The sequence below is a fragment of the Solanum tuberosum genome, unplaced genomic scaffold, assembly GCF_000226075.1.
Source record: "Solanum tuberosum cultivar DM 1-3 516 R44 unplaced genomic scaffold, SolTub_3.0 scf00313, whole genome shotgun sequence".
NCBI classification, from domain to species: Eukaryota; Viridiplantae; Streptophyta; class Magnoliopsida; order Solanales; family Solanaceae; genus Solanum; species Solanum tuberosum.
The window spans coordinates 515,287-583,598 of NW_006239248.1; the positions used below are offsets into that span (position 1 = coordinate 515,287).

Here is a 68,312-nt window from a genome sequence, read left to right on the forward strand (position 1 = left end):
TAGCTAATATTACAACAGATTATGGCCAAAAGATTAGTGTTAACTAAATTTACTTTAACATTAATTTTTTTATTCAAATATTGTAGTTAAAAAAATAGTTAATTGGAATTTGTAGGTCATTTTAGTAACAAATATAAGTATTGATTCACAATTTATCAAATCGACGCAATATTGGGGATAAGACTTGTACGATAGATACTGTTAATGTCTGACTCTCTTCGGTTCGACATAAATGAACTATACACATGATTTCTATGACTATCAACATTTACCAGGTCTAATGTGCTTTGAGTTGTCGTTATCCCAATATTTTTATAAATTACATCTAAAAATTATTATAATTTTAATTTTATTTGAACATAATTATTTATAAAACATTTAGTTAATTTGGAGATCATTTTAGTAACAAATATAAGTATTGATTCACAATTTATCAAATCGACGCAATATTGGGGATAAGACTTGTACGATAGATACTGTTAATGTCTGACTCTCTTCGGTTCGACATAAATGAACTATACACATGATTTCTATGACTATCAACATTTACCAGGTCTAATGTGCTTTGAGTTGTCGTTATCCCAATATTTTTATAAATTACATCTAAAAATTATTATAATTTTAATTTTATTGAACATAATTATTATAAAACATTAGTTAATTGGAGATCATTTTAGTAACAAATATAAGTAATGATTTACAACTTATCAATTTGACGTAATATAGGAGAAAATACTTGTATGATTAATACTATTAATGTCCGACTCTCTTTGGTTCGACACATATGAACTTTTATGCATTGTTTCTATAATTATCTACATTTATCCGGTTTAATGTATTTTGAGTTGTCGTTATCACAATTATTTTTAACAAAATTACCATTAGAAAAAAATTTATTTAAACATATAGTTTAATTTTATTTAAACCATAATATTAAAAAATTACTTAATTGGAGGCATTTTAGTAACAAATATAAAGTATTGATTCACAATTTATCAAATCGACGCAATATTGGGGATAAGACTTGTACGATAGATACTGTTAATGTCTGACTCTCTTCGGTTCGACATAAATGAACTATACACATGATTTCTATGACTATCAACATTTACCAGGTCTAATGTGCTTTGAGTTGTCGTTATCCCAATATTTTTATAAATTACATCTAAAAATTATTATAATTTTAATTTTATTTGAACATAATTATTTATAAAACATTTAGTTAATTTGGAGATCATTTTAGTAACAAATATAAGTATTGATTCACAATTTATCAAATCGACGCAATATTGGGGATAAGACTTGTACGATAGATACTGTTAATGTCTGACTCTCTTCGGTTCGACATAAATGAACTATACACATGATTTCTATGACTATCAACATTTACCAGGTCTAATGTGCTTTGAGTTGTCGTTATCCCAATATTTTATAAATTACATCTAAAAATTATTATAATTTTAATTTTATTTGAACATAATTATTATAAAACATTAGTTAATTGGAGATCATTTTAGTAACAAATATAAGTAACGATTCACAATTTATCAAATCGACATAATATAGGGGATAAAAAGTGATCGGACGCCTTTGTTCTTTATGCAAGTGTTCTCAATTTATACTATGAAATCAAATAATAAGATCAGGAATGAGAGTATGAAGTAAAAAGCAAAATAATTTTCATAGTCCCTAGAATTTTATATTACTATTTTTGCCTCTTTATAACATTTTATTTATTTTATTCAAAACCCATGTAATTTCGGAGGTGTAAGTATATATTTCTTATAGTACATAAAGTGTAAATGTTCAACTTCTTCATCGTCCTCATCTAAATGTACATCATTGTTCAAACTATAGTATGAATCATCATCCACCCATTCATTTTCGTTCATCAAACTATCGTCTGATGCCATCCCTAAAGATCTGTACAATTCCTCCCTAACTTCAGTTGTATTCATATTTTTTTGAGAAGTGATCGAGTAGAGAAGAATAGGAAAAAGAATTAGCAGGATTCCCTTAGCAGTACTAATGCTACGTAAGAATAAGAATGCGCTTTATGAGTTGGAATGAAGAAAAAGTAGTGTCCCAATGCGACTTTTCATAATCTAAGCCTAAGAATCTGTGTTCTACTTGAATTGTAATTTTAGGAAATGACAAACACTTTAATACATTTTTTCTTTATTTTAAACTAAAAGGTTAGTATAGTCTTTGTACGTTTCTGGCCAAATTCTGACCACATTTTTCTGGCTGTTTAGCAGCTCTCAAAGCTAAAAAGATTGTTGAGGTTACGAAGAGTTTTGAACCTAAGAAAAGTGGTGAGGAACTCGAGATAGTCCATCCTGTGGAAAAGAGACCAATTACTCAAAAATTAGTTCAAACCCCATAGAAACCCTAATCTTCTTAATTCTGATTTCAAAAGCGAAAATGGGTCAGGATCCGAATCCGTATCCGAAGCTGAATCAGGTCATTCCTTGCCTTCATTTTCTTCATCAGACTTCACAATTAAGCCGCGTGCTTTTACAAAAGTTGTTGCCCTATTGAAACCAACATCAAAGAGGCCGCAAGAGACCCAGAAAGTGAAAGGGAAGAAGAAGCCCAAGATTGCAAAAGAAGTCGTATCAATAAGTAGAAAATTTTATAAAATTACTTACCATATTCTTAGATGATGTGGTTTGCCTTCTGGGTCAAGCTCGTCGCACCAGGCTTGCCTAGTGCGGGTTACCTCTCCTATGTGGTTTACGAGCTATTGCATAGGAGCGGGAGTTTTACCCTGTGCGCACTCAAAGGGTAGCGGCTGCGGGTTTCCCTTGTCATAAAAAAATAATAATCTTAGATGATGTATATTTTGAATATGATTATTACCTGTTGAACACCTAAATTGTTTAAAAAGTATATCTATTAAACACAAAATGTTGATGTGGCAAAATAAGTGTTTTTCACTTCCGCTAAGCGTGTGAAAAAATCTTAAATAATATTTTATTTTTACTTTTTTCAAAAAAACTTAATACTTTTTTTTCTTTGGTTGTCACTTGGCATTTAAATAATTTAATTTTTTAAAAAGTAATTTTAAAAGTAATACTAATTCTTAAAATAGAATAAAAAAAAAGCCCCCACCCCACCCCATTTATGTTGTCTTCCTCACGAAGACAGTGCACTTCATTGTTTTTTTGTTTTTTGTTTTTTGCTTTTCTTTTTCTTTTCGATATTTTGTTAAAAAATAAAAATTGAATCAGCTAATTGAATTTGGAGGGAAAAAAAAAGAACATCAAGCTGAAAAAAGTTAGCCGATCGGCGTCCATCTCGGTCACCTTCGAACAAATATTACCATTCAAATTAAAATGTAAACCCACTAAACTTAACAAAAATAATATTAGATTGATTCGATAAAATTAATTTAGGTCCTCCCAATTTCTCTTTGCTATCGATTTCAAGACGATTGACAGTCTCACTTTCTTCACCACTCTTGTATCAGTCTCTTTGAATATCTCTCTCACGTATTAGAATAAAAAAATAATTATATAAGCAATAAGCAAGGAAATTGAATTTTATCGTTTGAGAAAGAAAATATTGCTAGGAAGAAGATGAAGAAGAAAGGGGGTTGGGGTAGGGTTGAGCTTCTCATTTTTTTAAATAAAAAAATAGATGAAAAATTTATTTGAAATAATTTTCATTCTTTTAACATAAAATTCTTTTTTTCTATAATTGTTGGGCCCAACGCCACATGCTATCTTGTAATTTGTCATTTTATCACATCACAACAAGTGTATTACACACATTTTGTTTTTTTTACTTATTATCGAAAAGTGTCTAATAGGAACAAGTTTTGAATAGATAAAAGTGTTCAATAGGTACTAGCCCTAGTTGAGGTGTCTAAGTGAATTATTCGAATAACTTTAAGGGACCACAAATGACTTAAAACCGAAAAAGAATGATACGATGAGATTAATTAACCATCATGATAAATAGGAGCAAATACACCTGCATTCAAATTGAGAGATGGTTTCCCATCCCTTTGCCCATCATGTGGAGCTATTTCTTTCCTTTTATTCTTAACCACAGAATATCAACAGAGGTAAAAAGGCAATTCCTGCAACAGAACATCCAGCCACTGCAGCAATTAAATAATTTCGATCCCCTTGATAATTTTGATCCTGGGAACACTTGACAATTGGGAAAAAAGCTCTTCAGTATCAGAGTTCTCACTCAGTCCTCTATTCGGACCAAAAAAAATTTCCCCTTCCTCCACATTTGTTTGGTTGCACCTATTTTGTTCATAACATTACCCCCGAAAAAGATAAGCTTCAACACAAGGCATTTAAATGTGTCCTTCTAGGGTATTCTCGTCTACAAAAAGGTTACAAATGCTTTGATCCCTCTACCAATAAGTACTTGACCTCGCAGATGTTACTTTTTTCGAGACTTTTCCGTATTTTTCTCATAATATGGAAAATAAGAAGGGCATAACAGTCCTTCCCATTCAAATATTCCAATCCACCTCCATCTCCCACTCTTAAGGTCTATTCCCGACAACCTCAACCTCCTTATGAACTTGCTAATCCAGTTGGTATTTCTAACTCTTTATTATTTAAATATATTCTCAACACGCCCCCTCACATGCGTGTGGGCGAGCCTAATTTTTTCATGGGTCAAGCACGTGAAAATTCTTTTTGATTTTTGGGTGGTGGTGAGATTTAATCTCAAGATCTTTGCCTATTCTGATACCATATTAAAGTGTGTGACCATCACATCTAAAAGCTTAAGCTGTTAGAGAAAAAGCACACTTTTAGCATTTAATTATATTCTCAACATAAACAATTTAGATATCTATTCTAAGTCTACCAGGAAAAAGGTACAACAGAGAGAGCCAAATAAGGAGGGCTGAAACGAATAGAATCCTAGAACGGTTCCATGCGATAAAAACATAGTTCAGGATAGAATGATTGTGTAACAGACTATTATACGGCAATAAATTGCATTTCTAAGATGCTCAACATGTTCATAAGATAAAAGCTGTCAAAAAACTGATATTAAAACAGATTTATGAGCTTATAAAACCGGACAACCCTTTTAGACGCAAGTAAATTGGAAATGTCAGTACTTACTACATCTAGCAGAGTGCAGGTAGCACATATAGAAGATAAAGTTAGATGGCTTCCCCATGTGTTAAGACCTCCAAAATGCACTGGTTTATATGTTTGACAACACGATAACTAAGATTTTTAAGAGGTGAACTAAGTCGCACGGAGAAAAAGTTTTCAATCCCTAAAGTCTTTTGAAATCCATGTATACTTGGTTAAAAACAGAAGACAATCAAACCAAGAGATCTACATGAGTTATGCCAAACAATTGAGATTAAACTAGTCAGTAGATACCATAGAGAGATGTGTAGGAGATTTAGGAAACCCCTAATTTGTCTTTTAAGACCTAATTATTCAGTATAGGAATGCAATGAACCTGAACAAAACGAATGGATGTTGAGAATTCATATAATAACTGACCTCAACGGTTTCAGAATTGAAATATAGTTGATTGAATGATGATAAATGCAAGTGTGTAGACATGCACACACATATAAAAGGTTCTATGAGAGTTCATGCGCTGCAGAATATCTTCACTAGGAAAGAATAGAGAATAAGCAGTTAAAGGAAACACCCAAGTAGCAGTGCCTGTAAGAAAATTTTCAATCATAATTTAAATTCTTTTAGATTTATAGCAGGACTTAAAACCTCTAGGATTGGACAACTGTCTAATTAGGAAACAACATTGCACTCTATACCAAAGGAAATATCTAGAGGAAACTGTAACTAACCCACCACCCCCTCCCAAATCAATTAACTGGTATGATAAGCTGGCATGAACAACAATTGAGAACAAAGTGAATCAACACAAGCTGCAAAAACTGAGAAAGTAGCATTTAAATATATTTCCATCTGGAATAGGAAATGACATATTAAAAAGGATGAACCAGAAGCAACACAGCGGATATCATCCAAACCAGTTCACTAGTAAAACTAAATAAGCAATAAAATGTAGGAATAAACCGGACAAACTAAATCTACCTCGCGGACTAAACATAAGTACATCAACGCGAGAAGGAATTGTCTTGAGAAACAAGAATATATGAAACAAAATCTAAGACTCAACCGAAACAGTATCAAAACTTGTAGCATCCAATAGAAAATGATCCACCAGCATCTAGTTACCTCTCATTGCATCAACCACCAATCTGTAATGCTCCGCAATCAAATCTAAGCGCTTCACCATCAAGGCAGCTTCGTCATCCTCCAGTTTCTTCCACTTCTCCTCCAACACTTTAGCCTTGTCAGTAGCAATCAAACTCATCTTCTCCTTCAAAAAACTTGTTCCATTCGGATACATTGTAGACATGCCAGCCATAGATGCAGCCAAACGTGGATATTTGGACTGGAAATCCTGTTGATCATCCTTAACTATATCCTCCTTAACCACCTCTTTTACAGCAACCTGTTTTTCTTCTTCCTTATGTTTATGCAAAAGTTGTTGCCCCATCGAAACCAGCAGCAAAGAGGCGGCAAGAAACCTAGAAAGAGAAAGGGAGGAAGAAGCCCGAGATTGCAGAAGAAGTTGTATCAATAAATAGAAAATTTAATAAAATTACTTACCATATTCTTAGATTACGTATATTTTGAATATAAATGTCTATTCCATAACTTTTATTGGTCATAAATGAAATTATTAATTCTTATAGTTCGAACATTGAAGTAAGGATATCATCCAGTCAAGCTGGGACAATCTGATTCACAAAAATGTGGTCACATTGTACTCGAGCTAACCGTAGCTAATGTTAAGGGGTGCGAATGGGGCCGGGGGAAAGGATGTTCGTCTTAGAATCATACCTTTGTTAGTGTAGTTAACGGGCTAAATGGGCCAGATTGGATTCACAGTTTGGATTTCCTGTTCTTTTAATTTATAATAGTAGCATTGACATCTACATTTAATAGAACCAGTTGTTTAGTTCTTGTCAAATTAAAAAAATGAGTCGCTACTCAAAAAAAAATATGTACATACAAATAACATATACAAGATATACATAAATAGCCCCCAACGACTAGCTCGAGTGGCAAAAGGTGGAGGATTTGTGGCTTAGGTCGTAGGTTCAAGCCCCACACCAAGCAAAGCGAAGCCTGGTATTTAAGTGGAGAAGGGTAGAGGGGCGGGCCCATTATCACCGAGTTTAGAAGGCTGTGATTGGTCCAAAGAGCGGGTCATAGATGAATTTCTTGGTTATCAAAAAAAAATAAAAAAAAATAAAAAAAAATAAAAAAAAATAAAAAAAAATAAAAAAAAATAAAAAAAAATAAAAAAAAATAAAAAAAAATAAAAAAAAATAAAAAAAAATAAAAAAAAATAAAAAAAAATAAAAAAAAATAAAAAAAAATAAAAAAAAATAAAAAAAAATAAAAAAAAATAAAAAAAAATAAAAAAAAATAAAAAAAAATAAAAAAAAATAAAAAAAAATAAAATAAATAATATCTGTTAACATTATTTTCAAAATATTATAGTGTTCGAATTTTGAAAGTAAAATTATTTTATATATGTTAATTCTTTTGGTCCAAACAAGATACATGTTTTGACCTTTTATATGTCAATATATGTTTAAGTAATATTTGTTAATATTATTTTTCAAGTATTATTATTTTGATATTGAAAATAAAATTGAACTTTGTATGTTAATATATGTTTAAGTTTGTATTTGCTGGGGTTTGGTCGCCTGAGATTCCCGAGCCTCGTGATGGTGTTGGTTTTTGCACAACGCCTTTAGAATGAAAGATGACACAAATCAGCCCCAACTGTCGCCAAAATTTGACACGATGACTTGACGTTTCTCACCAATGCTCTAATATCATGTGAGAAATAGAATATTATTGAATTGTGTATCTACATTATTACATTGAGACTCTATTTATAGACACTACATTAGACTCATTTAACAATTAAGATTCCTATTCTAAATAGGATTGTATTACTTATTCCTATTCTAACACTCGCTCTCAAGCTGGTGCATACAAATCATATGTACCTAGCTTGTTTCAGATATAATTAATACGAAGATCGGTGAGGGACTTAGTGAAGATATCTACAAGCTAATCATTTGACTTCAAAAATTTCGTACCAATATCTCCTAAGAGTATCTTTTCTTTGACAAAGTGACAGTCAATCTCAATATACTTGGTCCTTCCATGAAACACTGGATTTGATGTGATATGAAAGGATGCTTGATTATCACACACAAGTTGCATCTAACTGATTTCGCCAAATTTTAGCTCTCTCAGCAACTGTTTGATCCAAACTAGCTCACAAGTTGTTGCAACCATTGCTTGATATTCTGATTCTGTACTAGATCGAGACCACACTTTGTTTCTTACTCTTCCACGACACCAAATTACCTCTTACTAAAACACAATATCCAGATGTCGAACGTCTATGAGAGGGTGATCTTGACCAATCAGCGTATGTATATCCAGTGATATGCTCATGGCCTTGATCCTCGAAGAGTAGTTCTTTACCAGGAGCAGATTTCATATATCGCAAAACACGAACAACTACATCCCAATGACTATCACAAGGGGAAGTCATAAACTGACTTACAACACTCACAAGGAAAGAAATGTCAGGTCTAGTCACTGTAAGATAATTCAACTTTCCAACAAGTCGTTTATAACTTTCAGGATTACTAAGTGGCTCCCACTGTCCTAGAAGGAATTTAACATTTGGATCCATAGGAGTGTCAATGGATCTACATCCCATCATTTAGGCTCTTCAAGAATGTCTAAGGCATACTTGTATTGAGAAATAACAATACCTAATCTAGACTGAGCAATCTCAAAACCTAAAAAATAGTTCAATCTGCCTATCATCTATCTCGTACTGTGGTCCTGCAAGAGAGAAAAATCATCAAAAAATGTTATGCCACAATGTTGGGCACGTGTCAAACGACTAACAGATGCCAGATTAAAAGAGAACCAGGGATATAAAGAACATAGTCGAGAGTGACAGAAGATAGGGGTTTGGCTTTTGAAACCCCTTTTGGTTTTGTTTGGATCCCATTGGCTAAAGTAATAGGAGGAAGAGATTGTGAATAAATAATATCAGACAAAAGTGATTTGTTACCAGAAATATGATTCGAAGCGCCCGAGTCCATTACCCCTAATCCAAGAGAACTAGATTGTGAAACTCAAGCAAAAGAATTACCCACAACAGAAAGATTAGGTTGAGCAACCGAAGCCACTAGCGGAGGTGTCTGCTTACTTGCTCGATATTGAAAGAACGCATTACATTTTGTCTGAGCAATATGAGCATTATTGGATAGTCGATCAAGCTAAGCAACAAATGATACTTTAGGAGATATGTGCTTACCTTCTCAATTTTGAAAGAGCTCATCATATTCCTTGAGAGTAATGGGATCATAGCTGGGTGGTGGACCATCCAAAGTATAACATATGTCATGAGTGTGTCCAAGTTCATGAAAATAACTACACTAGGATCAAGGTTTCCCAAAACGTCCTCCTCCTCGCCGATTGTCCATAGACTAATATGTTCATTTTTCTATGGTTTGAGATGCGAGAATAGAGGAGTCAATAGTGGGTGATTAAACTATTTTGTGACTAGGAGACGCAACAAGACGAAGTAGACAAGGGAATAATTCATCAATTGTAGGAACGATAGGACTAGCTAGAATCTAGTCACGCACAGAATTGTGGTCAGTAGGGAGTCCAACGAGTGTAAGATATAGAAATAATGTATGTCTATGCTCTTGCTGCTTTTCCACGTTTGTAGTGACTAGCCTCAACGTTTCAAATTCCTCCATGACTGCTTGTACCTGTCCTAAGTAAGTAAACATATAAGATTCTTGTTTCTTTAAGTTGGTCATTCAAGATATCACATCATAGATCTAGATATGTCATTAGTGTATAAAGCACGTGCTTTTCCCCAAACTGAATAACATGTCTCGAATGGGTGAAACAAGGGAATCAACTTTGAAACAATAGAGAGTCATACTACATAATTGATCATCCATTTTCTCCCATTATGCTTTGACTTTTGCATCTTCATCACTAGATTGTCTTTCCATCTACCACACAAGCATTGTTTGTTAAGTGATCTTGAACACCTTGACCCCTGCACCACGACTCAACTGAGGAAGCCCAAGCCAAATAGTTTGAACTTACCATTAAGGGTTCTGAAGTAGTTATAGGGCTTGAACTTCCAATACCCATATTTTTTAAGCCAAAAACATCACACCCAAAAGACATTTTTCTAAATTTGACTTAAAAATAGTAAGAGACTTGAATTGCTGGAAACTGCTAGAGTCTGCCTATAGTGCCTGTAAGTTCTGAAAAATTCCGATTTCACCAGGAGCTTGCCAGAAACAGCCTGGAAATCGCCGGAAAACCTAATTCCAGTTATCAGATCCGAAGAAAACTGGATGGGTTTTGATCGGAAATACTGGATGACCCCAACAGAAGAAAAACAACTCGAAATAAATGACCGGAGCAGCCCTCCGCCGGTGTGTGATTCAGATCGCGCCGGAAAACTTCCACCTTCGAACGGCATGTGAGAACGCGTGAGGGGTTGTTTTCCGATGGTTCTGGCTGGGGTTTGGTCGCTTGAGCTTCTCGAGCCTCGTGATGGTGTTGATTTTCGCACAACACCTTTAGAACTAAAGATGACACAAATCAGCCTCAACTGTCGCCGGAATTTGACACGCTGACTTAAAGTTTCTCACCAATGCTCTAATACCATGTGAGAAATAGAATTTACTGAATTGTGTATCTACATTATAACATTGAGACTCTATTTATAGACACTACATTAGACTCTTTCAACGATTAGGATTCTTATTCCTATTCCTATTTGTATTCCTATTCTAAGGAGGATTGTATTACTTATTCCTATTCTAACAAGAACAAAATGAATCAAATCATACGTATAGTGTATACATGATACCAACTAGTCGGGATCATATTGATGCTATATTTACTCAGGTGGTTGCCAAGAGCCTATTAGTTTTATTAGAGACATAGATATCACGTAGGGTCAATGTGAGACGGACGGTCCTCTAGTATTAGATAATCCAAAAACCGTCCTTTAGGATAAAATATTAAGTACTGGAGTGAAATGGAACAAAATGGAATTTCTAACAGGATTCATAAAGCCACCATAAGGAGGGAGAGAGAGAGAGAGAGAGATTTACCCTCCTCGAGAGCATCATAAACTTCTTCTGTTGTCGCATTTAAGACTTTGAGGAGAATTGCTAGATTTCGTGATTTCTTAAGATCAATAATCTCAATGTACTGTGAGGTTTGATCAAAGGATGAGGAAGCTTTTCTTCGATCATTTTTCCCTTGGTCTCCTGGTAAATATCCAAACAAAGAATCCATCATCTCCTCATTAAACCTGTTATAAAATTCAGCAATCAGAAAGATAAAAACAGAAACAGTTAAACTCTCGCAGGAGCAAAGTGAATAGCAAGATCAGTGCGAAGCTTACTGGAACAAGCTGGCTTTTATTTCAAGCCAAACCATAGGTGTTCAGGGTTAGCAAGAACCTTGTCCCAAAAGAATGGTTTTAATTTTGCTTTAGGAAGCGTCAGATTCACCCAATGAGTCACTTCCCCCGGTCTCAGAAGAACATCTTCTCTGATGTGCTCCAAGAGGTAAAGGCTTTGGCAAATTACCAGGTTGTGGTGGATTAGGAGGGCAAAATTTTGGAGGTGGAGGTCGGCTCGGAACAGGTGGTTTAGGAGGAGGAGAACCAGGAGGGACCAGGAGGTGGAGGTGCAGATTTTCCAGGAGGAAGTGGTATTGGTGCATGAGCATTTGCATTCATATCAGGTTTTGACAGTTCCACGTCGGCTTCAGAAGATTTATGAGGATCAGCATCATTTACAGCAGATGCACTCTTGACATTTAGAGAAGAACCTGACAATACAAATCATACAAATTAATGAAATGTAATGATACAATGAGATTAATTAACCATCATGATAAATAGCAGCAAATAGACACCTGCATTTGAATTCAGAGGCGGTTTCCCATTCATTTGGAGCTATTTCTTTCCTTTTATTATTAACACAGAATATCAACAGAGCTAAAAAGGCAATTCCTGCAACCGAACATCCAGCCACTGCAGCAATTAAATAATTTCGATGCTCTTGATTATTTCCCGCAGAATTAGGACCATTTTGTGGTTTATCTGGAGGATTAACAGGCAAAGGTTTAGAAGAATTGGTGTGAGTTAGAAGTTTTGGAGGCTTTGCAGGAGGTTTTACAACTGGAGAAGGAGGCAGCACAGCTGGAGGAGAGCTAGTGGGCACTTCAATAGAAGGAACTGGAGCATAAACTGGTGATACAGTTGCAGGACCTGGAGATGGAGCAAGGGTTGGAACTGCTGCAGGACCTGGAGAGGGAGTGGGAGACTGAACAGTTGCAGGGATTGGAGATGGAGCGAGGGATGAAACTGGAGCACGTTTATTTGGCAAAAATGGTTTCTTTCTTGTTCTCAGAGCCTTCTTTTTTTCGCAAAAATGGCTTCTTCTTTTTCTTAGGTACCTCCTGGGAACGCTTGACAATTGTGAAAAAAGCTCTTCGTAAGCAAGTACTGAATGCATCAAAAGCTTTCAGAAACATGAATTGGAACATTTTTCCTACTTAAGCACTTCAACAAAATCTGCTTATTTTCGAGGAGGCAAATCTTCAATAGCCTTTTGTAAGGTTCTTTTTCGCAACAAAGCTATATCCTGTTTTAAGTAACTATAACTTCCTGTTGCTATCTGTTGAATATAATATTCCAGAAATTTTGCAGCTTCAGTACCCTCTTCTAACTCTTCCCTGCAATGAATCCATACTAGCTCAGCCTGCATACAGAATATTTCATCAAGTAATAGTATTCTGCCAAAGCAAGAATTAAGTGAGAGCTGTAAGTTCTAATACCAACATAACGTTGTTTTTGTGAATTTCATGATGCAACATATGCTTCTCCATCTTGCATCTTTTGAAAATTCAAATTTGATGGCCTTAGTATAGGGACAATGAATCAAAACATTCAACAACTAAACTTGCAGCACTGAAACTTGTTAGCCTATGTAATTGAACTGTCCGAATCCAGATACAGAGAACTGGACTACAAAAGTGTGTCAGAATGTTTTTTTCCTTATTCTAGTTGGAAAAAGATACAAAGTAAGAAATTTTGCTGGATAGAAGCAACAGCTTGGGAATACATATTTACAGGCTAGGCTGGCTTGGGGAAATAGAAAGGTGACTCCAGTTTTTCTTGCACAATGATCTTCAAAATGCTCGTGCGAGGAAAAGACCTTTGATGCAATACAAATAAGTTTAAAGGAATAGGTTGAAAAGGTTACCGATTTCAGGAAAACACCGTATTTAAGTTCCAAGGTGGAATATTATTGATTCTTCCGCATTGTCTTTGTTATAGATACAGATTCAATTCTTATTTCCAATGAACATCCAAATTTCAGCCATTTTTATTACTAATAGCTTAGTCTATAAACTTTTGGAAATGAAAAACCTCAGGAACTTTGGGCAAAGACCAGGTAGGTTAAATCCTGCTCTTACTTGAAAACACAAATTCATTTAAATAATCTAAAAGTTTACCTCTTATGAAAGTTGTTAAAGTGTGTAACCGTCTCATGACCATCTCATCTAAAAACATAAGCTTTTTGAAGCACATTTTAATTACTTAAATTGTATTCTCAACAAAAATAAGGCTACTTCAATTGCAACGAAATTGCTAATACTCATCAGAAAATAGTAATCAGGTATCAGCAAACAAATGTGCAAACATGTCAATAACAACCATAGTTGACATATACATTAGGCAACTCATATCTAAACACATTTTATGGATGCACATTGCATTAATCTCCATATGCTATGATGCCCAATATAGAATTATCATTTAAGTTATATTCATAACATGTAAAAAATTATAAATTTGTTCATTTAATAAAATAATTTTAGAATGCATAAGTTCAAAGTTGAAGTTAGATATAATTGAAGTACATTCATTTTCATCTGAATTTTAATCATAAGAATTAACTGAATCATTTTGGCTTAAACTTAAGTAAAGCTAAACTTTAGTCATATATAATTTAAGCACCACATACCTAAAGTTATTCAGAAATAAATAAACCTTAGTTATATATTACTGAGATGTCCTCTAAGAAACATCTTTCAGAGCTAAAATTGTTCCATAAGATGGAGCTATGGTGCATAATGAAACTATTGAAGTGTGTGACCATCTCATCTAAAAGTTTAAGCTGTTAGCCCCCAAGGCCTAGCTCGAGTGGCAAAGGGTGGAGGATTTGTGGCTTAGGTAGCAAGTTCAAGCCCACACCATGCAAAGTGAAGCCCAATATTAAGTGGAGAAGGGTAGAGGGGCAGGCCCATCATCCACCGAGTTTAGAAGGTTGTGATTGGTCAAAAGGGTGGGTCAGAGACGGATTTCTCGGTTATCAAAATAAAAAGTTTTAACTTGTTAGAGATAGCACACTTTTATTATTTAATTATATTCTAAAAATCATTCCATACCTTTAAAATCAGTCCTTTTTGCACCTGAATGTCCATATAATCTTATTTCTATTAGCAAATTAATAGAAAACCTGAAATGTGTTGTAACCTTCTTTGATGATTCTGTTCTTGTGTAGGATTAGACATTAGAGTACGGGACAGGTGATTGGAAAAGGACATGAGTCACAGGGATTGTACCTGCTCTCTATCCCAACACTATATGTTGTTTCTTCTGAATTGCTCCATAGTCAATTGGGTTATCCAAGTCTCTTGAAATTGCAAAAGATGGTCCCAAGTTTATCTAGTTTATCTTCGTTAAAATGTTAGTCGTGTTAGCTTGGTAAGCACACTCGTGCCTCTTTCCCAAAACGCGTCAATAAACGGACCACCTCTATGTTTGAAATCGTTCATTCAAATATATGGGGTGCAAGTCCTGTGATTTTTCCTTAGGCTTTCATTATTTTGTTACTTTAATTGATAACTTCAGCACAAGACCTTTAAATGTGTCTTTCTCGGGTATTCTAGTCTACAAAAAGGTTACATATGGCTTTTATCCCTCTATCAATAAGTGCTTGATCTCTACGAATGTTACTTTTCTTGAGACATCTCCGTATTTTTCTCCTAATACGGAAATCAGAAGGCCATAGCAATCCTTCTCGTTCAAACTATTCCAACCCCAACTCCATCTCCAGATCTTAAGGTCTATTTCCGACGACCTCAACCTCCTACTGAACTTGCTAATCAAGTTGGTATTTCCAACTCATATAAAGGTGCACAAAGCAATCTTGGTGACTTATTACCTGCTCCAACAATGTCTTCTCCTTAGAGAGAATACACTTTTATTATTAAATTCTATTCTCAACACCCCCTCACGTGCAGGCGGACGAGTTTGATTTTTAAATGGGCCAAGCACATAGAAATTCATTTTGATTATTTGGGTGGTGGTGATAATCGATCTCAAGACCTCTGCCTGCTCTGATACCATATGTAAGTATGTGACAATTTCATCTAAAAGATTAAGCTATTAGAGAGAGCATACCTTTATTATTTGATTATATTCTCAACATAAACAATTTAGATATCTATTTTGAGTCTACCAAGAAAATAAGGTATGACAGAGAGAGCCAAATAAGGAGGGCTGAAACCAAAAGAATCCTAGAGCGGTTCCATGCGATAAAAACATAATTCAGGATAGAATGATTGTATAACATACTATTATACAAGAGTGAATTGCATTTCTAAGATGCTCAAGATGTTCATAAGATAAATGTTGTCAAAGAACTGATATTAAAACAAATTTAAGATCTTATAAAACTGGACGACACTTTTAGACACAAGTAAATTAGAAAATGCCAGAACTTATTACATCTAATAGAGTGCAGGTAGCACATATAGAAGATAAAGTTCGATGTCTTCCCCATGTGTTAAGACCTCCAAAATACACTGGTTTATAGGTTTGACAACACGATAACTAAGGTTTTTAAAAGGTGAACTAAAATCGCACGGAAAAAATAGTTTACAATCCCTGAAGTTTTTTGAAATCCATGTAGACTTGGTTAAAAACAGAACACAATCAAACCAAGAGATCTGCATTAGTTATGCCAAACAGTTGAGATTAAACTAGACAATAGATACCATAGAAATGTGTGGGAGATTTAGGAAACCCCTAATTTGTCTTTTAAGACCTAATTAATCAGTATAGGAATGCAATGGACCTGAACAAAACGAATGGATATTGACAATTCATATAATAACTGACCTCAATGATTTCAGAATTGAAATATAGTTGATTGAATGAAGATAAATGCAAGTGTGTAGACATGCACACACATATAAAAGGTTGTGTGAGTATTCATGCGCTGCAGAATATCTTCAGTAGGAAAGAATAGAGAATAAGCAGTTAAAGGAAACACCTAAGAAGCAGGAAACAACATTGCACTCTATACCAAAAGAAATATCTCGAGGAAACTGTAAATAACCCACCACCCCCTCCCCAAATCAATTAACCGGTATGATAAGCTGGCATGAACAATGATTGAGAACAAAGTAAATCAACACAAGCTGCAAAAACTGAGAAAGATCGCATTTAAATATATTTCCATCTGGTTTAGGAAATGACATATTACAAAGGATGAACCAGAATGTCTCCAGACATTCCACTTAAGCTATTCCTAAGCTTGCTTCCACCATACACGGCATTATATGATAGGAATGTGTAGGCATTTCATTGCAACCCCATAATAGAGCCAATCACTCCATACCACACTAACATATATAAGAAGCAACACAGCGGATATCATCCAAACCAGTTCACTAGTAAAACTAATTAAGCAATAAAATGTATGAATCAACTTGATAAACTAAATCTACCTCGCGGACTAAACATAAGTACATCAACGCGAGAAGAAATTGTCTTGAGAAACAAGACTATGAAACAAAATCTAAAACTCCACCGAAACAGTATCAGAACTTGTAGCATCGAATAGAACATGATCCATCAGCATCTAGTTACCTCTCATTGCATCGACCACCAATCTGTAATGCTCCGCAATCAAATCTAAGCGGTTCACCATCAAGGCAGCTTCGTCATCCTCCAGTTTCTTCCACTTCTTCTCCAACACTTTAGCCTTGTTATTAGCAATCAAACTCATCTTCTCCTTTAAAAAATTTGTTCCATTCGGATACATTGTAGACATGCCAGCCATACTTTCAAATGAAGCAGTCAAATGTGGATATTCGGACTGGAAATCCTGTTGATCACCCTTAATTATATCCTCCTTAACCACCTCTTTTACAACAACATGTTTCTCATCATCCTTGGGTTTGCTGACTTTAGCACTTCTCTTAGGTTCAGAACTCTTCTTAACCTCAACAGTAATTTTAGCTGTGCCATTAGTGCTAACTCCATTGCTAGTTCCAGGGGCACCCCAAATCCTCTTTGAATGCTCAAAAACTAGAAAATCCTGACCCTTCATGAAAACTGGCTCCTCACCATCTTTCACATTAGTCAAATATTTCTTCTTTAACCTCCTTACCTTTTCACGGAGTTGCCTCTTTGAAACTTCAACCTGCAACTTCCCCCTGATGAATTCATGAAAAACAGACATATCGGCACTAGGTTCCATACCTTTTACCGCCTTGTATTCAGCAATACCTTTGAGTAGAGCAAGCTGGTCGTCATCGCTCCATAGACTGCGAGGAGTAGCAGCTGATTTTTTCTCCTCTTCTTCTGCAATCTTGGGCTTCTTCCTCCCTTTCTCTGTCTGGGTATCTTGCTGCCTCTTTGCTGCTGGTTTCGATGGGGCAGCAGCTTTAGCAGGAACACTGGGCTTGGCGGTGAAGTCCAATGCAGAAGGGGAAGGCAGGGAATGGCCCGATTCCGCTTCCGATTCGGATCCTGACCGATTCTCGCTGCCGGACTCAGAAGAAAATTGGAGTTTCTGAGTGATGGGTCTCTTTACAACAGGATGTGCTGTCTTGGGTTCTTCAGTTTCTTCCCCTGATTCTTCTTCTCCTTCTTCCTCCCCCGATTGTTGTTCTTCTTCTTCCCGGGATTCTTCAACCTGTTCTTGTTCTTCAGATGAGGATACAGAAGGAGGCTGGTCTACTAAGCGGGATTTGGTTTTGGGGGCCATTGCTTCAGCAAACAAGAAGAGAGCTATTCGGCCGTCAGCGGTATCTATGGTGAGTGTTGAAGCAAAGACAAAAAGATGAAAGCTTTATGTAGGGTTTTTCTATTTATACAAAAAGCCAATGTCTTCATCAATTGTCGCGCCTTCTACAATTGGATAATTACTTTCCCCCATTTGGACATGTGTTCCTCGTGAGTTTTATGAGTCACACCAATACCACTATGCACATGTGGAATGGGGATGGTGGAAGGATGACGGAGCAATCACATCTTATTAGTGATTTTTAATCGGAAGAATTCTCCTTTCAAAATGTGATTTGTTGTTTTTAATTAAATCTATGTGAATTTGAAAAAAAATATCAAACACCAAAAGCGGTGAAGGACTCAAAATAACCCATTCGGTTGAAAAGAGATCCATCACTTAAAAATCAGTTCAAAACCCTATAAAAACTCTAATCTTCTTCTGGTACCGAAAACAAAGATGGGGCACGATTCAAATTTAAAGTGAAATCGGGTTATTCCTTGCCTTCCCCTTCTGCATCAGACTTCACAGTCAAGCCGAGTGTTCCTGCAAAAGTTGTTGCCCATCGAAACCAACAACAAAGAGGTCGCAAGAGACCTAGAAAGAGAAAGGGAGGAAGAAGTCTGAGATTGTAGAAGAAGTCATATCAATAAATAGAAAATTTTATAAAATTACTTACCATATTCTTAGATTACGCATATTTTGAATATAAATGTCTATTCCATAATTTTTTGGTCAATATTGAGATTATTAATTCTTATAGTTCGAACATTAAAGTAAGGATATCATCCGGTTAGGCTAGGACAATTCGATTCATAAAAATGTGGTCACACAGAACTCGGGCTAACTGTAGCTAATGTTAAAGGGTGGGAATAGATCCCAATGAAAGGACATCCGGCTCAGCCCCATACTTTTGTTAGTGTAGTTAACGCGTTAAGTGGGCCAGTTTGGAATTTGTGTTTTTTTTTTAAATTTCTAATAATAGAATTGACATTTACATTTACATTTAATAGAACCAGTTATTGCCAAATTTTAAAAATAAACTCAATTTAATATGTCTATATATGTTTAAATAATATTTGCTAACATTTCAAAGTATTGTAGTGTTTGAATCTTGAAAGTAAAATTATATTTGTATGTTACATTTTTTATTCAAACAAGATACATGTTTTGACCTTTTATATGTCAATATATATTTAAGTAATATTTGTTACTATCATTTTTCAAGTATTGTATTATTTTGATATTGAAAATAAAATTGAACTTGGTACGTTAATATATGTTTAAGTTATATTTGCTAACAATTTTTTTAAATTATTGTATTGTTTGTATTTTGGAAATAACATTGAATTTTGATATGTCAATATATGTTTAAGTAGTATTTGTTGATATTATTTCTAAATTATTTTATTCGAACAAGACAAACAAATATTACTAAAAAGAAATTTAAAAACTCAATGAGCCTTTTATTATGAATAGCTAAATTGTAAAGCCTAATAGAAAAATGACAAAATTATAAAAAAAAAAAATCTCAAATTTCATAAACTTAAATTAGGAAAAGGAGATTCAGTTTTACACAACAACAAACATAGCTAGTGAAATTTTAGAAGTAAGAGTACATAGTCTTATCCCTACCTTATTGTAACACCATGAAAATTTCTAAGCTAAGACCCGAATCATTCTATAACACCTTGCAACTCTTCTCTTAAAACTTTAAATCGTTCGTCGTATGTATATGAGCTCGAACCGGGTGATGACATGATATCCTACTTGCTCATGTGTTTTAAGGTTCTTTACCAAGTGTATAAAGTGTATCTAAAGTGATCTAGGGTCATAGGAGACCTCAAACACCAAGCCAAGTTCAAAGCATTCCTATTGGCTAAGTTTTTGCATGAGTTCATATAAAGGTCAACTTGAAATACTGATACCTCTCAACAGGGGTGTAGCCATGTGCATGTGAGGGTGTCCAATTGGACACCCTTCGTCAGAAAAAAAATACCGTAATTGCAAATAAAATGATATACAAAGTGATTAAATAATATATTTTGAACACCCTTAACATAATAGACTTTGGTAGCCCAGTGGTTTTAGACTTCTTAGATGGGTTCCAAACGCCTTGAATGTGTTACTGCTTGCGTGTTCAAATCTCACTAGCAACAAATTTTTTCCCCTTTTTAAAAAGAGCTTTTGTTCAATTTCTGGACACCCTTCGTAAAATTCCTAGTTACGCCACTGCCTCTCAACATATAATGAATTAGGCGGTCTATGACCTATCAAATTAAAGGTCTATGTGTCTTCTTTCCAACGCCACAAAGTTTGCCTTATTTCGAATTCGAAGTAAAAAGTTATGGTCGTTTTACTAGAACAGACCCGGGCTGGGAAATTGGGCGAGGTCACTTGCTCAATCGATGATCAGCTGAATGGGTTGGCGAATTGCCGAATTGTCCTGAAAACCTCAAGTTTCTGTCCATTTGGGTGATCTAAAGTCTCATTAGGCGATCCACCAACTATTTTCGGTGAGGAGACCTCTAGATCGTCGTTTTAGCCGACAGGATTCATTAAAATATCATTTTCTTTGATTTTTATGGTCTTCTTACGTTCCTAGAAGGGTATTCTTGACCTTTTACCCTCAATCAACTTCCCTAAGTCCATCTTACAATCTAACAACATCATTATACGTATATCAACTCTCAAAATCTCCAATTCTCATTCTTCCAAAGATCAAGAACTCCAAATAACATCATTATATTTTTTGTTTCAAATTTACGTGACATCCAAACATCTCCCCACGCGCTCGACTATGTAGCGTCATGGATTCTTCCATATAAGCCAAAAGGTGTATAAAATTACAAAAGAAAAATGAGTTCAGGGGGTAATACAACCTTAGTTTAGTTAAGACGTGTCTTTGAGATTTCGGTAATAGTCTAGGAGGTACGTGTGCCTTATCCCTATTCTTCTCATCTCCATTAGCAATATTATATTCTTAGGGGTCGTTTGGATGGTGATGAGAAAAAGATTTATTTATGTATTAAAAGTAGCGTAAATTTATATGTTGTTTAATATCAATGTATGAAGTGCGTAAACATACAAACTTTTTCAATTGAAGATGACAAGAATATGTTCTAATTGCTATTTTAGAAATTTTGATTATGTGGTATATGTTATAATTTTTCCACCTCAATATACAAACATGAGACCTAAAAGAATGTTGGAAATATAGGTTAGTTATGAGTTATGACTTATGAGTATCCTTCTATTATCAAATATCTAAAACACATGATACAAGATAGTTTTACAATAAGATTTCCTACTTGGCATTTAGATGAATAAGATGCCAATATTAGGGGAGAAAATAAGCAAAGAGAAAAGGAGATAGATTGAAATAAATTATCATTGTCTCATTTGGAGCCCCATTCAAATCTGTGTGAACAAGAGGTTAAAAAAATAAATTATTTGCAAAGTATTGCAAATCAATCACCAATGCCAAATGCATTTACTAATTGTTTGGGACCAATGCTTTGAAACTCGGAGATAATAGATCTATCCTCTATCATTCTCCACTTAAATACCAAACTTGTGACTCCCTCTACCTTTGTCACTTGAACTAAGCCATGGGAGCCAGAAATAAGTCAATATATTGCCAAAGCTTGAAATTCTTCACCTTTACATAGTAAAACAAAGCAGAAGGACATAGACCTTATTACTACCTCATGGAGGTGCAATCTTTTCCAATATCAATCAGCCGAAAGATTAAACGCTTATACAGAAGGGACGTCCTTAGAAATGCTATATGCCAATCCTAATACTCACAAATTCATATTTACAGAAATATCGAACGAGGAGTAGACAATTACAACACAAAGGATATGACAGTTTAGTAGATAATGAAACATACGTAATCTAGTAAATGTTGTTAAGGCAGAAGTAGTAGGGCTTGCAAAGCGGATGGTGCACAGCTTGGTTTTGGAAGATATGACACTAAAAGATTGTACCAAGTTGAGTGTCCAACAAAGAAACTAGACACAAAATGGATTGGAAACAGATGAATTAGCAATCATGCATCTTGACGAGAAAAAGAAGCTGAAACTAGAAGAATAAAAAGCTGCAACTATACGAATCTGGTCTAACTTCCAATATATACTAAAAATAATTTAACAAATATTTAGGAGATTTCAGTACCATTACCATCTCGATATTTGGATTGTTATAGAGAAAGGTGACTACAGACAGTGAGAGGTTGTGATTTAACTCCGTGGATCGTTGTAGTAGACCATGCAATAACTACTATGGCATCTATACTATAGCCATTCTTCCTACCACTAGTGCTAGGGCTCTAAGAGAGCATTGAAGCAAATGTCTATTCCCTCTATCTCGAAGAGCATGTGTTCGCTAACTGGGGCGTACGAGGCACACCTTAGGCCTCATATAGTCGTTAAATACATACTTCTGTAGACTATTATCCAAGCCATATTAGCTCCAAAGTACTCTGACACCTACACATCAAAACAGCAAAGTTATGACTCATCAGCCCTCTTTACATTAGTTTCATGGAAACTCAGTTTTACAAATAGACATACCTAAACAGACAGCTACGGGCTTGAGCTCTCATCATCTGAACTAGAATAGTGCATCTGTCGCTCCTGGATTGCAGGAAATTGTTGTTTACGTATGTCTGGCAAAGACTCAGGACAGGATTCTTGGGAAGCAGATGTTAACGTTCCTTTTTTAGGAGTCTTAACTGGTAACTTCGTTGAGTTTCTCACCACTGTACATGCCTTGTCCAACATAATCAAGAAATCACTAACAACTGAAAAGAGACGCAAGCCTTCGTCCTTCCCTGAATTTCCATGGAAGTAATCTCCTGTGCTCTTAACCAAAGACATTATCTTTTTCTCTTCTTCTAGTATGCAAGTCATCTCCTGTTCTGCATGTTGGATAAAATTTGTGAGTGTATCACGGAACTTACTTTCATCCTCCAAACTTCTCATATCAGTGTCCAGAAACTCTTTAGTTTTCACTAGTGAGTGACTAAGCTTCATGACAGCTGCACTTAAGTTCTCGCCATCAATAAGTGAAGCTTTTCTTACATTCTCAAGCTCGTTGCTTAAACCAGAAACCATCTGAAGACCAAGGTTACGGTGATAATCTGCCGACTCCTGAGCAGGATCCTCTACAAGATCTTCTGTCTGCACACTGGTAGTACTTTGGTTCTCTCTTAATTTACGTGCTGCTCTTAATCCTTCAGATCGAATAATTTCCTGAACTACAAAGTTCAAGAGTGTTGTCTTGCCGTCAGCTCCTTTCACATCTGAGAGTTTCAACAGTGTGTCAAGCTTGAATGCCTGCGCACCACCACGGAAGGTGCCATCGTTCATGCGGTTTCCAGTTTTTAGAACTGCTTCAAGAAGTTTCAGGAAGAGTCTGCTGTTTCTCAGTTCCTTAGATGCGACCTGCAAGTCACAATGATGAGTAAAAAGCTCTTCTATATTATCACGAAAGGCTGCGAGTTACTAAAATTTCCCAAGGATGGCTATAATTCCCTTGGCATCACTAGCCAATACACATCTTCATACCGGTATTTCAGGGTAGAAAGATTTTAAATAATCTTCTGGCACTATCAAAATTCAAAATCAGGTGATACAGTATGCCCAACTGTTTAACGTTCAGCTTTAGTATTTCATGCAAAGTGAAATGACCCCCTTCAATTGAAAAATTCCGTATGTTAATATAAAAGGTGAGAAACCAAGAATCTAAGAAGAAAAATCGGGTAAGTCCAACTAACTGTTATATTTCTGTTGATTATAAATTACACGAAGAAATGGTCCCCTCCCCTTCACTAAGAAAAGTCTAATGTCTACGTACTTTTTGCCACTAATAATCTAAAAGAACGGTTGATTTCCTTTATTTGTTTTCTTATTGTTCTCACTTTTTAACAAAGGGGATGATACTCCAGAGATGATATCTCAGTCACATGATGTACACCACATATATGTTACTCCCCATGTCCCATTTTATGTGGCACACTTTCCTTTTTTGTTTGTTCCATAAAGAATAATACCTTTCTATAATTAGAATTAATGTAATCTATAAACTTCCCATTTTACCCTTAATGAGACGATTTCTAGACATATAAACGTCTGACTTGTTTTAGATCACAAGTTTCAAAATCTTCCTTTCTTAAACTCTTCACCCAGATAAACACCGTTATTTGCTTTCTTTTCTTATCTGAGTTCATGTATGAATAGTTGGCAAACCACCAAGCACAGAATCGACAGTTAAAAACTGAGGCCAAAGCAGAATAACAAAAAAAATTCACCCTAAACTGCAACCATCAAATTATAAGAAACTTTACACTTTACCTCTAAGGTCGCGAAGGACTCTTTAATGGAAGAAACTTCTTCCTGAAGAGAACACATGAGCAGCAATGCTTCCATCCGTTTGAAGGCAAATGGAATTGCAACCATGGACTTAAGAAAACGTTCAGCAGGACCGAGCTGAGAAATGTCTCCAGCAAATAATCTGAGTTTTAGTTCTTCGTCCATTGTTGGTGCCATCTTCAAGAGAGTTCTTATGAGTTCAGGAGGCAGCTCATTACCTGATAAGAGACTTGAGTAATTAGATAGACGTCAGATTTTTCACGACTTAATATTAATAGCAGTTAAGATCAATTGTGTGTGGCAAGGTACATGACAATAAGGGAATTTTTATCATCGTGAAACTTCAATGTTTGCCTTGGGATTGTTTGCATCTTTTAAAAATCAGCGAATCAAATAAGTACCTTACCAAATGTAAATGACTGAAGTAATACCATAGTTTTCCAATTAATTTCATGCTCTACAAACTTTGCTACATTTTATTTTGCAAGATGAAGTGGAGTCTAGGATATGCTTTTCAATGTATCCAGTTGTAACAAAATAAGCATATGCTATCATTCAAAGATTACATTTTCTTCTAACTGGTCTTTTCATCCCTTTAAGCTTTTGCGATTGGTATCTAGGTGATCGTTGACATGTTGCAACACAGATAATGAAAATTTTAGATGGGACTTTTTCTTTCCCTTAAACACAAGAGTAAACACAGCATGTGCGGATGTCAAGATGCCGATTTAATTCAAAAGCATGTTCACTTTTCCAGGAGAATGTCATGATAAATGAACATGTATCACATTTACTTTAAAATATAAAAGGTTGAAACAGAGGGGTGTTACTAGAAAATTATGAGATTGGAAGATATCTATCAATGTTATATGGAAGTGAATGTTGGGTTGCAAAGGTCCAACATATCCACAATCTGAGCGTTGTAGAAATGCAGTTGTACAAAATTTGAAAAGATAAAATAAACACATCTGACAGAGAGTTGCAAGTATCACATGTAGAGGATAAAATTAGAAAAGGTCAAGTGAGATGGTTTAGCATGTCATACATAGACTCCCAAATGTACCTTCACAGGAGAAAAAATATGATAAATTCAGGCTCCAAAAGAGAACAAGGTAAGCCTAAAACCATATGTAGGAAAGTTAGCCCTACATTTTCTCGAAATCAATGAGGACGTAGTTAAGAATAGAACAAAATGAAGCAAATGATTTATATAGGTGATACCAACTAGTCAGGATTATGCTAACTTATTGATGTTATACGCACAGGTTAGGTGTTAGCCAAGAGCCTATTAGTTTTGTTAGAGACATATATATCAAAGTAGGGATCAATGTGAGATGGGCAGTCTTCTTGTATTAATCCAAAAATTGTCCTTTAAGAAAATATTAAGTACTGGAATGAAATGGACCAAATTGAATGGAATTTCTAAAAGGATTCATACAGCCACCATAGGGGGAGAGAGAGAGAGAGATTTACCCTCCTCGAGAGCATCATAAACTTCTTCTGTTGTCACATTTAAGGCTTTGAGAAGAATTGCTAGATTTTGTGATTTCTTAGGATCAATAATCTGAATATACTGTGAGGTTTGATCAAAGGATGAGGAAGCTTTTCTTCGATCATCTTTCCCTTGGTCTCCTGGTATATATCCAAATAAAGAATCCATCATCTCCTCATTAAACCTGTAATAAAATTCAGCAATCAGAATGGTAAAAGCAGAAACAGTTTAGCTCTCGCACGAGCAAAGTAAATAGCAAGACCAGTGCAAAACTTACTGGAATGAGCCGGCTTTTATTTCATGCCAAACCATAGAGTGATCAGGGTTAGCAAGAACCTTGTCCCAAAAGAATGGTTTTAATTTTGTTTTTGGAGCACCAGATTCACCCAATGAGCCACTTCCCCCGGCCTCAGAAGAACGTCCTCTCTGATGTGCTCCAAGAGGTAAAGGCTTTGGCAAATTACCAGGTTTTGGTGGATTAGGAGGGCGAGCTTTTGGAGGTGGAGGTGGGCTCGGAGCAGGTGGTTTAGGAGGAGGAGGTGGAGGACCAGGAGGCGGAGGTGGAGGTGGAGGTGGAGGTGCAGATTTTCCTGGAGGAAGCGGTAATGGTGCATGAGCAGTTGCATTCATCTCAGATTTTGACAGTTCCACGTCTGCTTCGGAAGAATTATGAGGATCAGCGTCATTTACAGCAGATGCACTCATGAAATTTAGAGAAGCACCTGGCAACACAGATCATACAAATTACTGAAATGTAATGAAAAGAATGATACACTGAGATTAATTAACCATCATGCTATATAGCAGCAAATAGACACCTGCAGTCGAATTCAGAGGCGGTTTCCCACCCCTTTTCCCATCATCTGGAGCTACTTCTTTCTTCTTATTCTTAACACATAATATTAACAGAGCTAAAAAGGCAATTCCTGCAACAGAACATCCAGCCACTGCAGCAATTAAATAATTTCGATGCTGCTGATTATCTCCCTGAGAATTAGGACCATTTTGCGGTTTATCTGGAGGATTAACAGGTAAAGGTGTTGAAGAATTGGTGTGAGTTTGATGTTTTGGAGGCTTTGCAGGAGGTTTTATAACTGGAGAAGGAGGCTGCACAGTTGGAGGAGAGCTAGTGGGCACTTCAATAGAAGGAACTGGAGCATAAACTGGTGATACAATTGCAGGACCTGGAGACGGAGCGAGCATTTGAACTGCTGCAGGACCTGGAGAGGGAGCGGGAGACAGAACAGTTGCAGGGAGAGGAGATGGAGCGGGAGACGGAACAGTTGCAGGGCGAGATGGAGCGGGAGACGGAACTGGAGCATGTTTTTTTGGCAAAAATGATTTCTTTCTTTTTCTTAGAGCTTTTTTTTTTGGCAAAAATGGATTCTTTCTTTTTCTTAGGTACCTCCTGGGAACACTTGACAATTGTGAGAAAAGCTCTTCGTACTTGCTAAACCAAGTACTGGATGCATCGTCACTATCAGAAATATGACTTGGAACATTTTTCCTTCTTAAGCACTGCAACAAAATCTGCTTCTCTCGGGGAGGCAAATCTTCAATAGCCTTTTGTAAGGTTCTTTTTCTCAACAAAGCTATATCCTGTTTTAAGTAACTGTAACTTCCTGTTGCTGTCTGTTGAATATAATATTCCAGAAACCTTGCAGCTTCGGTACCCTCTTCTAACTCTTCCCTGCAATGAATCCATACTTGCTCGGCCTGCATACAGAAGATCATCAAGTTATAGTATTCTGACAAGGCAAGAACTAAGTTAGAGAAATGAATTCTATATACTAATATAAAGTTGTTTTTGTTTCACTATTATGCAACAGATGCTTCTCCATCTTGCATCTTTTGATAATTCAAATTTGATGGCTACATTATATGCACAGTAAATCAGAACATTCAACAACTAAACTGGTAGCATTGAAACTTGTTAGCCTATGTAATTGACTGTCCAAATCCAGATAAAGAAAACTGGACTACAAAAGCGTGTCAGAATTTTTTCCATTTATTCCAGTTGGAATAAGATACAAAGCAAGAGATTTTGCTAGATAAAAGCAACAGCTTGGGAATACAGATTTACATGCTAGGCTGGTTTGGGGAAACAGAAAGGTGACTCCAGTTTTCTTGCACAATGATCTTCAAAATTCCGGTGCGAGGAAAACACCTTTGATGCAATACATATATGTTTAAAGGAATAGGTTGAAAAGGTTACTGATTTCAGGAAAACACCAGTATTTTAGTTCCAAGGTGGATTAGAAGAGATCCTTTCTCATTGTCTTTGTTATAAATACAGATTTAATTCTTGTTTCCTATGAACCTCCAAATTTCAGCCATTTTTACAACTAGTCTTATGTTGCCCGGACTCTTCAAAAATGTCAACGGGTGTGTGTTGGATTCTCCAAAAGTAGTGTATTTTTGGAGAATCAGTAGTATATATAATTTTTTCTCACCGCGCACTTGCATTACCACCTGAACTTTCTTTTTTACACTTTGAACCCCCCGAGCAAAAATCCTGGGTCCACCACTGCCGACATGGGTTCGGCATCGAAAGTGAAGAGTCCGCACAACTTAGGTAACAACTAAGTCTCTGAACTTTTGGAAATGAAAAACCTTAAAAACATTGGCATAGACTCCTAAGCCCATATTTGTTGGTTGTGGGCAAAGACCAAATTGGTTAAATCCCACTCTTAATCGAAAACACAAATTCATTTACATAATCCAAAAGTTAACCTCTTATGAAAGTTGTTGAAGACTATGATCATCTCATCTAAAACCTTAGCTGTTAGAAAGAGAACACACTTTTATTATTTAATTGTATTTTCAACATGCCCCTACCACGTGCAAGCCTGCTACTTTTTCATGGTCCAAACACATGGAAATTCTTTTAGATAATAGGTTGCTGGGAAATTCGATTACTAGGACGTCTGCCTACTTTGATACCATATCAAAGTGTATGACCATCTAATCTAAAAACTTAAGCTTTTAGAAATAGCTACTTCAAATTTCAACGACATTGCTAATACTCATCGGAAAATAGTAATTAGCTATCAGCAGACAAATGCATAGAACATATACATCAAGCAACTCATATCTAAACACATTTTATGAATGCACATTACATTCATCTCCATATGAATATAAGTGAAATGAAATCCATACCGTGTCTTCGTCTATCACAGGACCCTGCCAAAGACCAGCTAAGTCTAAATTGCTTCCAGGAAACTTCCTTTTCCCTTCTGAATCTCTTGCTGCCCAAAGACAAATCAAAGCAACAAAACTAAACACATAGGCTACCCTTCCCATTATAATATTGATCATCCCATTTTCTGACCTTCTTTTAATTGCATTTGGCATGTATTCAACAGCCCCCCCTTTTTTTTCTCAAGAAACACCCAATGCAATCCAAGAAACAACCATAAAACCTTCTATTTTTAATCCAATTCAAAGAATTCTCAGCTAAAAGAGAGAATTGAAATATATATACAAATGTATATTACAATACAAATGTATATATATAAATCAGATGGATTGTGGCCCCTATAAACACTAAAAGATTCAATTTTTACACCTAAAATGTATATGTATGCACATAAAAATTGTATCTTTAGCTTTTAAAATGCAAAATTTTGGTTTCTGTTGTAACAAATAGTGAGAGAGAAAAAGAATGATTTAGCAAAGGTTCAAGAAAGAGATGAATTCTATGTATGATCAAGAATTCTATTTTAAGAGGTTCCCTCAAGTTTTATTTAGAAAAACTCTCAGATTTTCTACTTTTTTGGGTCAAATTCTAAGTTGGGATTTTTGTTTGTTGGAATATTTCATTTTTTTTCGGAGGCAAATTTTTTTTATACATATTTTTAGGAAAAACGTGCAGAGAACAAAGTTGAGATAAGAGAGGGGGCAGAACACCTGATTTGAAATTTGGCCTTTTTAAAATTTATCTTGAACTTAAAGAAAGGTTTTATTTTTCCTTTCATATTTTTATCTTACTTAAAAAAAATTTAAAAAAAGTTTTGTGAGTGGAAATTTCGAAACTAGTTCATTGAAAATATTTCAAGATTGAATTTTTATAATTTGATCAAATTTCATGATCAAACTCTATGAAAAATTAAAGTTGATTTTTTGAATGTACAAAAAATATCTTCGATATTTAGAAGAATTTTCTAGAATTTTGTAGAGTAAATGTCTTTGATATTTATACTAAAGAAAAATCTAGATGTTTTAGATAATTAGATTTTTACAGTAAAGTATAGAAATATCTAGATTCTTGTTACATAGTTAGAAGATAAGGATATCTAGATATTTCTTGTAGATATATCATATATCTAGAATAATTTCTAGAAGCATCTCTATACAAGTATAAATAGGGGCGACATTAGACATTTGTAATCAACCCAAGAACAACTCAAATCAAATAGTTTTTTTCTATAACAAAGTTCTTTTTATCCAAAATACTCTCTCTCCCTTCTAACTTTCTCTTCTTTAGTTGAATCTTTCGATCTTAGTTAACGATCTTGGGCTAGCAGAAGTTTCATCGATTATACTTTTCTTCTGCTACTCTCTACAAACTCAAGTATGTAAAGAAAAAAAAGAAGGCCACACTATAGTCCTATGGGAGATTTGGTATAAGCCTGGAAAATGCTGATGCCGAGTTGTGCAATAATAGTCGCCTCAAAGTTTTGATTCAAATGTGATAAAGTTCTTAGAGATAGTTTCAAATATATAAAATAAAGTAATTTGTTTACAATAAATATAGTCATATAGTGTTTACATAAAAAATAGTCAAAAGTCATAATAAATAATTATTATACATTATGATACATTCAAAAAACTGAATATAACTTACCTATAAATGAGTTATACACTGACTATACATTATGATACAAATATATTTGTCTGATTTCTGTACTTTATTTGTGGAAAGACTTATCTAAACTAATAGTGATAATATTTCTTCTCCTTTTATTTAGTTCTCTTTACCAAAGTTATAATAAGGAAAAAACAAAGATGTTGTAACAATAACTTTGAACTAATTAGCTGTTCCTTGTGGGATGAAATGACCATAAATTTGGTCAACCAAGGGATGGTCAAAGATTTATGTAATTAATCATATTTTACTTTATTTTCTGTAATTAGATTAAAATTCTGTAAATCATGAAATCAAATATATCTATTTTTGTTAGACATAAGTATATAAATTACCTTATTAATTTGAAGAAATGATTTATTTATATTCACATAAGTGTAAGTGAATATTTACACGATAAATATAATTTACCATGTCGTAAAAAGATATTTGATTATTTAGTCGATTATTCGATTCTGCATTATTTAGTGCGAGTCCAAATCTACATGACATAAAAATTCAGTTTATTGATTACCATGCACATTCTTTTCTTTGTAGTATATATAACTTTTAAGTTGAAGAATTAAGATCTATTGATCACTCTCGTATGTTTAGCTTATAATTTAAAGGTTCAGAAAATTAACAAAAACCTTATGAACTAGAAGGATGCAAAAATTATCGAAACCAAACCAAATTGTTTTCTAATTCAAAACACAATACCTATGTTTTGATGCCATACAAGAACTCTAAAAGTTGCATTCACAATAGACAAATGCAACATTATTCATACTTTTGCTTGCCTGATAGGGGGAAGTTATTTATTCTACCAAGTTCTTAACCTATAAACTAGTATAACATAATTCCTGTTGCAGCTGTTGGACACCCACAGCTACTTCCCCGCCGCGATCCGGCCTGTTTCCTCAATACATCCGTCCCATACTGGTTCCTACAAATCCAGAGAAGCAAGATTCAGTAGATTCCTTTGTGTAATCTAATTCAGCATGCAAATGTTTGGGAAAAAAGTGGCTATAGAGTTCGCAGATTGGTATGATGATGGTATTGAGTTTAAATGAAGAAGTGCCAATTCTGACATCAACTTGTTTGAGACTAAGGCATAAAAGTTATTGTATATATTTACTAATATATATACCAATTGGCTATCTAGTTTACCAAAAATGGCCGGAGTGTACACCACATATACACTCAAAAAGTTACCACTAAGCATTTGAATATGAAGATTCGTTACCTGCAGCAGCCATATCCTCTGCGTTGACAGAAGACACCTAAAAATTACAATGCAAACAGTTAACTTTCCATAATGGATGTTCGAAAAGCAGTTAACCATCCTTCCAAACATGACACAATCAAAAATGTCTTACCGCAACATTTTCATTTCTCTGGAGAAATTCCTGGCCACCCAAGAGTTTTGCCTGGTAAAAAGAGTACAAAACATGATCATGCCAGTCCTAATTCAACTAGTCCTAAGAAATTGAAGTAAAAATTGCAAGATATGCTCACTTTTGATAGTTGAATTAGTTCCATAGCACTCCTAATGAACTTCTCATATGCATCAGCTTCTTGGACAGAGTTGATATTCTCCACTTGTGGTTCGTAATACCTACCCGATCCAACAGAAAAAATCATTATAAAAGAGGGAAATCTTTTAAAATATCAAAAAAGAGAGACAGGAAGGAAATATAGAGTGAGCAACTCTTCAACCTTATTTTCTGTTGTGCTTCACTTAGCCTTTCTTTAAGCTTATTAAGCTTCTCCTCATGGCTCTGTTTTGGAAATACATAAAAAATAAATCAAGTTACGAGTTTTCAGTAATAACAAATTTTGGCGGAAGGTGATTCCCTTTCTACATATTAATCTTACCTCAACACTAAAGCACGTTGATCAATCATCAGCATCGTAAAAATACCCAACAAAAGAGACAAAAGTTATTCAATCATGTAGAAAATACCATACAAAAAAGCAAAAGAAATAAACTCGAGAAGTCATGTATCTACTCTGACAAACTAATAGACTAATACATATATACACAGAGTGCAAGAGGAGAGTGGTATACATCGCTATCTTTTCCACCATTTTGCCTTCATGTTTTGATTGTGTGAGAATCTCCGTCAAAGGCTGCAAAATAAAACGTCAGATGAAATTCCAAGGACTTATCGGAAGAGGCTGCTGATCAATGTGTAAAACTTAGTACCTGTTCATTTGGATTTTCAGGAGATCTTCAACAAAAATAAAATAAAATTAGATCAATGGTCAGTTAAACTAGAATTGGCAAAGTCTAATTCATGGATTTGGCATATTGAAATAAGCATACCGCTTGTTCAGTTCGCCAGCCTTGTTCATAGCAAGGAGCATGACATCCTCAAGACTAAGCAACCAAAAAACAAATCATATGAAATTATGTACTATAAACGAAACGTAGAATGTTCATTGTAGAAATTTCATTCACCTTTCTTTGCTAGAATAGCTGGTCACTTCACCCGCTGGAGAAAACATTAGAAGACCAACATCAACGTCACATAAAACAGCCAACTCATTTGACTTCTTAAGAATGGTATCCTTGCGCTTTGAATAGAACTGTTGACGGGATGTTGGATCCTCAATTTTCTTCATCACAAGCTTAGTGCGACCCATGGAACAATGCAAATTAAACTAGAACTGGAAGTTAGATGCCGGGTTGTTCTTCAATGAGCTAAGAAATATATAGATCAACAAAAAAAAAAAAAGGAAAAAAAAAGTCAAAGCATTTAATGTATTGACTTATTTGTAAGTCAAAACACTTACAATCTAATACTCCCTCTGTCCCAATTACTTGTCCACTTTTGAATTGGCACATCTATTAAGAAAACAATAATTGACATAGTGAGTTTACCATTTTACCCCTATTAATTATGAAGTGGATGAATTAAAAACTTAAGATTTTCAAAAAGTTTTACCTTTTTTAAAGTAATAAATTGAGGGTATAATAGGTAAAAAAATTTTGTCCTTCTTGATTTGTCAAAATGGACAAGTAATTAGGGACAGAGGGAGTAGAAAATCTAATATTGAATCACATATCAAAAGATTTTGAGAAGAAAACAAGTTTAAACGCTAGTCTTAGTCAACACTAAAAATTTTCTACACAATTAATGAACAGAAATCTGTGGGCTTTAACCTGCTTAGTGGAAAATAACAGTAACTCCTAAGCTCTTTCTTTTACATAATGATATTAGACAAGTACTATTTATCATTTTCCTAGAATTATAATGGGTATATGATATAATTATAACTTACAGAAGAATTTATATTTTGATATCTGAAGAGAAGTATAAGGTGTATGGGAAGATCACAGTAAACAGAACTAAAATCATACATCAGTAAAACAAATTTATAACATTGCACCATAAAAAAACCCAAGACATCTAAGTCAAAGTTGGATTAAAGATTTTAAGTTTATAGGTTCTGAATTTTAAGACAAGTCAATGATTGGGACCGGGATATATTAGTTGTACATATTATGTGAATTTTTGACACAAATATAGAGTTAAAATCAAAACGAGCTAAGCCCACGGGGCCGGCCCAACCCAACCCGTTATTGGGGTAGGGTGGGGATAGGATTTTTCAAGCCCATTTAAAACTAGGGCTTATAAGCTCGGCCAATATAGGCTCTTGGCCCTTGAGGCTTGATCGGGGTCGGCCCATGGGCCAAAACTTTTTATTTAAGGGTAACTTACAATATCTCACTAGTATATAATTTAATACTTAAATACACGCTATGTTGTAATATTATGATTTTTACCAGATTTTTGGTACGTCCAGATACATGTATCTCAAAATATATGGACTCAAAATTAGATTAATTTGTTCTAGATACACTCTATCCAAGTAAATTCGCATGTACCTAGGATACATAGACAAATCTCACGCCCTCGCCTCCTCCCATCTTGCTTGTCACTCTCTTATCTCGCTCGCGTATTTGATATGCGAGATACATACTAATTACACTAGATTCTTTTGCTAGTGTTATTGAAACAACACCATTGTTTGAAAAGAAAAAAAATGAAAAAAGAAAAAAAAAGGGCTAGCCCGCTCCAACCCTCGGCCCTCTTCTAGGGTTGGGTTAAGCATTTTCAGGCCCTTCCAAATGAAGGACCGATCTGTCCTAGCCCTTCAAATTTCTTGACCCGCGAGGCTTGGTCGGGTCTAGGCCGACCCTTGTTACAGCTCTGCTACTGGGTGTTGCCGAACCCATAACTTATAAGGAAGATCCGCCCAACTAATGATGAAACATGATACTTAATAACTCTACAACAATAAAATAGTTATGAGAAAAAATAGGTCCATATCATTTGACCTAACCATAAAATATATGTTCACAACTTCTAGGAAATATTTTGATGTCCATATATTGTTCTTTTTCTTAATAGGGATAAGATATAAGTATCCCTTAGACAATGATCAAAATTTTAGAGACACATCTTAACTAAATTAAGGTTCTATTACCCCCCCCCCCCCAATTTTTTTTTTTTTTTTTTAACCCTTTTTGTTATTTTATACACCTTTTTGGCTTACGTGGCATCCAAGCATCTCCCACACGCCTTAACTATGTGGAGTCACAGAGTGTGCCATGTAAGCCAAAAGGTGTATAAAATTACAAAACAAATGAGTTTGCGGGTAATAAAACCTAGTTTAGTAAAGGTGTGTCTATGGAATTTCGGCCATAATCTAGGGGGTACTTGTGCCTTATCCTTCTTAATAACCGAGAAATCCTCAAGAGCCAATGACACATGGTTAGACACTCTTGTGATAATAGGTCTATCATACTACACTTTTCTATTTAAATACCAGGCTTTTTTGTGGTAGGGTTCATCCAAACTTGAATCGTGCACTCAACTCATACATAACATGCGGTGCTCTTACCACTATACCAAACCCCCCGGAGGCAATCCATAAATTTGGTTCTTCATATACCTATTCAAATTATAGCCCAAAACTTTTTCAATACATCCTTTGATCATGATACGTAGAATCCAGTATCAACTAATACTGAATGGTTAACCCAAAAAATTCTTCTCTTTTATTTAGTCATGACTGAAACAGACAAGCTTTAGATTATTGAATATGAACTGAGAAAATCATAAAAGTTAGTAAACCTCAACCTTCACGGATTTACTACTCAAAGGAGTGTTATCTTAACTCCCTTCTTAAAAGAAATTGTCTTTCGAATTACCCTTCGAAGTGGCCCAGTGGTTTGAGCTTGGGACTTCCATGTTGGAGGTCTCAAGTTCGAAACCCCTTGCCAGCGAAAGCAAGGGGTTTGCCTTTTGGGTCGAGCTCGTCGCACCAGGCTTGCCTAGTGTGGGTTACCTCTCCTATGTGGTTTGCGAGCTATTGCATAGGAGCGGGGGTTTTACCCTGTGCGCACCCAAAGGGTAGCGACTGCGGGTTTCCCTTGTCATAAAAAAAAAAAGAAATTGTCTTTCGAATTGAAGTAACAAAAACTTGTCTTCCCAATGTATCATGTATATATGGTTGTTTTGCAAGGTTCCAAGTTGCCGTCAAAATTAGCATTGATATTTTACACGACCTAAAGTTCAACTACTAACTTAACTTTTCATCTTAGTGTAAAAGAGGTTGCCTAACATGTTCAAATAAAGCAGTAAGAATAGTAAGTAAAAAACACACAATATTTTTACGTGGAGAATACCCAACTCTAAAGGTGTAAAAAATCATGAACTGTACCCAACTCAAAAGGTGTAAAAAATCATGAACTGTACCCCTATAGGATTTGACTCCAACTTCACTGAATCAATGAGCCTTAACAGTTTAAGATTACAAACTCTTGCAATCCTAGGAACTTCTGATTCCTAAACTTATAAATTCAGATTACAACTCTTGCAATCCTAGGAACTAACTCTAATTCCTAAACTTCAACACAAATCTCCAAGGTATGTGTTCCCAACTCTTCGAGCTATCCCAACTTGAAGACAACACTCTTAATTCAGTTTACAACTCCCTGAACTAAGATTACATCAAGACTCAATAACAAAGAAAAACTCACAATGCATTAACTCTAATAGGACCAAGTTTTTCGATGTGTTCCTTCAATTTGCTGGTAACACTTACGAAGTCAATTTTTTCAATTATCCTTTTTGCTCGATAAGTGCACACATATTTTGAACAAATTCATCTATATTTAAGCGCAATTCTTCATAGAGTTATACTTCACTTCAAACTCCACATTGACTTAAAAATCTCTCGACTTAGAGTTCTACTTCAAGTGAGTACTCCTTCTTCAATTCAAACTCCTTGCCTCTTTAGACTCTTCAAATCAAATTCATTGATTCTTTCTTTTCAATTCATCACTTGTTTGTTTCCTTGAGTTTTATCATGAAATTGCATTATTCATTTCTTGATTTCTGTTGTCTTTATTCATTTTAAAAGCTTGTCCGAATTCAATTGCTCGTGTCAGTGTACCTTTAGACCATGTTGACTGACGTATTTCATCATTCTTTGTCAATCATCAAAACTGAATAAATCCCATCAAGCATTTTCTCAAGCATTTGTGCATATTGGATGCAGGAAGATGTCTTTCTTTTCACTCCTTTCCTAATATTTCTAAATTGTAATTCCACTTCTTTGCCACATTCGTATTACTAAACGTGTTAAATTGTCCTGGATACTTCCACAAGGCTCAAAGAGCTCCCATTACTTTTTATTATCAACAAGTTTCTTCTTTGCCTTGATTTCCTCTTTCCCGCATTTGTCTTATTCCACTCATTAAATTGCCCCCAATATTTCCCAACATTCAGTGTTCACTTTCCATTATCATCAAGAAGTTTCTAGTTTGTTTTGATACATTCCAATGTTTTAATGTCACGACCCAAATTAGGTCCATGACCGGCGCTAAGGGGAAAGAATCCCAAAGCAAGCCTTAACATAAATCTACAGAAAATCGGGTAGAGTTTCCTTTGTTTTTAGGCCTATACTGAATTTTCCCTGTCTCAGAAATTCACAACACAACCAATAGCAACTATAAGCCACCACATAATATCCATCAATGATCTAATTGTCATGCAATAAAACCAATTCATCTCCAAATTACGAAAAAGGAAGTTCCAAACCAGTCACTTGACTACAATACGAAGGACTAATCATGACTCAAATCAAAGGAATGAAAAATGGAGCGACTCTAAGAGTTTTAGAAGAAACTAAATAATACCATAGCAAATCAATAGTTCTCTTGCCACGCGAAGCAATGCGAGGCTCACCATATGCTTACCAAATCACACTTTCTAGTTAATGAAATCCTCTTCAATACCACCTGAGTTCTCTTGTAAAAACAATTAGCGAGGAGTGAGATGCTAGCTCAGTGAGTAATAATACTTAACCACAACCATTTTAATGAGGGACAAGTCAGAAAACATGCTAGTATAATAATCAAAATGATGAAATAATGCCCTTTCAGAAACAATACAATATTCAATCCTATATGCCTCATATAAGCAGGATGAATCATGTAATCAGTGTGGCCTTCTCTTTAAGAAGTAACCAATAACAGTGAATTCCTCATAAAAGAGTTAAATATTCATATCAATAGATCCCTACTCGAGGGATATCAGTAACAGTATACTAGTTCTACCTTCCCACTAGCAACTACTTTATCAGTAATCAGTAACTACAAGGTGCACAAGGTCTAATGAACCTGCCGTTAGCTATGGGATTCATCAAGGTCTACTCCCATTTATACTTTTCTTGTAATTGGTAGAAGCATTTCAAAATCGAACAGGGCATTTAAATCTTATCAAATCATATCATTTCAAAGTTTAACAATCACCTATCAAAACACTATTTCTCAAATAAGTGTAAAACCTTTTCAATAACAGTAATTATATCTTGTAAAAAATGAGATCATCTCAAATAATCTTTTCAATATCATATCAAGTAAAAGACTTGTCCCACATGCAAGTTCAAGCAGTCGGTAACACATTTACTTTATAAACCATGTAAAAATCATGAAATTTGTGAAATACAAATTGTGGTAAGATTACTATTCACAGTACTCGTGTAGAAATACCAAACTTGTCATCGCAAGCAATCCATATGGCTCCCTTCAATCAATCTATAATCACGTTCATATCAATTTCGTGTTAGTTTCTTCGTTTAAGGTAATCCATACTATAGTTAAACCCAGCCCTTTCATGACTGACTCATCTGCCAAGTCGCCTAATTGGGGCTTAAATCGCACAAAACAGTGTTATCTGGATTAGTATCACATTGAAATAAACTAATATAATCTTACTGTTCGTCTATTTCCTTTCATAGATGCCGAAATACAAGAGCTTAGTCTTATCATCTAAGGTACCCACTCGAATTCCAAGAATTTAACAGGTTCATCTATCTCTTTAACCCTTATTTTCTTAAACTCTTACAATCCTAATTTTATAGTCATGGAATCTACAAATATAAATCTTTAAGTTCAGTTAAGTTCAGAAAAGTTACCTACCACTTCTATCTCTCTCAATTAAATATCTTCCAACACCTTTAGCTTCACTCGAATGGAAAGGCAGATCCATGATTTTCTTCCTCCTTCTCGCTTTTTCACAAATAGCCGCCACAGAATCCTTCAACAAAGACTCCAAAGATTTTCCCTTTTCTTGCTACGTGAATTAAAGGAATAGGGTTAGGTTTCTTTTTTTTTCTTTTTTTTTTTTGTTTGCTGCCAGGTTGCAGCCTTTCCTCTCATTTTGTTTGTATTTTTTTTTTCAAAAATACTTTTTGGTCAAATAAACAATTTGTCTCCTATTTCTTTTTAATACTAAAATGGCATATATGCCCTTATTTCAGAATAGGATATTACATTTACACTCTGTTTGGATCATTGTTACCCTTTGTATTGTATTATATCGTTACTATACCTACAATGTTTGTTTTGATTGTTACTTAAAATGTATTGTATTGTATTGTATTATTAAATTCCGTTGTTACGTAATAATGAAAACCCTCATTTTATGGAACAACCAATTTGGTGTGTTTCCATTGTTACTTAATTTCTTTTTCCAATTATATCTTTACATAATATTTCATAATACTATTTTACCATTTATCTTATATTATTTAATTTCAGTCAAACCTCATACCCTAGAATAATTAAGGATATTTTTAGTAAATTTATAAATTACAATACAATACGATACAGTCAAACCAAAACAATAAAAATGTTATTAAACAACAACAAACAATATAGTCTAGCCAAACATTGTATCTACCATACAATACAGTACGATAGAGTACGATACAATACAATACATTATGAAACATTGGGTAACAATGATCCACACAAAGTGTAAAAGAGCTCCAATCACTTTCTATTTATCATCAACAAGTTCCTTACTATGTCAACTTCTTGAGGCATAGTTGTTGTTGCAATGAGAATGATAGTGGAAAGGACCAAAAACATTTCATGGCTAGTATTTACCAATTATATAAAATTTTCATGCCCACTGATCAAAGAAAAGCTTTCATTATAGCGCCAACGCTGGTTCAAAAATCGTTTTACATTGCAATTTTGAGCCCGTTTGTGGAATTCTTGCAAATTTTTCGAATCCCCTTGTTAAAATTCTCACTCCACAATTACAAAAGTTCTTCTACTGAAGTGGAGGGAACGAGAGAGTTAATAAGATGTATTATCATATCCAATACTATATAAAAGTACCTTAAATTACATTTTTATAGGCAAAATCATTTTGAAAAGTTTGAAGAATCTAAGAGAAAACTTCTGCTCCTCAAATAATTAACATGTCCATTTTTGTAGAATTGCTTTTAAGTCGAAGAGTAAAATTTTTGATCACTTACAAAATGAATAAAAGAAAGTAGTTTTTTCATTACTACTATGTCTAGTTTCTAATTAAAAGATTCAGAAAATTAACAAAAACATTATGAACTAGGAGGATGCAAAAGTTACCAAAATAAAAACCAAACTGTTTTCTATTTCAAAACAGAATACCTATGTTTTGATGTCATATTCTAAAAGTTGCATTACATAGTAGCTATATGCAACATTATTCATACTTTTGCTTGCCTGATTGGGACAAGTTATTTATTCTACTAAGTTCTTAACATAAACTAGTAGTATAACATAATTATATTCCTGCTGCAGCTGTTGGACACCCGCAGCTACTTCTCCACCGTGATCCGGCCTGTTTCCTCAAAACTGCCATCCCCTACTGGTTCCTACAAATCCAGAGAAGCAAGTTTCAGCAGAGTAACACGCAAGTGTTTGAAAATTAAAAAAAAAAGTTGCTATAGATCTAGTTCACTTATTAATACAATGATGGTATGAAATGAGTTTAAATGAAGAAGTGTGGATTCCGACATCAACTTGTTTGAGACTGAGGCATAGAAATCATAATATATATTTACTAATATATATATCATTCGGCCTTCTAGTTTACCAAAAATGGCTGAAGTATAAAGTATAGATATTTCAATTAGTATAGAGTACACACTACCTATACACTGTGTACCTATTTTGTAAACTAGATGACCCTGAGGTCTTGACCTGAAATTTTCTCTAAGATGGTATGATAGATATAAGGGGTACTTGAATTAGATCACTGCAAATCAGATGGTCAAACGACTTCCTCAACCGGTAGATTGAGGGTCCGAGTCATGCTGGAGGGTAAGTGGAACACTATTGATCCTCCTAATGAGTGGAGTGGGAAAAAAAGAAGACCTCCTGAGACTTCTTTCAAACATTTCATGTTTTTCAATCTGAAGATAGTAATTAAGAGACAGACAACTTTAGGAAATAGAACATATATAAAGCACTCAAAAGAGTTACCAGTAAGCATTTAAATATGAAGATTCGTTACCTGCAGCAGCCATATCCTCTGTGTTGACCTAGAAATAATAATGCTAACAGTTACTTTCCATACTGGATGCAGGTAAAAAATTTAAACATCCTTCCAAATATGAAACAATCAAAAATGGCTTACCGCGGGATATTCATTTTTCTGGAGAAATCCTTGGACACCCAAGAGTTTTGCCTGATAAGAAGAGTACAAAGCATGATCATGCCGGTCCTAATTCAACTAACCAACTGCTACTATTTTTTATTGAAATAGAAGTAAAAAATTGCATCAGCCTTGAGATACGCTCACTTTTGATTGTTGAATCTGTTCCATATTACTCCGAAGGAACTGCGCATATGCTTCAGCTTCTTGGACTGAGCTGATATTCTCCACTTGCGGTTTGTAATACCTGCTCCATCCAAGGAAGAAAAACATTATTCCTTTTTTAGAAATAGAATATCAAAAAAGAGATGCACGACAAAAAAAGAAAGAGAAGAACGAAATAGAGAGGAACTCTTTAACCTTATTTTCTGTTGTGCTTCAATTAGTGTTTCTTTGAGCTCATTAAGCTTCTTCCCATGAGCCTAATATGGAAATACATGGAAAATATATCAAGTTATGAGTTTTCAGTAATAACAAATATAAGCTTATAACTACTGGCTTAATATCACCCTATCCAAGTGATATATCCTTGGAGTTTTTAAGTATACACTATTGTGGAAGCATCAAATCTTACCTCAGCACTAAAGCACGTTGACCAATCATCAGCATCGTAATATACCCAGCAAAAAATGAAAAAAATTATTCAATCACATAGAAAATACCAACCAAAAAAAGGAAAAAAAGAAAAGAAAGAGAGAAGTCATGTATCCACTCGGACGAACTAATAGACTAATACATATAAATGGAGTGCCAAAGGAGAGTGTCATACATAGCTATCTTTCCAACCATTTTGCCTTCAGATTTCGACTGTGTGAGACTCTGCATCAAAAGCTGCAAAATAAAGTCATGTTAAGGTCAGATGAAACTCCAAGGACTTGCCGGTAGAGGCTGTTGATCAGTAAAAAATGTGTAAAACTTAGTACCTGTTCATTTGGATTTGGTATGAGTCTTCAACAATCATGTGGATTGGGTCAACAAAAAAAAAACATTTGAGATAATCAGTCAAATGGAATTGGCAAAGTCTAGTTCATGGATCTGGCATATTGAAATAAACATACCGCTGATTCACAGACTTGTTCATAGCACGGACCATGATATCCTCAACACTAAGCAACCAAAAGAAATCATATCACATTTTGTATCATAAAGGAAATATAGAATGTTCAAACAAAAAAGATCATTCTAGAAATTCCATTAACCTTTCTTTGCTAGAATAGCTGGTCACTTGACCAGCTGGAGAAAACATCAACAACGCAACATCTGTATCACATAAGACCGCCAACTCATTTGACTTCTTAAGAATGGTATCCTTGCGCTTTGAATAGAACTGTTGACGGGATATTGGATCCTCAATTTTCTTCATCACAAGCTTATTGCGACCCATGAGAAGATGCAAACTAGAACTGGAAGTTAGATGCAAGGTTGTTCTTCAATGAACTGAGAAATATATAGATCAACAGAGAAAAAAAAAGGAAAAAAATAGGTCAAAGAATTTAATACGTTAACGTGCTAGTCTTAAGTCAAACCAGTTTAGAAAATCTAATATTAAATCAGATAGAAAGATTTTGTGAAGAAAACAACTTTCAGTGCTAATCTTTAGTCAACACTAGATTTTTTCTGTGGGCGGTAACCTGCGGAATGGAAAATAACAGTTAATGAACATAAATATGTGGGCTATAATAACCTGTTGAATGGAAAATAACAATAACTCCTAAGCTCTTTCTTTCAAATAATGATATTAGACAAGTCCTATTTATCACCTTTCCTAGAATTCTTAAGGCAATATGATATAATTTCAATGTATAGAAGAATTTATATTTTTTTATCTCAAGATAAGTGTAAGGTTTATGAGAAGATCACATTAAAAAGAACTAAGATAATACATCAGTAAAACTAATTTATGTCAGTACAGAATAACACTATTTCTTTTTAGTATGCCTATAGCATTGCACCATAGAGAAACTTTAGGTCAAAGTCGAATTAAAGATTTTAAGTTTATAGGTTCTGGATTCTAATACAGGACAATAATTGTGACCGGGATATTTTAATTATCACGTGGATTTTTTGACACAAATATAGAGTTTGAAACAAAGCTACTGAGTACTGCCGAACCCATAACTTATGGCATAGATCCGCCCAACTAATGATGAAACATGATACTTAATAATGCTACACCTATAAAATAGTATAAGAAAAAACAGGTCATATCATTTGGCTGAGTGACTTCCTCCCCTCTCGTTTATCAGCTTTACCCTTGACCTAACAATAAAATATATGTTCACAGCTTCAAATAAAAAATTGATGTCCATATCCGTTCTTTTTTTTTGAAAACTGAGAAATCCGCGAGGGTCAATGACACATAGTTAGAGACTCCTGGGATCCCTTCTCTTTTGAATACCAGGCCTTTTTTGTGGTAGGGTTCAAACTCAAATCATGTGCTCAACTCATACCATGCATTAAATATTTAAATTACTCCAGATTCTTACTAAGATTTAAAGAGCTCCTCTTATTTACATTCTCAGCAACAGGTTTCTTCTTAGACACACATATCAAATTGATTGCTCTGTCAAACATAGGTTACCTACCTATCTACATACATAAATGATTTGTTCTTTAGTATATGGAAACCACATAGATATGTACAAGCAAAGAATAATCTAGATTACAAAGGAGAAAACAACAATGAACAAGACAGAATACTTGAGTAACTAATACTAACTGTCATGACCAAGTATACTTATCTGAAGCTTCACCTTCCGCAACATATAAACACATGCATTTGGTGCAAGCAAATAATTGGTTATATACCAGAAGGAATGTTGAAAACCTTCACTTTTAATTGACCGTTTATGAAAACGACAAGCATAGAGGTTCATAGAGTCCATAAGTTGAATTATTGAACTTTCGAACAGTGAATGTGAAGTGACATCATATAAGCTAGAAAAGGTCAACTTTCAAAATCTCACACTCAACTACCTAATGCGGTGAGCACCTCAAAAAAAATAAATTGGATCATTGTTCAAATAAAGTTATGTAAGCCCCTTGTGAAAAGCAATGATCATTTGCATTGGAATAACTCAAGTTTGTCTTCCCACCGTAGCATACTTGTCATTGTGTGGCATGGCACGAGGTCCATTATTGGCCATCAAAGACACCATCTTCTCGAGTATTTGTGGATTGTTGTCAAGCTAGTTGGAATCAAGTCTTCCCTTTCCATCGACCCTTTCCCATATGGCAATAAATGCTTTGACAGGGCAACTCCATTTCTTGGTAATAGTTTAACAACTAATCTACCTGAAAACATTCTCAAATTCAAGGAATGTTTATACGTATTGTGAGTGTTCTTCTCGAGATTAAAAACGAAATCGGAATCTTTCAGTATCCTATCCACATTCGTATTACTCAATGTGTTAAATTGTCCTGTATATTTCCCAAGGCTCAAAGAGCTCCTATTACTTTCCTTTATCATCAGCAAGTTTCTTGTTTGTTCTTTTTCTCTCTTTTCTGCGTTCGTCTTACTCGACACATTAAATTTCCTAGGATACTTCCCAAGGCTTCGAAGAGCTCCCATCACTTTCTGTTATCATCAACAAGATTCTTCTATGCTTTGATTTTCTCTTTCCCGCATTTGTCTTACTCCACACATTAAATTGCCCCCAATACTTCGCAACATTCAATGTTCACTTTCCTTTTTGTTTCTTCCTCTCTGATTTCCGCATTCGCCTTACTCCACGCAATAAATTTCCCCGAATACTTTCCTATGTTTCAAAGATCTCCAATCACTTTCTATTATCATTGACAAGTTCCTTACTTGCGTAGATTCTTTTTTGTGTGTGTGTTTCTCTCTTTTCTGCATTCGTCGTATACATACTCCACCCGCCCCCAGCCTCACCCTGGGTACTTCTCAAAATTTTAAAGAGCTCCCATCATTTCTCATTATTCACACAAACTCAATGCCAAAACCCAACAAACATAGGTGTAGTGCATCCATTCCCTTGTCTATTTGTTGTCAGGTTTCTATATTTGCACCCATCATAGACGGATGTACAAGGAAGGAACAAACTAATATTATGAACGAGAACGGGTGTGTCTCAAAACACCTACACCTAATATTATTACGCAAGTAGGAAGTATAGATAACTTCTAATAATTTTTATCTTTATATTTTTCATTTTATATAACATTGGCTTGAGAATTGAGAAGAATTTGATTGGATAAACATGGTCAGTGAAGGTCAATATAGCCAGCCCCGACTTGTTTGTATTGAGGCACAGTTGTTGTTGTAATGAGAATGATAGTGAATAGGACCAAAAACACTCCATGGCTAGATTTTACCAGTTGGGAGCCACAACAAATGAAAGGGGTTTAATTGTATCTCCTTCCTCGAATTATATTGAGGAAATAGGAAAAATTACAAGTCGTATTTGTACATAAATAAATTTTGAATCCTCTCGACCTAAAAGTTCAAAAAATGATTTACATCACAATTTTGAACCCATTTGTGGAGTATTTGCAATATTTTTGAATCCCTTCATTAAAATTTCTGGTTCCGCCACTACATAAGCCTTTCTATTGACCAAGTATTCTAATCAAAAGTCTCACTCTCTTAGAAAGAGACCTTGATGTCTGCTGAGTCGTTTTTGACTAAAGGAGAAAGTTTCCAAAGACATTTTTTGATACCCAAGGTCTCTGAATCAGCTTTCACGCAGCTCAACTAGTTCCACTAATTATCCAGGAAAAACCTGAAGATTAGAACTTGTTTAATAAGCCTTCGTCAAGAATCACTTAATTAGGGTTTTTTCTTCTCTAGTAGAATTTGAACCTGAGACGTTCATTGACCACTAAACTACACTCTTGGGTGCGTTTCATTATACTCGTAAACACATATACATTTGAGGTAAAAACACATAACAATACTACTAATTGATTTCAAGCAATAAATTAGCACTAATTAACTATGCAAATAGCCATTAAAATAGGAAGAAGGCAAGTACAAAACATACCTGGGAGAGCAGTTGATTCAACAATGGCAATGGAATTAGGAATACATAACTGAGAAGGAAAAATTAAATAGATGAGAGTCATAAAGATCAAAGAGGCAGAATTTGACATTCTTTTGTCTGTCCACTTTCTAATCTAATTTAACAGGGGAGTTAAATAGACTTAAAAGTGAGGTGTAATAATAAATGACTCTTTTAAAAAAAAAATCAATTATAGAAGTATTAGTCTATTACATCAAAGTCTCCAAAAGTCTATTTATTTCAAACTTGTTTTGATACACGTACATTGCACATGAATGTCAAATTATGTAGCAAAAATTACTTTACCACTTCAATTATACGGGTATTTAAAAAACTCCATAACAACTTTCAAATGAATTTAATCTCACTCTTAACACTACAATACTAGACTCACAATGGGAAGTGAATTACACACGTGTCTCGTTAGCGCCACATTAGTGGCACATCAACCCTACATCAGAGCCATGTAAAAATAATAGTTAATTTTTTTTTCTTTTTATTATTATTGAAAGACAATTTTTTCCCCCACAATTATGAAACATTAAACAATGAATCACCCAAAATTCAAGAAAATTGCATCAAAATTTTAGGGATAAGGGTCTGAAAAATATCCCAACTTTGATCGAATTTGCTGTTGCGATACTAAACTTTCACAAGGACCTATTACCTCCCTAGACTATTTAATACCGTATTTTTTATCCCCTGAACTATTTAATAGTGTATTTTAAAGGTATATATGTGCTCACGTGGACACATTACTTATTTATAATTTTGCATTATTTTTTATGTCCATGTGGGCAAATATTATATATTTAAAATACGATATTAAATAGTCTAGGGTGGTAATAGGTCCTCATGAAAGTTTAGTATCGCAATAGCAAATCCGACCAAAGTTGGGGTATTTTAAAGACCCTTATCCCAAAATTTTACTTGTCAATGTAGGCACAAGCCTTGTTGATAAAACATGTGGAGCTTGAGGGTATAGCTGAAGATGTCATCATTAAAAGGGATTAGCTTCAATCTTTGGTTTTCATTGTTGAAAAAAATTAGCTTCAATTACTTGTGACTGCCATTGTTGAAGGAAATTAACTTCAATTTGGGAACAGCAATGATAAAGCTAAGTTCAATGATCTTCAGTTTTGTATAAGAAAAAAGAAAATTAAATTAAAAAAAAATAATGAGGATGAGATGAGAAAAGGGTGGGAGGGCAAGCTAATACATTTTTGTTTCATTTCAACAAGTTTGGGGGTCTAAATTCAAACTGTATAGTGAGAATTCAATAATAGCAGCCAACAGGGCATGCTGATATATTCTTGTTTCATTTCAAGAAGTTTGGGGGCCTAAATTCAAACTTTATAGTGAGAATTCAATAATAGCAACTAACGCAAGCTGATACATTTTTATTTCATTTCAATAAGTTTGGGGGCCTAAACTCAAACTTTTTAGTGAATTTTTTTTTAGTTGTCATATATAAATGGAATATAATCAACTTCACATATTCTTATTTAAAATGAATACAATCAACTTCATAAATTCTTTTGACGATTTGACTTTTTCTTTTTTCTTCAAATGTTTTGTAGTTATTCAGACAAAGTCACTATAATCAACTTCATATATAGATATTATTATTTATTTTGTGTGTTTGAGTTTAGTTTTTACTTGAATATTAACACTATCAATGAGATTTGTGTATGCATTTTATATAGTGATTAGTAATTATTGCAAATTGTTCGCTTTTGTTGATTATTTTTCCTTTTTTATATAATTTTTAATGATTTTAAGTTTTTTTTCTTTTTGCAGGATTTGTTCAGCGTATTGTGGCTATCTTTTAATTCTGAATAAAATAAAAAAATAATTTTTAAAATTTTGATAAATGATTCATATGCAACAATTCTTTTACACACCTATTTTACCCATCTTCTTAATGAATTTTTATTGTAATAAAAATTAAACGTTATAGGATTATCTTTCTTATATATCTTTATCTATTCAATGTATTATTCGAAATTGATACAGATTTATGAAAATATCATTCAGTTGTAAGCATCATATTGTACTAAAATATCACATATAATTATATAATTTTTTTAAAAAATATCATATAATTGGTATATGACATTTAGAAAAATTCAAAGATAAAAATTAAAATTTTTAATAACATGCCTACAATTTGATATTCAAGTGATTAAAACTTTTTTAGTTTTATGCTTAACATTATCACGATGATAGGACTTTTCTTAGTTATATTTTGTTTTAATGCAACGATTAAATAATTTTTTTAAAAAATATCATATAATTGGTATATGACATTTAGAAAAATTCAAAGATAAAAATTAAAATTTTTAATAACATGCCTACAATTTGATATTCAAGTGATTAAAACTTTTTTAGTTATATGCTTAACATTATCACAATGATAGGACTTTTCTTAGTTATATTTTGTTTTAATGCAACGATTAAATTTTCTTATATCTTTATTATTCTAACAAGAGGATAATATGAATAGGTTATGTATGATTTTGAATAATTTTGAGAGAAAATGCATAAGTACCCCCGCAATCTATGCCCGAAATCTCAAAGACACACTTATACTATACTAAGGTCCTATTACCCCATCGAACTTATTTTATAAATAATTTTCTATCCCTTTTTGGCCTATGTGGCACTATTTTGTGGGTCCAGCGCGTGTTGATAATTTTTTCAAGCTATCTGGTTGATAGTGCCACGTAGGCCGAAAAGGGGTAGAAAATTATTTATAAAATAAGTTCGGGGGGTAATAGGACCTTAGTATAGTATAAGTGTGTCTCTGGGATTTCGGGCATATGTTGGGGGGTACTTATGCATTTTCCCTAATTTTGAATAACATTCTCTCAAATAAAATTTACTATATTATCTTATGATAAATAAAAATTAGAAATTGTCAATAAATCAATATTATGATAACATTTATCAACTAACCGCGCAACGCGCGAGAACGTATACTAGTATAATTTAACAGGAGAGTGAAATAGACTTAAAAGTGAGGTGTAATAATTAATGACTATTTTGAAAAAAATTCAATTATAGAAGTAATATGTTGTAAATCATTTTGGTGGTTAAATGGATGACCATAACTCCTTGGTTAATTTTCCTCCTTTATGAGTAGTAATGTTGTTGATAATGTGGTCAAATGGATGACCATAACTCCTAGGTTAATTTCATCCTTTATTGGTAGTAATGTTGTTGATAATATGGTTAATTGGATGACCATAACTTCTAGGTTTATTTCCTCCTTAATGGGTAGTAATTCTCAAGGTTTAATGTAATGTTTATGACACCCTTTGGTATTCCTCAATGTAATCCTATAAATAGTGGTGTTGAGAATAATGTTGAATACACTTGAAAGAAAGAAAGTTAGTTTATATTGTTCCTCTTGTCTTATATTCTTCTTCTCTTCCTTTTTATATTGTTCTTTTGTTCTTAAGTTTTACAAAACGTTATCAGCACGAGACTCTAATATCATTTCGATTTTTCCAAGTTAAGCTTCTGATAAATAAAATTCCCCAATCTTCAATTGGTTCAAGATGAGTAATGGAGATATGTGTCTTCTTGATAGTGCTACAACTCACACTATTTTAAATATAATATACTACATATTATGAAATGGTTAGGTGTTAAAAAGTGTGTGCATATTTTTGGTAGTTAAACAATGGAATATATATAAGTCCAAAAAGTTTATGTTCTCGCCTAATCATCAAGTGAATATGGTATTTTAAATTAGTTAAATTTTAATTTTGTATAGCAATTTTGCTAGAAATTATTTAAGTTATATGTTAGGCAGAATGCTCATTTAAATTGCTCGGAAGTTTGATACTAACACATTAATTTACTAATTGATGTTACTTTGTACAATAACATGTGTCACGCTATTATCATTGATAAAGAAAAAGTTTTGTTAATTACTTATGTACTCACTATTTATTTTAGTCTAATTTAATTATTTTCTATGATATATCATGTCGAATTTATCAAAGCTTGAGTTCGTGGCACTTAACATTTATGAAAATATTTACTTGTCATGGGTACTCGACGCTGAAATACACCTTGACGCTAAAGGTCTTGGTGTCACTATTACCAATGGTAATACGACGTCGAGTCAGGACAAAGCAAAGGCAATGATTTTCCTTCGTCATCATATGGATGAAGGATTAAAGGTTGAATACCTTACAGTGAAAGATCCACTTGAATTGTGGATTGGTTTGAAGGAAAGGTATGACCACCTTAAGGCAACGGTATTGACAATGGCTCGTTATGAATGGATTCACTTATGGTTACAAGATTTTAAAACTATATGTGAATATAATTCTGTTATATACAAAATTACTTCCCAATTGAAATTATGTGGGGAAGATATAAAAGATGAGGATATGTTGGAAAAGACTCTCACAACTTTTCATGCCTCAATTTGGTATTACAGCATCAATACCGTGAAAGGGGATTCAAAAAGTATTCTGAGTTGATCTCATGCCTTCTTGTGGCTGAGCAACATAATACTCTTTTATTCAAAAACCATGAGACCCGTCCCACGAGAACTGCTCCGTTACCGGAAGCAAATGAGGTTGAAGCACATGGCTAGTCTGAGAGAAGACAAAATAAAAATCAAGGTCAAAGTAATGTGCGTGGATGTGGCAATGGCAGGGGACGATATAATAATCGTCGTAGTGGTGGTCGCCACAAAAGGGAGAACAATATGGGTTCTCAAAGCAACCCTTCAAGAGGCAATTGTCATCGTTGTGGCATGAAAAGGTATTGGAAGAATGAATGTCGAGCAGTTGAGCATTTTGTTAGGCTTTATCAAGATTACTTGAAAAGAAAAGGAAATAAAAATGGTGCATCTTCTTCTAATGCTCGGGTGGAGTCACACTTGACTTATAAAAATGATGCCGAGGTAGGGCCTTCACAAAAATATGATGACAATATTGAAGCAAATTTGGCTTTAAAAGATGATGATTTTGATGACCTTGATGATATTACTCATTTGGAAGTTGAAGACTTCTTTGGAGATCAAAACTAATGTTTGATCATTTTGATTGGGGAAAATAATTATGTTGTTTTATTTATGTGTTTTTTATTATTATGTTTTTCCTTATGCTGTTTTTGTATTCAGAAAAAAAGTACTTTTATTTTCTTGCAAAGTTGTTGATTTTTCATATTTCTTATGATGTACTTTTGTTTTATGAAGATAAATAAAACTCTCCAATCTTCAATTGGTTCAAGATGAGTAATGGAGATATGTGTCTTCTTGATAGTGCTACAACTCACACTATTTTAAGAGAAAAGAAATATTTTTCTAATTTGATTGTGAAAAAGGCATATGTTAATACAATATCTGGTAGTGCAAAATTAATTGAGGGCTCTGGAAGAGTGACCTTACTACTACCTGGGGAAACGCTATTAACTATTGAAAATGCATTGTACTGTAGTATGTCTCAAAGAAACTTATTAAGTTTCAAGGTTATTCACTAAAATGGCTATCATGTTGAGATTGCCAATGAAGGAAAGGTTGAATACCTTTATATTACTACAGTAAAATTGGGGCAAAAATATGTGCATGAAAAATTACCCGCATTTTCTTCTGGATTGTACCATACAAGTATTAGTATGGTTGAATCATATGCCATAGTAAACAAAGGGTTTACTAATCCTAATGATTTTATCATTTGGCATGACCGGTTGGGCCATTCCGGTTATAATATGATGCGCAAAATTATTGAGAATTCACATGGGCATACTTTGAAGTATCAGAAAATTCTTCAATCAAAAAAATTCTCTTGTGCTGCTTGTTCTCAAGGAAAGTTGGTTTTTAAACCATCAACAGCTAAGGTTGGGATTGAATTCCCTACATTTCTGGAACGTATACAGGGTGATATATGTGGGCCAATTCACCCTTCATGTGGGTCTTTTAAATATTATATGGTCTTGATAGATGCATCTACAAGATGGTCACATGTGTGCTTATTATCAACTCGCAATATGGCTTTTGCGAGGTTGTTGGCTCAAATAATAAGATTAAGAGCACAATTTCCAGATTATGCAATAAAGACAATTCGTCTTGATAATGATGGTGAGTTTACATCGCAGGCCTTTAATGATTATTGTTTGTCCACTGGGATAAAATTGAACATCCAGTTGCTCATGTTCACACTCAAAATGATCTTGCGGAATCTTTGATTAAGAGTCTCCAATTGATAGCTAGATCATTGTTAATGAGGACAAAATTTCTTGTTTCAATATGGGGGCATGCTATTTTGCATGCAGTAGTATTGGTGCGCATAAGGCCAACTAGTTATCATGAATTCTCTCCATTACAGTTGGTTTTTGGTCATGAGCCAAATATTTCCCATCTTAAATTTTTTGGGTGCGCGGGTTTCGATTTCCCCACCGCTACGCACAAAGATGGGTCCCCAAAGAAGGTCGGGGGTGTATGTTAGGTATGAATCTCCTTCTATTATCAAATATTTGGAACCTATGACAGGAGATATATTTACGGCAAGGTTTGCTGATTGTCATTTTGATGAATTAGTATACCCAACATTATGGGGAGAACATAAGCAGTTGGAAAAAGAGATAGATTGGAATTCATTATCTCTATCTCATTTAGATCCTCGAACAAATCAATGTGAGCAAGAGGTTAAAAAGATGATTTATTTGCAAAATGTTGCAAATCAACTACCAGATGCATTTACTAACCTTCCAAAGGTTACTAAATTTTATATTCCAGCTGCAAATGTTCCAGTTCGAGTTGATGTCCCGGTAGGACAAATTGTTAAAGCAAATGAGTCTAAACCACGTTTAAAACGTGGTAGACTAATTGGTTCAAAGGATAAAAATCCTTGAAAAATAAAAGGAACAAATGATCATGCAGATCATACCATGGAGGAAATTGGTCAAGAAGAGCTCTGAGACATAACAAATGATAAGACCACAAATAAGCTCCAAATAACTGAAAATAATGAGAATAAAGAAATTTCAATAAGTTATGTCTCGACAAGAAAAAGGTGGAATCGAAATAGTATTATAGTAGACAATATTTTTGCTTACAATGTTGTTGAAATAATGCAACAAGGTGAGGATTTTGAACCAAAATCTGACAATGAATGCAGACAGAGAAATGATTGGCCAAAATGGAAGGAATCAATTCAAGCGGAATTGACTTCACTTGAAAAACGTGAAGTTTTTGGACCAATAGTCCGAACACCTGAAGGTGTCAAGCCATTGGGGTACAAATGGGTTTTTGTGCGAAAATGAAATGAAAAAAGTGAAGTCGTAAGATATAAAGCACGACTTGTGGCACAAGGTTTTTCGTAAAGGCCTGACATTGATTATGTGGAGACATATTCTCCTGTGGTGGATGTAATTACCTTCAGGTATCTAATAAATCTGGCAGTTCATGAAAAGCTTGAAATGCATCTAATGGATGTTGTCACAACCTATTTATATGGCTCATTGGACCATGATATTTTCATGAAAGTTCCTGAAGCATACAATGTGCCTAAAGCATATAAAAATTCGCAAGAAAATTATTCGATAAGGCTTTAGAAATCCTTATATGGATTGAAACAATCAGGGCAAATGTGGTACAATCGTCTTAGCCAATTTTTGCTAAAGGAAGGGTACAAAAATGACCATATTTGTCCTTGTGTTTTTATAAAAAGGTCTGGATCAAAATGTGGTACAATCGCCTTAGCCAATTTTTGCTAAAGGAAGGGTACAAAAATGACCATATTTGTCCTTGTGTTTTTATAAAAAGGTCTGGATCTGATTTTGTTATAATAGATGTGTATGTTGATGATTTAAATATCATTGGCCCTCCTAAAGAGCTTTCAAAAGTTGTTGAGTGTTTAACGAGAGAATTTGAAATGAAAGATCTTGGTAAGACAAAATTTTGTCTTGGCCTACAAATTGAGCATTTGAAAAATGGAATATTTGTCCATCAATCAACATACATAGAAAAAGTTTTAAAGCAATTTTACATGGATAAATCACATCCATTGGGTACCCCGATGGTTGTGAGATCGCTTGACATACATAAAGATCCATTTCGACCTCAAGAAAATGATGAAGAGCTTCTTGGCAATGAAACTCTATATCTTAGTGCCATTGGGGCGCTTATGTATCTTGCTAATAATACTAGACCAGATATTTGTTTTGCAGTAAGTTTATTAGCAAGATTCAGCTCGTCCCCAACAAAGAGACATTGAAATGGAGTCAAACATATATTCAGATATCTTCAGGGAACCATTGATATGGGATTATTTTATTCTAATAAATCCAAGTCAGAAATGATTGGTTATGCAGATGCTGGATATTTGTCTGATCCACATAAAGCTTAATCTCAGACAGACTATTTATATGCATATGCAGGCACAACTATATCTTGGCGTTCAATGAAGCAAACATTAGCTGCTACTTCAAATCATGCAGAAATAATAGCCATCCATAAAGCATGTCGAGAATGTGTTTGGTTGAGATCAATGACTCAACATATTCAAGAAATGTGTGGTTTTTCTATGGAAAAAGATATTCCAACTACATTGTATGAAGACAATGCTTCATGTATAGCTCAGCTGAAGGGAGGATATATTAAAGGAGATAGAACAAAACATATTTCACCAAAAAAAAAATTCACTCATGATCTTGAGAAGAAAGGTGAAATAAATGTTCAACAAATTTGCTTAGTTGATAATTTAGCAGATCTGTTCACTAAAGCATTACCAACCTCAACATTTGGAAAGTTGGTATTCAAGATTGGAATGCGTCGTCTCCAAGAAATTAAATGATGTTCGCAACAGGGAGAGTAAACTACGCGTTGCACTCTTTTTCCCTTGACCTAGGTTTTATCCCAATGGTTTTCCTGGCAAGATTTTTAATGTGGCAGCAAAGAAAGAGTATTACAAGATATGTGTACTCTTTTGTCCTACACTAAGATTTTTTCCCCACAGGAATTTTTCTTAGTAAGGTTTTAATGAGGCATATTATCTATCAATGGTCATCCAAGGGGGAGTGTTGTAAATCATTTTGGTGGTTAAATGGATGACCATAACTCCTTGGTTAGTTTCCCTCCTTTATGAGTAGTAATGTTGTTGATAATGTGGTCAAATGGATGACCATAACTCCTAGGTTAATTTCATCCTTTATTGGTAGTAATGTTGTTGATAATATGGTTAATTGGATGACCATAACTCCTAGGTTTATTTCCTCCTTAATGGGTAGTAATTCTCAAGGTTTAATGTAATGTTTATGACACCCTTTGGTATTCCTCAATGTAATCCTATAAATAGTGGTGTCGAGAATAATGTTGAATACACTTGAAAGAAAGAAAGTTAGTTTATATTGTTCCTCTTGTCTTATATTCTTCTTCTCTTCCTCTTTATATTGTTCTTTTGTTCTCAAGTTTTACAACATAATAGTCTTTTTCGTCAAATTCTCCAAAATTCTATTTATTTCAAACTTGTTTTGATACACGTACATTGCACGTGAATGTGAAATTATGTAGAAAAATTACTTTACCACTTCAAATATAAGGGTATTTAAATACACCTTAACAACTTTCAAGTGAATTTAATCTCACTCTAACACTACAATACTAGACTCACAATGGAAAGTGAATTACACACGTGTTTAGTTAGCGCCACATTAGTGGCACATCAACCCTACATCAGAGCCACGTAAAAAATAATAGTTATTTTTTTTCTTTTTATTATTATTGAAAGATATTTTTTTGCCCCACAATTATAAAACATCAAACAATGAATCACCCAAAATTCAAGAAAATTGCATCAAAATTTTACTTTAATGTAGGCACAAAACCTTGTTGATAAAAGATGTGGAGCTTGAGGGTATAGCTAAAGATGTCATCATTAAAAGGGATTAGCTTCAATTTTGTATAAGAAAAAAGAAAAAAATAAAAAATAAAAATAATGAGGATGAGATGAGAAAAGGGTGGGAGGGCAAGCTGATACATTTTTGTTTCGTTTCAACAAGTTTGGGGGCCTAAATTCAAACTTTATAATGAGAATTCAATAATAGCAGCCAATAGCGCAAGCTGATACATTTTTGTTTCATTTCAACAAGCTTGGGGGCCTAAATTCAAATTTTATAGTGAGAATTCAACAATAGCAGCTAACAGGGCAAGCTGATACATTTTTGTTTCATTTTCAACAAGTTTTGGGGGGCCTTAAAATTCAAACTTTATAGTGAGAATTCAATAATAGCAGCCTACAGGGCAAGCTGCTACATTTTTGTTTCATTTCAACAAGTTTGGGGCCTAAAATTCAAACTTTATAGTGAGAGTTCAATAATAGCAGTCAACAGGGCAAGCTGATACATTTTAGATAATTAGTTGTTTATGTTTGGTTAATCGATTAGTTTTTTTAAAAAAATAATAGAACATTAATTTGCATTTAATCAAGATTCCAAAAGTATTCAAGGTAATTCTTCTTTCAGCTTATGAAAAATCAATATATGTTACTGCTTAAAAAGAGGTATTTTTCCTTATATTTTAAAGAAAAAATACCTCGGGGGCTAGTTTGCACATGGCTCAAGTAATTTCACAGAATATAATGTAACTCTGTCCACTAAGGCTATGACAAATGGGAAGAAATCATCTAGTATTTTGACTAATATAAGACGGACATTTAGATTTTCATAGCAGCATGTATGAGTATTGTAATATGAACATAAAAGTCTCCTATATATTTTTTCATTCAAATTTACATATAAATGCAGATGCATAAAATGACTTCCCCTGCTTGTGAGTTCAAGGCAAAGTAAGCATCAGTTAGATAGAAAGAACTTGTTAAGCTGCCTATCCCAGTACTCAGCCAAGAAACTGCCAATTCTTGCATCTGTCTGTTCATCCCATGGGAATGGTTTTGTTCGTTGAGTTGCTTCAAGAAGTTCATCCATTGAAATTTCCCCTTTTGATCTGCCCAGGGGAGCTGGTTTTTCATATTCAGGACAGTAATCCTGTAAAAGACACCAATCACAGGAATTAAAAACTCGAGGCTTCCCCAGGGCCACTAATCATTTTTCTCACGAAAAGTTAAGAGGCTACTACTTACCAGATCAGCATGCATTTTCTTGACAAATGTTTTGAAGGTTCTGAAGTTCCTGCTTTGAAGGAGTTTTTCAGATAATCGAAGGTAAGTCAGCCCAGCCACTTTTAGTTTTGGTGGACCGTTTTTGTTGATACCATTTGGCCTAGCGTTGAGAAGGATTTAGTTGTAGGCATAGCCGTCATATCTTGCAAGTGCATTCTCACCTGCTACATCAATGTTCTCTTTCCAGAAAACACTCAAAACCTGTACATAATCAGGTAAAGACTTGGTTAATAGCAGTCCCTAGCTAGTTGTTCGCAAAAAAATGTTAGTCTTTCCTCTGTAAAGTTTGGTCTCTCAGAACTGGTACTCCCTCCGTCCCAGTTTAAGTGGTCTTACTTTCCTTTTTGATCTGTCCCAAAACGAGTGTCTCTTTCTATATTTAGTAAGCTTTCCAATTCCAACGTTCTACATGGCAAGATTAAGACCGCGAGATTTAAAGGACTACACACATGCATCTTTAATTTTAGACCACAAGATTCAGTGTCTCCCCTTTCATAAAGTTAGTGCACAGTTAAACTAGGACACTTAAATTGGGACGGAGGGAGTATATGGTTAAGTCACAGTTTGTCCGAGATGTACACTGGATGCTAAAATGGCATAAAACATGCAACTCTCTTTTCTAACCTGTTGAACTAGCTCTTGAGGGCCAGACTTAGCATAAGCTGGATGTTCTGAATTCCTCATCTCAAGGCAAGTGAAATTGAAGGTACCATAGTGCCTTGATAACATCCTTGCTATTGGTCTATAACCATCTCGATCATCCAAATTATAAAATCCTGCTGTTAGCTCTGCAGCATGGCTGGCATCTTTGTACCACCAGTGAATTCCAGCTACCTGCTCGAGCAAAATTGAAAGAAGGGACTTCTGTTAGCTTGTACTGTCAAAACTCAAAAGTGATCAATAATGCCAAGACTAAAGAATTTCCAGGAGGATGAAGACTTGCTTTAGCTGATAGCTTCACTTTGCATCCCAGGAAAGCTTTGCTTGCTTCATCAAGGATCTGATCTCCGTGAAGCAGTAGCTTGCTACAGTACCAGTTCAAGAAAAACTTCCCTTTCTCGGTAAGGTATGTACCATTTGATCCAAAGAATCCTGTTTCGGCGGGTACATTATTATATGTTCCTGCATCATCTGGAAGATCCCACTCTGAGTAGCCTGCCTTTGTTGCTGCCTCCTTGAAATCTGTTCTCATGTACTTGTCATAGCATTGCAACATTTAGAGCCCATTTGGATTAGCTGATTATAAGGATAAAACAGTAAAAACTTTGGTCAAACTAAAAGTGCTTATAAACTGAAAAAAATGTATACTACCATATATTTTAGTACGTAATGAATTAGGTGAGCCATGACTTATGAAAATTGTAGGTTGATAGTGTAGTTGTAAATAAGAGAAACTTCGAACGTTCATAATTTTGGCTTTAGATTTTAGTTTCGGGTATAGAAAAACTCTATTTCACGGTCCATACCTCATTTTAACTTATAAATACCTAAAATTACCCATTCCAACTAACACACATAATTTATTAAATCATCACAAACACCCACAAAAAAATTTGGTCAAAAAACTACATGCAATCAATATGTGCCTCTCTTGAAGGCAAACATTGTATACTCCCATATCTTTTAGTGTAATATGAATTAGGTGAACCATGACATATGGAAATTGTAGGTCAATGAGTTTTCTTTCAAATGCCACCAATTTTGTATCATTTAATGTTTAAAGTAAAGCATTATGACCATTTTACCAGAGACTAGTGTAGTTGTAAATAAGAGAAACTTCGAACGTTCATAATTTTGGCTTTAGATTTTAGTTTTGGGTATAGAAAAACTTAATTTCACGGTCCATACCTCATTTGAACTTATAAATACCTATAATTAACCATTAAAGCTAACACACATAATTTATTAAATCATCACAAACAACCACAAAAATTTTGGTCAAAAAACTACATGCAATCAATTTGTGCCTCTCTTGCAAACAATGTATACTATCAAATCTTTTAATACGTAATGAATTAGGTGAGCCATGACATATGCAAATTGTAGGTCAATGAGTTTTCTTTAAAATGCCACAAACTTTGTATCATTTAATGTTTAAAGTAAAGAATTATGACCATTCAAAAGCCACCAATTTTGTATCATTTACTGTTTAAAGTAAAGCATTATGACCATTTTACCAAAGTCTATTGTAGTTGTAAATAAGAGAAACTTCGAACGTTCATAATTTTGGCTTTAGATGTTAGTTTCGGGTATAGAAAAACTCTATTTCACGGTCCATACCTCATTTGAACTTATAAATACCTATAATTACCCATTCGAACTAACACACATAATTTATTAAATCATCACAAACAAACATAAAAAAAAATTGGTCAAAAAACTACATGCAATCAATGTATGCCTGTAACATCTCGCTAATTGAAAGAACTAGGAAGAATCTATATATTGGAAATAGTCATTTTTGGAAAGAATACAAAAATCTGGAAAATTTGTTGAGTATGTTAAGTTGAGTTTTGGTCAACTTCAAACGACCATAACTCCTAGCTCAAGATGAGTTAGGTGTGTTTCCAGATATCATAGGAAATATCTTAGAATAATCTTTCCAACGCCGCCAAGTTTGCACGATTCCGAGTTCGTATGAGTGATATATTCCCATTGGAAGTTGGGATGTTCAATTAAGGAAAGTCTAATCCGGGTTTTTGAAGGGCATTATGGTCTTTACTATACCCCATGACTTAATTTCGTTTTTTGGTAATTAATTGGGGTCTAAACTGATAGGATTCAGTTTACGCTTTTACCATATTGAGTTAGGGCTTTAGTGATGAGAAAAAGAAGAGGAGAAAAGAGGAGAAGGAGCAAGAATTGTCAAGATCTTCAAGAATTGCTTGTGGATTTTGTCAAGGGGTGATCCCTACGAGGTATGTGAGTTCACACAGTGTTAGGTTCGTTCACCCACACGCCAAACATGTTTTATTCAGTGTAATTTTGTCCTAAAAACATTGAGAATTTGATGTTCTTGAGTTGAATTCTTGAATTTGCTTTCGTTCTTGAATTGGGATGAGATTGAAGAGTTTCTTGAGATTATAGAATCGATTATTAGAGTTGCTTGAGTTAGATTCTTGTGTATATGTTGTGGGTACCTGAATCTAAAGAGATATTGAGAAAAATAATTGAATTTAGGTGAATTGGGGATGGAAAATGAAGAAGGAAAAAGTCGGACAAGGAACAGGCACCAGGTCCACGTCGCGGACCTGTTCCTTCAAGGTGAAAATTTTCTCTCGGCATTGCGGAGAAAACGCGGACTCCACTGTTTCAAAAAATATTTCGACCAAACATTTTAATTCATCTCCGCGTCGCGGACCTGCTCCAAGACAGTGATTTCTTTATTATTTCTCATGTTTAGCTATCTAAAATCACTCCTAAACATCATGAGGTCTTTCCTATCACAAATCACGATCCTTGAATCCATAATTCAATTCAAGGAAAGTTAAGAGTCAAGTCAAGAGAAGTTAAGAGTCAAGTCACGAGAAGTTCACAGAGTCTTCCAAAAGTCTTTTACAAATATTTTAACTTTGTTTTAAGACTTCCAAAAGTCACATTTAAAAGAGAAAGGAAACTTTGATTTCAAAAAAGAGCCTTTGAAGCTAGTTTTCAGTAAAGAGGAAACTTTGATTTCCAAAAGAGCCTTGAGCTAGTTTTCAGTAAAGAGGAAACTTTGATTTCCAAGAGTAGCTTTTAAGCTAAGTTTTGAGTAATTTTCTCAAACCAAAGAAAGAGTTTTGTTTTTACAAATATATGAGCTAAGTATATTTTGGGAGTAGTATTGAGCACCGATATAGGGACGAGTTTGAGTTCAGATAATTCAAATTCTCCATAAACCATGTAGCCATCATGGGTAGTAAAGGACAATACTTTTTAGATGATTCCTTAAGTGCTTTTTAGCATAGACTAGTGGATCCACTTAGTTAAATCGTTCTATATGACGGCATAGTATAAGAAAGTTCTAGCAGCGTGGGCAAGACGCTGTATCACCACTTAGGCTCATAGTGGTGGTTGTCGGTTAGAGAAACTCCCACATAAACTATATTACTTTATTATATGAGTAAAGTTGAGTTTGTTATTGCATTTTATTTAACGAACTAAGTTGTTTTCTACTATGTTAAAGGCTTTCTATATATTGCATGTGTTTTATTGCTTTATATTGAGTTAAGTTATTCAGGAATTGAGTAAAGCCAAGGTAAGTGTTTCTTTCAGATTCTTTTCAAGCTTAAGTTATGTTTAGCATTCCAACTCCCATACTCGTACATTCAATGTACTGATGTCAGTTAGCCTGCATCTTATTATGATGCGTCAAACCAGGATCAACATCCATCGCCTCGTTGATCCAGTTGAGCACTCAGAGTCTGTTGGCCGGTGAGCCTACTAGCTTTCCGGAGGATCCTTTTTATTGCTTTCAGTATTTTAGTTCATTAGGATGTTGTGGGTCTTGTCCCGACGTCCATCTCAGTTGTTTAGAGGCTTTATAGACATAGTTAGTGATGTTAGTTCACGAGTCTTTACTTTCCCTTTTCAGTTAAGTTGAGACTTGAGTTGCCACTTTGGCAGTGAATGTTATTTATTACATTCTAAGTTATTTATTCAGTAGTTTAGTTTTTCTTTTAAAGTATATTTATCTTGAGTAAAGTCTTTTGTTGAGTAAGTAAGCCAGGCCAAGGGTTCGCTTAGGGCCAGCAATGGTTCTCGAGTGCCGGCCACATCTAGGGTGTAGGCTCGGGGAGTAACAAACTTGGTACAAGAGTACAGAGTTCAAGAGTTCTAGGGAGTCTATGAAGCCGTGTCTGTAGAGTCCTAGTTATCGGTGTGAATCACGCCACATCTATAATTAAGAGGCTGCAACATTTTAGGAACTATCTCACTTTTTTCATACTCATTTCGTGCGATAAAATATATCTCTATACAATTTCTTTCTAACTCGGGCTTGCGCGTAACCGATTGTGAGTTGGACTATTTTTTAGAGTGCTTTCATGGGGTGTTTCTTTCCCCGTGAGCTTAGAGAAGCAAATAGATGGTTGCTGACATGAGTAGCAGGTCGTCTGTCAAGTAAGGCAGCCATACTAATAGGTGACATGGGCATAGCAAGGCTGATGATTCATGTGCAACAAGTTAAGGAGGACTAGCTGAAGGATAGAGAAGAGTTTAATAATAAGAAGGCTAAGACATCAGGGAATGAATCCAGGCAGCAAAAGAGTAATGCAAACCGGTCTTCTTTCCAACGTAAGCAGAAAGGACCTGCTCCATCATCTGCTAGTGCACATGCACCAAGGAACAAATGTAAGTACAATAGTCAGAATTGTCAGAGCTAGACCTGCGCATTTGCAAGGTAGTAAGGCACAATGGAGGTACTAAGACTCCTGCATGTGCTAAGTGTGGTAGGAGCTACTCAGGGGTGTGTCGTGATGGCTCCACTGGTTGCTTCAAGTGTGGACAAAATGGTCATTTTATGAGAGAGTGTCCTAACAATAGGCAGAGTAATGGTTATGGGGGCAATAGAGCCCAGTCTTCTTCAGTTGCTCCACCAGATAGAGCTGCATCTAGATGAGCTACTTCAACGGCATGCAGAGAAGGAAACCGTCTTTATGATATCACTAGTCGCTGAGAGCAAGAGGATTCACCAGATGTTGTTACTAGTATGATCCAAGTCTTCAATTTTGATGTTCTTCCTGAGCAACTTCTTGAGCCCTTCAGTGTTTCTACACATGTTGGTGAGTCTGTTCTAGCAGAGAAAGTCTATCATGATTGTAGCATTTTCCGTCAATCACAAGAGTACCATGGCTGACTTCGTTGAGTTAGATATGGTAAATTTTGATGTCATTCTAATTATGGACTGGCTTCATGCCTGTTATGCATCAATAGATTGTAGAACTCAAGTAGTCAAGTTCCAATTTCCCAGTAAACCAGTTATAGAGTGGAAGACCAGTTCAGCAGTGCCTAAGGGTTGTTCTATTTCATACCTTAAGGCGAGAAGTTAGTTTCTAAGGGGAGTGTCTATCACTTAGTCCGAGTTAATGACTCTAGTGTTGAGATACCTCATATTCAGTCAGTTCCAGTAGTAAAAGAGTTTCAAGAAGTCTTTCCATATGATTTTCCTGGAGTCCCTCCTGAGAGAGAAATAGACTTCGATATAGATATTCTTCCCGATACTCGTCCTATATCTATTCCACCATATAGAATGGCACCAACAGAGTTGAAAGAGTTAAAAGAGCAGATGCAAGATCTCTTTGATAAGGGCTTTATTCGACCAAGTGTCTCACCTTGGGGCGCTTCGGTATTATTTGTGAGAAAGAAAAATAGTTCCCTTAGGATGTGTATAGATTACCGTCAATTGAACAAGGTTACCATCAAGAATAAATATCCTCTTTCGAGAATCGATGATCTTTTCGATCAGCTTCAGGGTGCTTCTTGTTTTTCTAAGATAGACCTTAGATCTGGCTACCATTAGTTGAAAGTAAGGGAGTGTGATATTCCAAAGACAACATTCAAGACCAGTTATGGTCATTATGAGTTCCTAGTTATGTCCGTTGGTTTGACCAATGCGCCTGCAACATTCATGGACCTTATGAATAGAGTGTTCAAGCCTTATTTATATATGTTTGTTATCATGTTCATTATTGACGTACTACTCTATTCAAGGAATGAAGAAGATCATGCTAGTTATCTCAGAATAGTTCTCTAAACTTTAAAGGATAGATAGTTATATGCCAAGTTCTCTAAGTGTGAGTTTTGTCTTGAGTCTATGGCATTCTTAGGCTAAATTATGTCTGGAGAGGGAATTAAAGTTGATACTCAGAAAATAGATGCAGTGCATAATTGTCCTAGACCCACATCTCTAACTGATATTATGAGTTTCTCGAGTTTGGCTGGATATTATAGAAAGTTCGTAGAGGGGTTCTCTTCTATTCCATCCCCTTTGACTAAGTTGACTTAGAAGACAGTTAAGTTTCAATGGTCTGAAGCTTGTGAGAAAAGCTTTCAAGGATTGAAAAAGAGGTTGACTACTGCCCTAGTGTTAACCTTACCAGAAGGTACTCAAGGTTTTGTGGTGTATAAGCTTGTGAGAAAAGCTTTCAGGAATTGAAAAAGAGTTTGACTACTGCCCCAGTATTGACCTTACTTGAAGGTACGCAAGGCTTTATTGTATATTGTGATGCGTCCAGAGTTAGTTTGGGTTGTGTGCTAATGCAGAATGGCAAATTTATAGCTTATGCCTCTAGACAGTTGAAGGTTCATGAGAAGAATTACCCAACCCATGATCTAGAATTGGCTGCCATAGTATTTGATTTGAAAATATGGCGCCATTATCTTTATGGTGTTCATGTGGATGTGTTCACCGATCACAAGAGTCTTCAGTATGTGTTTACTCAGAAAGAGATTAATCTCAGACAAAGGAGGTGGCTGGAATTACTCAAGAATTATGACATGAGTATTCTTTATCACCCAAGTAAGGCTAATGTATTTACTGATGCTTTAAGTAGGTTGTCTATGGGTAGTACCGCCCATTTCGAGGAAGATGAAGAAAAAGTTAGTAAAGATGTGCAAAGGCTTGCACGATTAGGAGTTCGACTAATGGATTCCACAGAAGGAGGAGTAGTGGTGATGAATGGGGATGAATCATCATTAGTGTAAGAAGTAAAAGAGAAGTAAGAGCAAAATCCTGTTTTGCTTGAATCAAAAGCAAGTGTTCATAAGCAAAAACGTGATTGCTTTTGAACAAGGGGGAGATGGTGTTTTGAGGTATCAAGGTAGATTGTGTGATTGATTTCAAAGGTAATTGGGATGATCACCTACCTCTCATTGAGTTTGCTTACAATAATAGTTACCACTCTAGCATCCAGATTGCTCCTTATGAAGCTCTTTATGGGAGAAGATGCAGATCTCTTATTGGATGGTTTGAAGTTGGTGAAGCTGGGTTGATAGGAACAGACTTAGTTCATCAAGCTATGGAGAAAGTGAAAGTGATTCAAGAAAGGTTGAAAACAACGCAGAGTCGTCAGAAATCCTACACTGATGTTAGGAGAAGAGAGTTAGAGTTCGAAGTAGATGATTGGATTTACTTGAAAGTTTCAACCATGAAGGGTGTTATGAGATTGGGTAAGAAGGGGAAGCTTAGTCCCCGGTATATTGGTCCTTACAGAATATCCAAGAGGATTGGCAATGTAACTTATGAGTTAAAGCTACCACAAGAGTTAGCAGCAGTCCATTCGGTGTTCCACATCTCCATGTTGAAAAAATGTATGGGAGATTCTTCATTGATCTACCAACTGAAGATATTGGAATCAAGGGTAGCTTATCTTATGAGGAGACTCCTCTTCAAATTCTAGATCGCCAAGTTCGCAAATTGAGAACAAAAGAGGTAGCATCAGTCAAAGTTCTTTGGAGGAACCAGTTTGTTGAGGAAGCTACTTGGGAAGATGAGGAAGATATGAAGAAGAGATATCCACATCTCTTCGAATCGAGAGAAGTTCCAAATTAAGGTACTAATTCTCTTCTTATTACTCTTTAATTGATATACTAGATCTGTTAGATTGGATTGTTGGGTGTTTGAACTAAATGTTAGATGTTACGCCCTTAACCTAGTATGAGTAATCTCATTCGAGGACGAATATTCGCAAGGGGTAGATATTGTAACATCTTGCTAATTGAAAGAACTAGGAAGAAGTTAAAAATTGGAAATAGTCATTTTTGGAAAGAATATAAAAATCTGGAAAATTTATTAAGTATGTTAAGTTGAGTTTTGGTCAACTTCAAACGACCATAACTCCTAGCTCAGGATGAAATTTTTCATGGACGTCCGTTATGACCTTAGCAATGGACCCAGTTCATCTCGAGGGGAAAACAGGTGCATTTTCAAGTTCAAACGAGCCCCAAAGACGGTAAACCTAGATTTTGCAAATTTTCGTGTGCTATAATCCATTGATTTTTTGAGATCTAGAATTCCCGTAACAAAATGACCAAAATATTTTGTGGACGTACGTTAAGACCTTAATAATGGACGCAGTTCATCCCGAAGGGAAAGCAGTTGCATTTTCAAGTTCAAACGAGCTCCAAAGCAGGTAAACCTATATTTTGCCAATTTTCGTGTGCTATAGTCCATTGATTTTTTGTGATTCGAAATTCCCAAAACAAAAAGGCCAAAATTTTTCATGGACGTCTTTTAAGACTTTAGCAATGGACCCAGTTTATCCCAACAGATAAACGGGCGCATTTTCTAGTTCAAACGAGCCCCAAAGTAGGTAAACCCAAATTTTGCCTATTTTCGTGTATAGTCCATAGATTTTTGTGATCCGGAATTCCCGAAACAAAATGGCCGAAACTTTTCATGGACGTCTGTTAAGACCTTACTAATGGACCCAGTTCGTCCCGAGGGGCAAACGGGTGCATTTTCAAGTTCAAACGAACTCGAAAGAAATTAAACCCATATTTGCTGATTTTCGTGTGCTATACCCATAAATATGGTAGTATACATTGTTTGCCTTCAAGAGAGGCACACATTGATTGCATGTAGTTTTTTACCAAAATTGTTTATGGGTGTTTGTGATGATTTAATTAATTATGTATTTTAGTTCGAATGGGTAATTATAGGTATTTTTAAGTTCAAATGAGGTATGGACCGTGAAATAGAGTTTTTCTATAGCCGAAACTAACATTTAACGCAAAAATTATGAACGTTCTCTTATTTACAACTACACTAGTCTCTGATAAAATCGGACACCTAATGGCTTTACCTAGTTAAAAATTAAAATGATACAAAATTGGTGGCATTTGAAAGAAAACTCATTGACCTACAATTTTCATATGTCATGGCTCACCTAATTCATTACGTACTAAAAGATATGGTAGTATACATTGTTTGTCTACAAGCGAGGCACAAATTGATTGCATATAATTTTTTGACCAAAATTTTTTGTGGGTGTTTGTGATGATTTAATAAATTATGTGTGTTAGTTCGAATTATAGGTATTTATAAGTTCAAATAAGGTACGGACCGTGAAATAGAGTTTTTCTATAGCCGAAACTATCATCTAAAGACAATTAAGAACGTTTGAAGTTTCTCTTATCTACAACTACACTAGTCTCTGATAAAATGGACATAATGCTTTACATTAAAAATTAAATGATACAAAATTGGTGGCATTTGAATGAAAA

At 34.7% G+C, this 68,312-nt stretch overlaps 5 protein-coding genes and 2 pseudogenes across 14 annotated transcripts; 1 reads left to right on the top strand and 6 right to left on the bottom strand.

The window, feature by feature from the left end:
* Positions 1–4,125, top strand: part of LOC102591963 (uncharacterized) — a 6,312-nt pseudogene extending 2,187 nt beyond the window's left edge.
* A 7,231-nt stretch (positions 4,126–11,356) lies between these two features.
* Positions 11,357–12,984, bottom strand: LOC102606364 (proline-rich receptor-like protein kinase PERK2). Its single transcript, XM_015314885.1, has 3 exons — positions 12,048–12,984; positions 11,530–11,960; positions 11,357–11,436 (listed from the first exon to the last, which is right to left on the bottom strand). Exons 1-2 carry the CDS (start codon positions 12,647–12,649, stop codon positions 11,921–11,923), a joined length of 642 nt encoding a protein of 213 aa, XP_015170371.1. The 5' UTR covers positions 12,650–12,984; the 3' UTR covers positions 11,357–11,436; positions 11,530–11,920.
* A 3,645-nt stretch (positions 12,985–16,629) lies between these two features.
* Positions 16,630–18,378, bottom strand: LOC102606025 (neurofilament medium polypeptide-like). The gene has a single exon (XM_006360493.2). The coding sequence runs from the start codon at positions 18,200–18,202 to the stop codon at positions 17,072–17,074; it is 1,131 nt and encodes a 376-aa protein (XP_006360555.1). The 5' UTR covers positions 18,203–18,378; the 3' UTR covers positions 16,630–17,071.
* Positions 18,379–22,442: 4,064 nt separating this feature from the next.
* LOC102580908 (formin-like protein 3) lies at positions 22,443–29,446 on the bottom strand. The gene is made up of 7 exons (XM_006360503.2): positions 29,252–29,446; positions 26,908–27,805; positions 26,367–26,811; positions 26,071–26,273; positions 24,580–24,815; positions 22,798–23,670; positions 22,443–22,713 (listed from the first exon to the last, which is right to left on the bottom strand). The coding sequence occupies exons 1-6, from the start codon at positions 29,444–29,446 to the stop codon at positions 22,810–22,812; spliced, it is 2,838 nt and encodes a 945-aa protein (XP_006360565.1). The 3' UTR covers positions 22,443–22,713; positions 22,798–22,809.
* Positions 29,447–31,592: 2,146 nt separating this feature from the next.
* On the bottom strand, positions 31,593–39,675 carry LOC102581253 (agamous-like MADS-box protein AGL104). 7 transcript variants are annotated; one of them, XM_015314894.1, is made up of 12 exons: positions 39,439–39,675; positions 33,738–33,789; positions 33,403–33,605; positions 33,268–33,321; positions 33,148–33,172; positions 33,010–33,071; positions 32,817–32,823; positions 32,658–32,719; positions 32,457–32,556; positions 32,318–32,368; positions 32,185–32,221; positions 31,593–31,884 (listed from the first exon to the last, which is right to left on the bottom strand). In XM_015314894.1, the coding sequence occupies exons 3-12, from the start codon at positions 33,585–33,587 to the stop codon at positions 31,859–31,861; spliced, it is 609 nt and encodes a 202-aa protein (XP_015170380.1). In that variant the 5' UTR covers positions 33,588–33,605; positions 33,738–33,789; positions 39,439–39,675; the 3' UTR covers positions 31,593–31,858. The 7 variants fall into 7 exon arrangements, with proteins under 7 accessions (XP_015170380.1, XP_015170379.1, XP_015170378.1 ...); XM_015314893.1 differs by having other exon boundaries at positions 39,435–39,675; XM_015314892.1 differs by lacking the exon at positions 33,738–33,789 and adding an exon at positions 38,155–38,265 and having other exon boundaries at positions 33,403–33,645; positions 39,439–39,674.
* A 1,201-nt stretch (positions 39,676–40,876) lies between these two features.
* Positions 40,877–47,084, bottom strand: LOC102582689 (agamous-like MADS-box protein AGL66). 4 transcript variants are annotated; one of them, XM_015314898.1, is made up of 11 exons: positions 46,951–47,084; positions 43,147–43,344; positions 43,006–43,053; positions 42,871–42,895; positions 42,717–42,778; positions 42,522–42,528; positions 42,308–42,369; positions 42,095–42,194; positions 41,930–41,980; positions 41,776–41,834; positions 40,877–41,165 (listed from the first exon to the last, which is right to left on the bottom strand). In XM_015314898.1, exons 2-11 carry the CDS (start codon positions 43,329–43,331, stop codon positions 41,156–41,158), a joined length of 609 nt encoding a protein of 202 aa, XP_015170384.1. In that variant the 5' UTR covers positions 43,332–43,344; positions 46,951–47,084; the 3' UTR covers positions 40,877–41,155. The 4 variants fall into 4 exon arrangements, with proteins under 4 accessions (XP_015170384.1, XP_015170383.1, XP_015170382.1 ...); XM_015314897.1 differs by having other exon boundaries at positions 43,147–43,350; XM_015314896.1 differs by having other exon boundaries at positions 43,147–43,384.
* Positions 47,085–57,627: 10,543 nt separating this feature from the next.
* Positions 57,628–59,341, bottom strand: LOC102583472 (beta-amylase-like; annotated as a pseudogene).
* Between the last annotated feature and the right edge of the window lie 8,971 nt (positions 59,342–68,312).

Coding starts and splice junctions, on each gene's coding strand:
- LOC102581253 (XM_006360507.2), bottom strand. CDS start 33,587: ATGGGTCGCACTAAGCTTGTGATGAAGAAAATTGAGGATCCAACATCC. Junction 33,072..33,147: donor CTGAAAATCCAAATGAACAG/GTACTAAGTTTT, acceptor TTTATTTTGCAG/CCTTTGACGGAGATTCTCAC. Junction 31,885..32,184: donor AGAGGATATGGCTGCTGCAG/GTAACGAATCTT, acceptor CTGGATTTGTAG/GAACCAGTATGGGACGGATG.
- LOC102606364 (XM_015314885.1), bottom strand. CDS start 12,649: ATGCATTCAGTACTTGCTTACGAAGAGCTTTTTTCACAATTGTCAAGC. Junction 11,961..12,047: donor GCCTCTGAATTCAAATGCAG/GTGTCTATTTGC, acceptor TTGTATTGTCAG/GTTCTTCTCTAAATGTCAAG.
- LOC102582689 (XM_015314898.1), bottom strand. CDS start 43,331: ATGGGTCGCAATAAGCTTGTGATGAAGAAAATTGAGGATCCAATATCC. Junction 43,054..43,146: donor AGCTATTCTAGCAAAGAAAG/GTTAATGGAATT, acceptor TTGGTTGCTTAG/TGTTGAGGATATCATGGTCC. Junction 41,835..41,929: donor AGAAAAATGAATATCCCGCG/GTAAGCCATTTT, acceptor TATTATTTCTAG/GTCAACACAGAGGATATGGC.
- LOC102606025 (XM_006360493.2), bottom strand. CDS start 18,202: ATGGCCCCCAAAACCAAATCCCGCTTAGTAGACCAGCCTCCTTCTGTA.
- LOC102580908 (XM_006360503.2), bottom strand. CDS start 29,446: ATGCCAAATGCAATTAAAAGAAGGTCAGAAAATGGGATGATCAATATT. Junction 27,806..29,251: donor CTGTGATAGACGAAGACACG/GTATGGATTTCA, acceptor TTCTGTATGCAG/GCCGAGCAAGTATGGATTCA. Junction 24,816..26,070: donor TTATGATGCTCTCGAGGAGG/GTAAATCTCTCT, acceptor GTCTCTTATCAG/GTAATGAGCTGCCTCCTGAA.